Source organism: Carassius auratus, chromosome 34 (assembly GCF_003368295.1).
Source record: "Carassius auratus strain Wakin chromosome 34, ASM336829v1, whole genome shotgun sequence".
In the NCBI taxonomy this organism is placed as follows: Eukaryota; Metazoa; Chordata; class Actinopteri; order Cypriniformes; family Cyprinidae; genus Carassius; species Carassius auratus.
Window position 1 is genome coordinate 1,421,365 of NC_039276.1, and position 72,089 is coordinate 1,493,453.

Here is a 72,089-nt window from a genome sequence, read left to right on the forward strand (position 1 = left end):
ATTTTTACTTCAGTTTTAGTAGTTATTTTTGTACATCATGTTAAACAAAATGATAATTAGAAATTTTACCTGGACAACTAGCTAAAAATAAAACAACAAAGGCTTTTTTATGGTTATATTTGTATTTTAACATATTTTTTAAGGTTTTTATATTTTATAAATTTTATTAATTTTATAAAAGTAAAATATATATATATATATTTTAATTAATTTTATAACATTTACATGTTACATGTTACATATATATATATTTTTTATTTTTTATTTTTTTTTGTGGTTATATAATTATTTTTTATATATTTTTTTTTAATATTATTTCAAGGACACACACACACACACACACACACACACACACATATATATATATATATATATATATATATATATATATATATATGCACACAGTGGGTTATATAAATTTACTTTTTCATTTTGTCTTACATTTTTTCTGATCCTCGGATCAAATGCAAGGTAATGTCTTCATGCACACTGTAAACCACAGAAGGACTACAAATAAGGGTGATATACCTAATCACTTACTGCTTAAAATGACTCATTGCATAAACATTTGAGACAAAAACACACACTCGAGAATATGTGTAATATGTGACAGGCTGTATCTTTCCTCAGAGGCATGCATGGAGCCGACACAGAGTGAGGAATCATGGGAAGGAGCGCGGCTCGCTGGAGCAGATCTCAGAGGAACAGACTCCGTCTCTGCTTCCAGTTCTCGCTCCTCCTGTCCAAACTGAAGTGTGGGCCAACTCTGAGCTCCACTAACTGGAAGAAAAGTCCTTGGCCCTGCACAAGAAGAAGAAAAATAAATAAATGATGGGTTATTTCTATTTTATATAACAACAGGAAATGGGAGGTTCGTTTCCCAGGCCTCTGCAAGCATCATGATCTGATGATGATGAATCCCCAGCTGCTGACAAATGACCAGATCATGAATATAAAACGTCATTCTGACAGACCGAAGAAATATGTGACGCTTGGTAAAGCAAGAACCAAGAGAAATAAACATGGTTAGTTAGAACTGAAGAACTCCAGCAGAAGTGAATGTCTGTGCTTTTATATAAGGTTAGTGAAAAACATCAATTCTTATATTAAAATACATGCCTCTGAACAATAATAGCAGAAATCCTCGTACAGTCAGTCTCTGAATGTTCATAGCTTAACTCCATTGACTAGAGGAGGATATTGCATGGGATAATCCTGGATAATATACTGGAGTCCCACATGTTTATTCAGATTTTCTTCTTCTACTAAAGAGTCTGGAAGTTACAGCCACAAAGAGCAGAGATACCAAACCAGACACTTGCTATAATATTAGAATATATTTAAATAATTTTTGATCATTGCTTCTGAATCTAATGTTTTCCTATTTTTCCATTATTATGATTTATATATATAAAAAAAATCTAACACACCAAACTTGTGCTTCAGAATTTTAAACTGCTTAATTATCACTTATTCAAGAACCCCCCCCCCCCCCCCCCCCCCCCCTTTTTTTTGTTCATATTTATGTTATGTTTATGTTCATTTATTATTCTTAATTAGGTAATCCATCTTATTTTGTTACTTGAAAATAAGAATGGAAGACTAAATAAAAGGTTTTTTTTTCAATTGCAAAAATATATTTACAACATTTATGTGACCATGAATTCTTAGCAATACATATTATTAATCAAAAATTAAGTTTTAATATGTTTATGGTAGGAAATTGACAAAATATCTTCGTGGAACTTGATCTTTACTTAATATCCAATTTTTTTTTTTTTTTTTTTTTTTTTTTTTTTTGTTGCATAAATTAAAAATAAATAATTTTGACCCATAGAATGTATTTTTGGCCATTGCTACAAATATACCCCAGAGACTTAAGACTGCTTTTGTGTTTCAGGGTCCTACATATATATATAAATAGTACAAAAAAAAAAAAAAAAACGTTTGAACCACAAACAAGTTCATGGTTACTATTATAAATGAAAATAAAATCATGCCCCATGCTTACAGTAAAAATACAGTGGGTGTTATTTGTGTATTTAAAGTATTGTTCACTGTTTTTTTAACTTTGCACAGTGTTTGTCTTTTGTAAACGTAATAAATACAATGCAAAAAACTCAAAATCTAACTCTGGTTCTAGCAGAAGCATTGAAAGTGCGCCCCCTGCAGGATTGAAGGTGTAACTCACTCACGCGCCTCATTTTCAGACAGCGGTGAAGGATTAAGTCACGTGTGAACAGATTTAAGTTACTTTCAGTCCCTCAAACCTTTAAATGTTGTTAAAAAAAGCAGTTCAAGTCACAAGTGACAAAATGTGTAAAGCTCAGTGAAAGCAGCATCAAGCCCAGCGACTTTTCTCCTCCTCTCTCTCTCTCTCTTGTTCATTGCGCAACTCTCTTTCTGAGGCGTTGGAGAGGAAGCTTCCCAAGCGCGCAGAGGATATTGCAAAATGCGCTTTCTCAAACATTCCTGTGAGTATGGAGAAGTAGCACGACTTTGCGGCCATATATGTGCTCTTTAGGGTCGGATGAAGACACGTTAACCGTGTGCTCGACTCGAGTATTAAGCGAGTTTTATCTGAAGGGGATCATGATGCTTTGGGAGCGACTGTAGGTAAGACCCCTAGATCACTAGATCCCTGTTTGTGGTGAGCGGCTCCATCTGTGTTTGATTCATTTAATATCCATGACTTGACTTCCCTGGGTTTGGTTTTTGAAAAGATTTCCCGGATTTCCTCAGTAAACATGCGGTGTGGTAAATCCTTACCTGGCATTTCACTTGTTGAATGAATATGTTCATGTTTGTTCAGCAGACTCCTGTCTATATATATTTTACATCAGTCTGGCAGTCACACTTAGTCATTCTCCACTATTACTTTTTCCCACGTTTTAGAATGACGGGAAAGCTTTGGAAAATCACACTAAAGTATTTTATATTTAAGTTTCCTTGTCTAGATTTCAGCACATTTATCTGCCAACTTCATTAGGAGCATCATGGATTGTTTTACAACACTAGTGAAGGAGGAACATGCATGTGCTGGATAAGTAATGATGCTTTTTTTTTTTTTTTTAGCTGTTTTAATGTAAATTTTAATTGCATAAAAATTGCATTAATTTACCAAGTGGGTTTCAAGCATTTAAGCAAAAGCCTTTGGATATATATATATATATATATATATATATATATATATATATATATATATATATATATATAAGGGCTTTAATATCATGATAAACATAAATTGACTGTGTGTCCAGATGGTGTGAATGGACAATGGGGCCAAAATAGGAAGTGGATGATTTGTGGCTTTGATATTGTTTTATTAACTTGCACTTTAGTTATTATGTTGACTCACAATGCGTCATTCATGCTTCATGCTTTCATTTATTTTGCATGCATCTTTTTTTTTTTTTTTTTTCAAATGACTTTTATATAACATTTTTAAAATCCACTTTCTTATGGACACCTTCTTTATCAGTGACAGTTTTAATCTGTTTACATTAATTGCATTTGCAAGTGTGTTTATAAAGCCATGATTTTGTATATTAAATGAATCACAGCAAAGTGGATATTTATAGAAATAAAAATTCTAGTTCAAAGAAGCAGATTGTAGTTTGTGAAAGCATAAGTGTCTCCCAAACATTTATTCAAACGTATTGATTTAGATTCAACACATCGTCTGTGTTTAGAAGGTTTACAATCATAAACATTCACCATCACAAGCTGGAAAAAGCACGTGTTTTGTATAATGGCGTTTATGTAATTTAAGGTTGGAGTTATTTGAGATGCGTTGGAATAGTACAACATGTCCTCACACACATACAGTACATGTTTGGACTGAATCAGACGCATTGGGCAAACTACAGACTCGTTGCTATTATGAAACCTCATGTGGCTGTAGTGAAATCTGTGGTTGTGGGAACTCAACCCTTGAATGGTTTTCTCTCTGTCTGTTCGGTTTGATGGACATGTTGTAAATGGCTTGTTAACTTGTACTTCACCCCGTCAGGAAATTGTTGAACTATTATAAAGATGTGGCATGTTAGAATGAATTTTCCTTGGGTCAGTAATGAGAGTCATTGGGGATTGTCATTTTTTTTAAAACCAGTGCCACCCAGATTTATCTTGAACTTGACAAACAGGTTCATTCTGGTCGCCAATTTTCTTCTTGTTTGTTTTTCCATTTCTTAGCAGAAAGGGTGAAACCGGATTTGCAAATGTTTGTGAATCAGCCCCAAAATAATGCAGCACGCCTTTAATACTCAACAGGGTGTTTTTAGACCTATCAGAAATAAAAAAATGAAAGTTTTTTGAGAATTGACCAACATTTAGGCCATCCAAGATGAAGATGAGTTTGTTTCTTAATGGGAACAGATATGGAGAAATTTGGCTGGCATATGAATGGGTGCCGTCAGAATAAGAATCCAAACAGCTGATAATAACATCACAATAATCCACAGCTGAAACAAATCCAGCATTAAGATGTGTTTTAACTTCAAAGACGAGTCCATAATCCATAATAAGGTCCTTCTCGTGTTCTCTCTCACATCAACATCCACCCACATATTTGTTTAGAGCTGTTTGGACTCATATAAAGGACTCGTATTTTAGCTGGGATCATCGATTTGGGGTTTCTTAAAAAACATGTAGCTTTTGTCTTCTCCAGATGTTAACTGATGGACTGGAGTGCTGTGGATTATTGTGATGTTTTTATCAGACTCTGATTCTGACGGCACCCATTCACTGCAGCGCATCCATTGGAAGGTGATTCTAAGCTACATTTCTCCAAACTACAATGGAAAATCAAGCTTACAGGGATAGTTCACCCGAAAATGAAAATGACTCCTAGATTTACTCACCCTCAAAACATCCTTCGCTTTCAGAAGAATACAGTCAGAGTTATATAAAAAAGATTCCTGGCTCTTCCAAGCTTCACAATGGCAGTGAATGGGTGTTGAGATTTTGAAGTCCAGTAAACTGCATCCATCCATCATGAAAAGTGCTCTGTGGGGTTAATTAATAAAGGCCTTCTGAGTGGAATCAATGCATTTGTGTAAAATCTTTATAAACCATAATTTCCGCTAACTGTTGTACTTGTGTTGACAAGAGGGTGGTGTTCCAGCGGATGATATAAAACGTAGACAAATGCATCGAGAGAAAAACAAAAGACCGGTCATGAATTAAAAAGTACAAAATGAGAATTTGTAAAGAAAAATGTCGGAGGATTTCGATATTAAGCCAAGAGGAAGGAGACTGGTTTTCTTTTACTGTAAACAAAACTTGGATATTGCGTGACTAGCGTATTCTTACTGGATCTTACGTAAAACGTCCTTCGTCATCCACTATTAAAATGATAATATCTCTTTAAAATGTATTTAAATGTGGCTGCTGTAAGCATGTGAGTACAAGTGAAATCAACTGACATCATCACCTGTTCACTAACCGTGAAGTAAATGTTTTGCAATCCTCTGAACATCTGGATGAGGGTTTGGAGGTTAATTGAAATGTTTAAATTCAGGGTTAATGTGGGCCATGTACTAGATCCTGTTTAACAACCGAATGTTCCCTTTTTCTTCAATGTGCATGTTTACATTTATTCCTCAAATTCCCATTTTAATGCTGAGCAGGCGTGTTAGGTTCCTCTGAAGTGCAGCCGGGTAGTCTACTATTTGAAGAACGAAAACTGTTGTGCAAGAATGACTGTGTGTTAGTCGATCGAGAGCTACTGAGCTTCAGCTCTAGTCAGCATTTCCCATCTATCTGCATTTCTTGGAGAGGAGGGAAGTGAGAGTAGAAAGCATATTCTTAAGCTTAGTTATTTAAGGTTTATGCATCTCAAAATGTTTTTGCCCTCTTGTTTTATTGTGTAGTTTATTATTTTTTTGCAGTTTGTAATTAGTTCACAGTTGTCATTTTCACAAAAACAAAAATACTATGTGCAAGCATTTTTTGTTGTTGTTGTTGAAGTTTTACATTAAACAAAGCTTATTGAAGTATGTTCGGTAAAAAAAAAAAAAAATCAGTTGTTCTACAGTACTTCAGTGTTGCTTGCCATTTCTTTGTAATTATTTGTGACATTTACTAGCAACTTGAGAGTGAGTCAGACCTACACTGATTTTCTTTTTTGCCATAATTTTTCCATTGTGTGTGTGTGTGTGTGTGTGTGTGTGTGTGTGTGTGTGTGTGTGTGTGTGTGTGTGTGTGTGTAGAAAATGTTCTTTTTCACCCTGATCCTGGGATGACCTTTGAGCTTGTGCCTCAAACACGTTCAGTAAACACAAGGTTCAAAGGTCATCAGACCTGACTAACAACATCATAAAAGCTGAAGGGAACATTCAAGAGTGCCTGAATATTATTTATAGGGTTTGCTAATATCAGAAACATGGACAATCTGCAAATATCAGGGACATTTAAAGTTGAAATTGCAGATGTTTGCAGAAAAAACAACACACACACACAAAAATATATATATATATAATTTTAGTTATCCTCAACTTTTGTGTGTGTGTGTGTGTTGTCTGTTAGACATTCTATTCTGATTCTAATTTCTTAAATTCAAAAATGAAATCTTCTGCATTCTGCATCTCTATTCAAATTCCGTCATCGTGTCATTTCTTTCTCTGCAGACATGGGTCGGTCGTCCCTCGTTTTCCTGGTCGCTGTACTTCAGGCAACTGAATGTGCCGTGCTCTCAACGGACACTTTAGGTCCGGGTAAGGAAGTTGCATCTGTTTCCTTAATTAACTTTACTACCTGGATGAAGTGAGTCATATACTGATGGGTGGCAATGAAATAAAAATCAATTATAGCTTGATGAGGATGTTTGATTTAATGTACCTCATAAAACTCTGTGTACAGAACAGCATTTAAACTCAAGGCGTGTCTGCAAAGCTCGGAAAATACTTAAGATACAAGGTGCACAGTACATGTGTGTGTGTGTGTGTATACATACATATATATAATGAAGCCTTTTCTTGAAATTTACACTCATGCATATAACAGATGCTTTTACCCAATGTGACTTACATTTACATATTTATATATATTAAAAAATAAATAAATAAAAAATTTAATATAATTAATATTAAATATATATATATATATATATATATATATATATATATATATATATATATTTAATATTAACAATATATTAAATATAATTAATTAATTATATTTTTAATTAAATATATATATATATATATATATATATATATATATTTATTTATTTATTTATTTATTTATTTTTTTTATCAGTATGTGTGATCCCTGGGAACTGAACCCATGACCTTTTGTGCTGCTAACGCAATGCTCTACCACTGAGCCACAGGAACATAACAAAATATTTAGAAATCTATGAAAAAAATTGATGAACCGTGTTGTGGAAAAAATAAAATGTTATTTATTTATCTATTTTTAGGTATTTATTTATTTATTTATTAGTACTTATAGTTTTTGTTAATATTTTAAATAAATTCAATTTTTCTATTTTCTTTTTTCTTTCTTTTTTCCCCTTTTTTTAAAAAGGGATAGTTCACCCAAAAATTAAAATGACTCGATAATTTACTCGCCCTCAAGCCATACTCAGTGTATATTACTTTTTTTCACAGATGAATACAATCAGAGTTATATCAATGCTCTGGCTCCTCCAAGCTTTATAATGGCAGTGAATGGGTGTTGAGATTTTGAAGTCCAATAAAGTACATCCATCCATCATGAAAAGTGCTCCACTTGAGTTTCATTAGTTATATTGTTTGTCTTTGTCATTTTATTACATGTTCATATAGTTTTAATAAATCTCTGATTTGCTTTGGTTATTATGATACAAACAAGGTTCACAGTGCATATTAAAATACTTATATATATATATATATATATATGTCCATATAGTTTTAATAAAGTTTTAGTTTATGCATTTTTAGTTATTTGAAAACTTATGAAATAATGCAACTAAATGAAAATGAGAAATCGTTGATATTAATTTGTTTTTTTATATTGTATTTTATATCAGTTAATCTTTTTATTTAATTATAGTCATTTCTATGGTTTTAGTTAAGAATAATAACACCGCTTGAGGCAGGTAATGCATGGGGAAAAAAATGTAGCATTAGTGTTTATTTATTTATTAATTTTTCCATGCTCTCATATTACGCCTTTACATTCTCTAGCATTGTTTGGTGTTGGTCAGTAACTGTCTTCTTCATGCATGTCTCTGAACAGAATCCTGCAAGGATTACGGACAGGCGTTTGACCGGATGTTCCCGATCCCCGGTGAAGCGGCGATACTGGAGTGTCCACTGGAGATGCATTATCTCTTTAACACTTCAGAAACGCCATACAACGTCACATGGTACGATGAGAGAACGGGCTCTGAGATCACGGAGCTGGAGCAGAGCATCATGCTCAAGGAAACACAACTGTGGTTCTTCAACGTCAGCATGCAGCAGCAAGGAAAGTACACCTGTGTGGTCAGGTATGAACAGACTCCATCCTCTGCATCTTTAAAGTCATTCTGTATGTTTATCAATAAGAAGCAATGCCATGAAAAGTGCTCGGGACAGATGACCGAATGTATCATTTGCATGTGATTTGAAACAAATCTGTCACAATTACAGTCCGTGCATGAGGTCTTAAAGAGACAGCAACCCAATTAAACCTGCTGCTGACTGTCATTAAGGGTTATTTTCATTGAAGACTAACCTGTGATATTAAAGCTAAACAGATTATTCAGTTTCTGAATATTATTGTTATACCTATCAGAAAGAGTTAAGCACATTTAATTTGATTTGTTTGTGCCGGTGCTTGTCATTTTTCTATTCTTATTTTATTACTGACGGTTTATTCGTCCTTTTTAGTTCAAATACATTCAATTCATTTCATTGCTTCCATTGTCCTCATTGGTAAGTCGCTTTGGATAAAATGTAAAAACTTAAAAGTCAAATGAAGTGATACTTTCAAACTCAAGTCACTGTTTTAAGGAGTGAGTCATTGAGTCATTCATTCAACCGTTTTCAAAAGGTTATTAATGTTTCTTTTTATAAATAGCTTTCGCTGATTCATATTTTTGTGCAAACTGTGATACATTTTATTTTTCAAGATTCTTTAGAGAATAGGAAGTAAAAATCGTACTCAACCCAAACCTTTGAATGGTAGTTTATCATGTTTCAACATTGATAATAATCAGAATTTTTTAATGTGCATCAAATCATCATATTATTCTGATTTCTGAAGATCATGTGACACTGAAGACTGGAGGAATGATGCTGTAAATTCAGCTGTGCATCACAGGAATAAATTATATTTTACAATATATTCAAAAAGAGACAATTTACTTTAAATTGTAAAACTATTTCACAGTTTTTACTGTATTTTAATCAAGTAATTTCAGCCTTGGTGAGAGGAAGAGACTTATTCAAACATAGGTGTATATTATAAATGTATCATATGGAAAAAACATTTTTTAAATCAATTTTACTGCATTATGCAATATGCAATCACAATATGAATAAGAGTCAGTATGATCAAAGGGATTAAGGGGTTTTGGGGATGTTTCTGTGGGGTGGGGGATTTCAGGAGGTGTTGCTTCACATGCAATCATTTTGGAAGTGAGATGTTTTTTAGAAATGTGTCTTGGGCACAGGATGTGGTTACTCTGTCAGACTCCGGGTTACAGAGCTCGCATGCAACAGAAATGCCTTTTTTTACGATGCTGAGATTTTTTCCACTGTGACTTTGATATGTTTTGGTGAGACTCACTGAAGCTGCAGTGCTCTGTTGACTGAAGAAATAAATGAATGGAAAGATCAGGAAGGATTAATATGTGACGTTTCCAGGATGGTGAGATGAGCAAACCAGTGTAGTGTTGAACAGCTGTTAAAGATCCTGACCTTTAAACAACCTGCTGCCGACAAACACACACTTACTGTCACTGACAGAAGCTGTAAGCAAAGAAAGGTTAAGAAAACAGGCTGAATATACAGATTAAAAAATAAAAAAAGTTAAAAGGCAAAGATGTGGTGCTTAGCTGTTCTTCTGTGTAAAGTGCAATGTGCTGCTGGAAGCTTCTTATGTTACATGAAATAATATAATTAGGAAACTTGCACTGTATTTATTTTTCTTAAACAGAACAAGATACATGAAATGTATTACACAGAAAAAATACTTAACAATGCAATTTAATTTAGGTAATAATTAAGAATAATTAATTTGTAAGCGGTGGTGGGGGGGGGTTAACTTACAGGTGTTTACTAGAGAAAAAAAACATGATTTAAACTTAAAAAATATAAGGATTGCTAAAATTGTTTGTTTATTTATTGTTTATTCATTTATTTGTTATATTATTGTAGATTTATCTACATCTACCTACCTATTTGTTGATGTTGTTGTCTGCATTTTTAAATAATTAATGTAATTGAGTTATATATTTATTTTTCTAAGTATTTTTTATTTGTGTTTTGCTTAACCAGAAACTTAATTTTTTTTTAATTATTATTCTTTTATTTTATATATGAATTAACCCATAAAGCAAACTAGCAGTTTGTTTGTATGTTGTTGTTTTTATTTCTTTATTAATATAGTTATCGTTTGTGCTTTGCTAAACTTACGAATCAGAAAATTAAATATTAGGACTGTTAAATATATATATATATATATATATATATATATAAAATTTAAGTTTTTATTTTATACTATTATTATTAATATTATTATTATTATTAAAGAAATCCAGTATAAGAAGGGGTGTAAAGAACATATGGCAATAAAATAAAAATAAAAAACAAGGTTGAGAAATACTGATATAGATAAATGCATGGAGCTTAATCTGTCAGCAGAGGGCAGCATTAGTCTTTTGCATCCCATATTTCCTGTGTGTGTGTGAGATCCATTTCCTCTATTTTATATCTTGTTCTTTCCATCCCACTGCTGTGTGTAAAATATGACATGCAGAATACTAGAACAAAACCGTTTTTTAATCCATTGCATACAGTGATTTATTTTCTTTTCAAAATAGCATGCACAAAAATGTCTCTACTTCCTGACAGGTAATGTTAAGATACACACGTTGTGAGAAATCAGCCGGAATGGTCCAAACTTTGTTAGCCAGTCAGTAACATGCGCTGCCTGTCATGTCTTTGGTTTAGGAGAGCGAGCTGCTTGTCTTGATCACCACACTTACCATGTCTGTGTCTATTTTGTCATCAGAACTCAAAGTGAGTGCTACAAACAGGCGACAGGACTGGTGGTGACCGAAATGACGTCAGAAAACTGTGAGAGACCAGAGAGGGGAGGCCAGCGGATCAAACTTCATGTGAACGATCTCCTCGCCTGCCCTCTGAGGAAATATCTGAAGAGCGTGGACAGTCCGTCCATCCAGTGGTACAAGGTAGAAAATGCATTGTTTATATCTTTATCTGATAAAGGCCTTAAAGCGACAGTGCATCCAAAAAAGAAAGCCTAATATTGTTCCAAATCTGTTCTGATGAGCAACATTCATATTCATTAGAGAAGCTTTTTTTATGACTTCTCCAATAGGAATCACATTAGGCCTAAATGTAGATGAATGTATTTTAATTGCATATAGCATTTCCATGCATTTGGATTAAAACTCACATATTTATGCTAGTTCTAAGACATTTGAATAAATGCATTCTAAAAAAATCATCATTTACATAAAATCAAATAATTAATTTGGTCAGTGATAACTATTGCATTAATTTGTATTTATTTAGTAATATATATATATATGTATATATATATATATATATATATATATATATATATATAATATTACATAATATATATATTAGATCAGATATCTAGCCTGTTTCATTTATGTATGGCTGGCAAATATGCAATGATTAAATAATGATTAGTTTGTTAAAACAGTGTAATCCAAATGCATGGAAATTTTATATGCAGTTCAAAAACATAAATCTTTTTGAGGCTGGGAAACTTGATTCTTAAATTAAATTGTAATGTTTAAGTAACAAACTAGCCCTTGTTAATGTTCAATTCTGTGTCTGAACGTGATGTTTCAGGTCAAATTTATCCTATGAGTATTTAATACCATTTGCTAAAAATCATAAAAAACCTGTAAATGTAATGTCAGTACTAACATTAATGCATGTTATTTCATTTTATATCATTTGTTTAGACGCATAGATTTGATGGTTAAAGGTACAGGTTGTAGGACCTGCCACTAGAGGGCGCACGATTAAAACAATAACAATCGCGTGGTTTGATGACACTAAAGAGCGTGGAATGATGGGATTTGTTGTCTTCTACCCATCCGCTGATGGCCATCAAATCAGACGGAAACATAAATCATGGATTTAACGCGAGTTCAACGATTTGCGCGAGTAGATTACATACAAAGTCAATGCAAAGACGCGATCAGACTATGGATCACACGCATCCTTGCACGGGTCTAGAGACGCGATGCCCCGCGTTTGGCGTGTATGACCCATAATACTAATCTTGTAGATCATTATAATAGCATACATTTTCTGTAAAGATACAAATCAAAACAACTCACCTGTCGAGTAAAACACAAGCGAGATCGGCATCTCTTTCTAGTTGAAGTTTGTCGCGAAGCTACTTCCGCATTTGTCCAGGACACAGTTGTCATGTGGTTTCTACGTCAGTAAAGGCACAAAGGGTAACTAACGTCATTAGATTCATATACATGCTACATACTCCGATACAGTAGGTGGTGGTATGCATCTGATAAGCCATGGTTGCAATCTGCCATAAAACTAAGAAGAAGGAGAACTAACGTCATTGTGTCACTGTTTAGAATGGGAATTTTCTCATGATTTACAAGTAGTTGAAAACATTAGAGATATTGTTAGTAATCAGCTGGACAAAATATATAACACTAGCCTAGTGCAGTGGTTCCCAACCTTTTTCAACTCGCGGCCCACACAACCAACTGCCCACTGCAAAAAAATTAACTGACCCCGCTTTTGTTGGGTTAATAACTTTGTACTCAGAAGCTAGACTGTTAACTGTCTTTATTGAATGAACTGGCAATGAACAGAAAATAACTCGGGCTGGCACCGCTTGGCACAACTGCTGTTGTTCTGTAGCATATGCAGCAAAAATATCAAAGATAAATTGGCGGTTTTTTCATAAACCAATCAGCAAGCTCGAATAGGGGAAGCATAGTTACAGTTTAATATTTATTTTTTGTTAATTATATATATGAAATGATGTTATGTTATGACTTAGAAATTTGTACATATATGAACAATATTATTATTTCTTTTAATAGTAATTGGCGGCCCACCTGCAGTACCATCACGACCGCGGCCCACAAGTTGAAAACCACTGGCCTAGTGGTTTTTGGATATTTTACTACAAATATCTTTCAAATTGTATCTTTAATGTAAACTCTCTTTCTTTGTCTCTACTGTGTCTGCTTTCCTCTCAGAACTGTGAGCTCCTTCAAGAAGATGAGAAGTTTACTCCAATTCTAGATATGCTCAACATACGGAACGTGGATCACGAGGACGCCGGATTTTACACCTGCAAGATGACCTTTCGTCTAGCTGGAGTCGTCCGTGAAATGGCCGAAACTATAAACTGTGAAGTGAATGGTGAGCATTTACTGCACTACAGGAAGATGATGTGTGAAGATAATGACGATTTGCTGAAAACTCACTCACTCTCCGGTCATCCGAGATTAGGATGAGTTTGTGTCTTCATCAGATTTGGAGAAATGTAGCATTGCATCACTTGCTCACCATTGGAGTGAATGGGTGCCATCAGACTAAGAATCCAAACAGCTGATAAAAACATCACAGTAATCCACAGCACTCCAGTCCATCAATTAACATCTGGAGAAGACAAAAGCTGAAACAAATCCAGCATTAAATGCTTTTAACTCAAATACATAGTCTATAATTCATAATAACATTTCCTCCAGTGAAAAAGTGCATTTCCTGTTGTCTATCACATCAACATCCAGCCACATTTTTGTTTAGAGCTGTTTAAACAGTGCTTGATCTGTGCAGATTTCTCTCCTGATTCAGACCAGAACACTTTTCCACTGGAGGAAGTGTTATTATGGATTATAAACCCGTATTTGACTTAAAATCATCTTAATGCTGGATTTGTTTCATCTTTTGTCTTCTCCAGATGTTAACTGATGGAGTGATGTGGATTATTGTTGTTTTTATCAGCAAAACAGTGCTTTAAATGAATGGTATGTGATTATTTATAATTACTTTGCCTTTTTAACTGCTTTTTTAATTATTGCAGATGAATATTTAATGAAGCCAGATATGATTGAGCCGGTTAATGAGATCATCAAAGTGGACAGGGGTGAGCTGGATAATTCATGCATTTATTACTGTATTATCATTTACTTATCGCGTTTTTAAAAATATTTTTTTGGTGTTTGTTCGTTCATTAGGTTCATCTTTCAGGAAGGACTGTGTGGTCGTTGTTCGGGGAAAAGGCATTCCCATGGTTGATGTGTTCTGGGTGTCTGAAGAGGAGTTAATATCCTTTGACACATCACATCGCATTCATCAGAAACCCATGAAGTACGTACTGAGTTTAGCTGTGTTTCAGATGAGATAAAGATAGTTTTCAACTTTGATTTGCTCAGGTTTGGTGTCCCTAGTACGACAATGTTTTAGTGCCACGTTGAAAAAAAAAAAGAAATCGAAGATTACAAGATAAAATCATAATATTGCGAGAATAAAGTCGAAATGTTTGGAGAATAAAGTCAAAATGTTTGGAGAATAAAGTCGAAATGTTTGGAGAATAAAGTCGAAATGTTTGGAGAATAAAGTCGAAATGTTTGGAGAATAAAGTCGAATTGTTTGGAGAATAAAGTCGAAATGTATGGAGAATAAAGTCGAAATGTATGGAGAATAAAGTCGAAATGTTTGGAGAATAAAGTCGAAATGTTTGGAGAATAAAGTCGAAATGTTTTGAGAATAAAGTCGAAATGTTTGAGAATAAAGTCGAATTGTTTGGAGAATAAAGTCGAAATGTTTGGAGAATAAAGTCGAAATGTTTGGAGAATAAAGTCGAAATGTTTGGAGAATAAAGTCGAAATGTTTGGAGAATAAAGTCGAAATGTTTGAGAATAAAGTCGAATTGTTTGGAGAATAAAGTCGAAATGTTTGGAGAATAAAGTCGAAATGTTTTGAGAATAAAGTCGAAATGTTTTGAGAATAAAGTCGAATTGTTTGGAGAATAAAGTCGAAATGTTTGGAGAATTAAGTCGAAATGTTTGGAGAATTAAGTCGAAATGTTTGGAGAATAAAGTCGAAATGTTTGGAGAATAAAGTCGAAATGTTTGGAGAATAAAGTCGAAATGTTTGGAGAATAAAGTCTAAATGTTTGGAGAATTAAGTCGAAATGTTTGGAGAATAAAGTCGAAATGTTTGGAGAATAAAGTCGAAATGTTTGGAGAATAAAGTCGAAATGTTTGGAGAATAAAGTCGAAATGTTTGGAGAATAAAGTCGAAATGTTTGAGAATAAAGTCGAATTGTTTGGAGAATAAAGTCGAAATGTTTGAGAATAAAGTCGAAATGTTTGGAGAATAAAGTCGAAATGTTTGGAGAATAAAGTCGAAATGTTTGGAGAATAAAGTCGAAATGTTTGAGAATAAAGTCGAATTGTTTGGAGAATAAAGTCGAAATGTTTTGAGAATAAAGTCGAATTGTTTGGAGAATAAAGTCGAAATGTTTTGAGAATAAAGTCGAATTGTTTGGAGAATAAAGTCGAAATGTTTTGAGAATAAAGTCGAAATGTTTTGAGAATAAAGTCGAATTGTTTGGAGAATAAAGTCGAAATGTTTGGAGAATTAAGTCGAAATGTTTGGAGAATAAAGTCGAAATGTTTGGAGAATAAAGTCTAAATGTTTGGAGAATAAAGTCTAAATGTTTGGAGAATTAAGTCGAAATGTTTGGAGAATAAAGTCGAAATGTTTGGAGAATAAAGTCGAAATGTTTGGAGAATAAAGTCTAAATGTTTGGAGAATAAAGTCGAAATGTTTGAGAATAAAGTCGAATTGTTTGGAGAATAAAGTTGAAATGTTTGAGAATAAAGTCGAAATGTTTGGAGAATAAAGTCGAAATGTTTGGAGAATAAAGTCGAATTGTTTGGAGAATAAAGTCGAAATGTTTGGAGAATAAAGTCGAAATGTTTGAGAATAAAGTCGAAATGTTTGGAGAATAAAGTCGAAATGTTTGGAGAATAAAGTCGAAATGTTTTGAGAATAAAGTCGAAATGTTTTGAGAATAAAGTCGAAATGTTTGAGAATAAAGTCGAATTGTTTGGAGAATAAAGTCGAAATGTTTGGAGAATAAAGTCGAAATGTTTTGAGAATAAAGTCGAAATGTTTTGAGAATAAAGTCGAAATGTTTGAGAATAAAGTCGAAATGTTTGGAGAATAAAGTCGAAATGTTTGGAGAATAAAGTCGAAATGTTTGGAGAATAAAGTCGAAATGTTTGGAGAATAAAGTCGAATTGTTTGGAGAATAAAGTCGAAATGTATGGAGAATAAAGTCGAAATGTTTGGAGAATAAAGTCGAAATGTTTGGAGAATAAAGTCGAAATGTTTGGAGAATAAAGTCGAAATGTTTGAGAATAAAGTCGAATTGTTTGGAGAATAAAGTCGAATTGTTTGGAGAATAAAGTCGAAATGTTTGGAGAATAAAGTCGAAATGTTTGGAGAATAAAGTCGAAATGTTTGGAGAATAAAGTCGAAATGTTTGGAGAATAAAGTCGAAATGTTTGAGAATAAAGTCGAATTGTTTGGAGAATAAAGTCGAAATGTTTGGAGAATAAAGTCGAAATGTTTTGAGAATAAAGTCGAAATGTTTTGAGAATAAAGTCGAATTGTTTGGAGAATAAAGTCGAAATGTTTGGAGAATTAAGTCGAAATGTTTGGAGAATTAAGTCGAAATGTTTGGAGAATAAAGTCTAAATGTTTGGAGAATTAAGTCGAAATGTTTGGAGAATAAAGTCGAAATGTTTGGAGAATAAAGTCTAAATGTTTGAAGAATTAAGTCGAAATGTTTGGAGAATAAAGTCGAAATGTTTGGAGAATAAAGTCGAAATGTTTGGAGAATAAAGTCGAAATGTTTGGAGAATAAAGTCGAAATGTTTGAGAATAAAGTCGAATTGTTTGGAGAATAAAGTCGAAATGTTTGAGAATAAAGTCGAAATGTTTGGAGAATAAAGTCGAAATGTTTGGAGAATAAAGTCGAAATGTTTGGAGAATAAAGTCGAAATGTTTGAGAATAAAGTCGAATTGTTTGGAGAATAAAGTCGAAATGTTTTGAGAATAAAGTCGAATTGTTTGGAGAATAAAGTCGAAATGTTTTGAGAATAAAGTCGAATTGTTTGGAGAATAAAGTCGAAATGTTTTGAGAATAAAGTCGAAATGTTTTGAGAATAAAGTCGAATTGTTTGGAGAATAAAGTCGAAATGTTTGGAGAATTAAGTCGAAATGTTTGGAGAATAAAGTCGAAATGTTTGGAGAATAAAGTCTAAATGTTTGGAGAATAAAGTCTAAATGTTTGGAGAATTAAGTCGAAATGTTTGGAGAATAAAGTCGAAATGTTTGGAGAATAAAGTCGAAATGTTTGGAGAATAAAGTCGAAATGTTTGGAGAATAAAGTCTAAATGTTTGGAGAATAAAGTCGAAATGTTTGAGAATAAAGTCGAATTGTTTGGAGAATAAAGTTGAAATGTTTGAGAATAAAGTCGAAATGTTTGGAGAATAAAGTCGAAATGTTTGGAGAATAAAGTCGAATTGTTTGGAGAATAAAGTCGAAATGTTTGGAGAATAAAGTCGAAATGTTTGGAGAATAAAGTCGAAATGTTTGGAGAATAAAGTCTAAATGTTTGGAGAATTAAGTCGAAATAAAGTCGAAATGTTTGGAGAATAAAGTCGAAATGTTTGGAGAATAAAGTCGAAATGTTTGGAGAATAAAGTCGAAATGTTTGGAGAATAAAGTCGAAATGTTTGGAGAATAAAGTCGAAATGTTTGGAGAATAAAGTCGAAATGTTTGGAGAATAAAGTCGAAATGTTAGGAGAATAAAGTCGAAATGTTTGGAGAATAAAGTCGAAATGTTTGGAGAATTAAGTCGAAATGTTTGGAGAATAGTTTGGAGAGAAGTTGCAGGCCACAGGGATTGATTTGAATATTGTATTGCGTTTGAGTGGCTGAATTATTTTACTGGGATGACCAAGAGTAAATTTCTACTTTATTCTCGTAATATTTTGACTTTATTCTCAAATTATTTTGACTTTATTTTTCATAATATTTTGACTTTAATCTCGTAATATTTCGACTTTATTCTCTAAACATTTTGACTTTTTTGTAATATTTTAACTTTATTCTCAAAACATTTAGACTTTATTTTTCTTAATATTTTGACTTTAATCTCGTATTATTTAGACTGTATTCTCTAAACATTTAGACTTTTTTGTAATATTTTGACTTTATTCTCAAAACATTTAGACTTTATTTTTCTTAATATTTTTACTTTAATCTCGTAATATTTCGACTTTATTCTTGAAACATTTAGATTAGATTTTTCTTTATTTATTTCTTAATAAAATTGACATTTTAATAATCTTGATCTGCATCTGTAAATTAACTACTGAAATGGGAAAATAATCATAACATTTGTAAAGTATTTGATTAATTGGATAATACAAAAAGAAATTTAACAATTATTAAATAGCTACAATATTTCATTTTACCCCCCCCCCAAAAAAAAAATTGTGTTGTGATTGTATTTCATTACTGTGATATAAAAGTTGAATTAATTATCCTGTGTTTTAAACCATTTAGACAAGACTTGTCATGCATTTATTATGAATATTCTTTACATTTGCGATTTATAAAATACCTTAAAAAAGAGAAAATACTCAAATAATATGAAGCACTGTTGATTTGTGAATTATTTATTTCATTGGTTACAACAAATGTGTTGTGATTGTATTTCATTACTGTAATATAAAAGTAGAATTAATTATCCATGTGTTTTAAACCATTTAGATAAGACTTGTCAATGTATTTATTATATATAATCTCTTGATTTTGCATTTGTAAAATTCGTACTAAATCGAGAAAATACTGAAACGCAATGTTCAATTCGATTGAACTTTTAGTTTTGGGGGAAAACATGAACAATTTAAAGCAGTATTACACTTATTGTTTATGCTTAAAACCGTCTTTGACCCATAAATATATGATTTCTGTGATACGATTTATTTCATGCATGCATCTTTCATGAGTCACAACAGATATAAGGAATATAGATTAAAATAAATAAATAAAAGATGACTACCTGTAAATATATTATGGCTTAATTGCAATCACAGGCAGACAGAAACCACATCTTTATGGTTTCTCTGTGGGAGTCTTGTGGGTGAATATTCCCGTCTATTGTTATGTTGGTGAGTAATATATTTTTCCTTCAGTTGAAGTGTAACCCTTGTCCTTTCCTCTCCAAGTGAAAGCAGAATGAAGGATGGTTTTCTTGTGGTGCAAACACTCTTTCTGTCTGCTGTATGGGAGGAAGATTTCTACGTAAACTTCACCTGTATGGCGTCCAGCGGCCGAGGACAAATGTTCAGCCAGATCTCACTCGTCCCTGCGGGTGCGTCACAACAACACCTAAATAAATATTACTTCCTGACACTTATAACTGTACATCAGATATCATTTTGTGGTACAGCACTTTCACTTTTACTGACAGATAACTAGTTGTTGAAAACTTGACCACTGGTGAGTGTTTATGATGTAGACAGAGCTGCTGAGATTTTACTTCAAGCAAAGATAGAAAAAGCACAGACCATCAACAAATCTGCACCTTCTTTGTTTTATTTTATTTTATTTTATTTATTTTTTATTTTTTTTGTTTGTTTCGTTTTGTTTTATTAATTTAAAAAAAGAGAAGTATATATATATATATAAACTACTTCATAAAATGATTTTTTTCCCAAAAATTAAATATTTGAAAAACAAGATATTAAAAATATTTAAATGAAAATAATACAATATTTACATTTTTTTATATTAAAATATTTAAATTAAAATATTATAATATAAAAAAGAAGATATGCAAATATTTACAATGAATCAAATATTTAAAGTCATATAAACAAATTAATATTTTTATTATTAATATGAATTAAAGTACTATCAGTACAACTTCATTTAAATTAGGGATGTAAATAAAAAAATCTGAATTTTCTGAAATTGTAATAACAGTAATTGTAGTTAACCAGTCAAACTTTATGCAAACTCTCATAAACTCTTCGTAATAAAATAAAATAACATAAAACGTGCAGATTTGTTGTTGGTTTATACTTTCTCTTTTTGTTTCTTTTTGAAAAATAAAAAATATTTAAATCAACGTACATGACGGATAATAATTTAAAGATTAGCCAGTGGGAAGTAATTTTTCAAGAAGCAAACATGATCTACTTTATACTGGCCGAAGATAAACAGCTGTAATTGTTTGTCCTGTCCCTTCATCAGCAGATGGGAACCTTTTCTTGCTTCTTGGTCTTCTTCTGGGCTCGATGGCATTGTTTTTCGTGATGGGTGTGCTTCTGTGCACCATATTCAAGGTGGAGCTGTCCTTGTGGGTCAGGACTGTGTTTCCATTTCTCTACAAAACCACAGGTAGTCACCATAAACAGGAAATAAACTTTTGCACTTTAGCATCGTCGCACAGTTACTGGGAAGTTACGCATGTTACATAAACTCGAATCAACACCTTTCAAGTGCATTCACAGCGCTGCAGTGCATGCTGAAAAATACATATTAATCACCTTTTATGTATTGCAAGTTTGGCATGTTCTGTGCTCTTTGTTTGCTTCTTGTAGATGGTGATGGGAAGCAGTATGATGCATACATCGCCTATCCCAGAGTCCTCGAAGGCTCAAGTGAAAAGGCTGAGATTTTTGCGATGAGTACTTTGCCGCAGGTCTTGGAGGGCCAGTACGGATATAAGCTGTTCATCCTGGGCCGGGACGGCCTGCCTGGGGAAGGTAAAGCACATGCAACAAAACAAAGCGCTGTCATATAAACAGCTGATTTCATTTAAGACATCAAATGATGATCGAGCACCAATTGTGAGCTGTATTTGATGTAGATGCACTATTTGGGTAGAAAAATATATAATATATTGGGTAGACGCAAGCGTCTCAGCTGCGTGGCATCTTGCCGACTGCCTGCGTGAGACGCGTGGAAAACGCGTGCATGCTAGAAATAGAACCAACGCCTATTTTTCACGCGACACGCGTGCGTGTTGGAATCGTTTCCAGGCAAAATATAATAGGAAAATATGTTTATATGTCATTTTGTACACAAATACAATTTAATTCATGACACTTTGATGTTTGAAAGTCTATAGGTTGACATATATTCAGATATAAATGTAATTTAAAAAATAAATTGATAATTATCGATTTTCAAATAGAGGACAATATGTGCAATATGCCAGTGTGTCACCGGCCTAATGTTTTCAAAAGGCGTCACGCGAGTGTGAACATCACTACAACTAGGAAAAAAATTATTGTAATTCAAACGCAGCTCCCATCGGCATTTAAACAGACCTTTGCTCTTAATTCCGATCGGTCCAACGTTATAACGAAATCTGAGCAGGTCTAAAAACTGAAACTGTTGATGCTGCACTTTACACTTTGGAAAAGTTATATATATTTTTTTTATATGAGCAGGCCTACAAGCTGGGATTGGTAAGGCTGCACTTGAAAATAGTTATGTATTTATATTTTATGATATTGTATATTATATGATATTGGTTTGAGACTGAGAGTATTTTATTTAGTGGAGAACTTTGCAGCAGTATTTTATTTCTTATTCTTTTTTAATTTTATATATATTTTATTAAAAAGTATTTAAAAAAGTGTAAACAAATTGTTAAAAAAAGTTTATAGTAATGAACAACCTGCAGTTTAATGTTTGCATTTCTTTCCCTTACTGTACCGAAAATGAACCGAACCATGACTTTAAAACCGAGGTACATACCGAACCGTGATTTTTGCTTATCGTTAAACCCCTACTATATAATAATAATAATAATATACAAAATGTATAGTTTTTAACAAAATATTACTATTTTATTATTTCAGTGTGAATAGTAAATAATTAATAAATTAATACTTTTATTTTACCGTAGAACTCTAAAATTGCAATACTAATATTCCGCTCTTTGTCATTTTCAAACGTTAAACCATCAAAACCAAAAGTATTTCTTTTTAACTCAGTATTTATTTTATGTATTTATTCAACTGGGGTTAGGAAGATGAGGTTAGCAATGAGTTAATTTAATTATTTAAATATTTAATTAAATCGCAGCCTGTACGAATATTATGGAAAAATATTATGGTTTTGGAATGATATCAGATAATAATCGTGCAGACCATATTATACTGAGATCTCTATTGATTTCTGTCGTTTATTTTGAGTTTCCATCACTGCATCCTTCAGAGCTTTACTCGGCTCTTTCCCGGTGTGTTTTCCAGCTGTGGTGGACGTGGTGCAGGACGCTCTGAGCCGCTGTCGCAGACTCCTGCTGCTCTACACGGCGTCGTCTCTGTGCAGCCCGGAGGCGCAGGACTGGGCCGAGCAGCAGACCGGTCTGTACCAAGCGCTGGTGGAGGACTCTATTAACATCGTGCTGCTGGAGCTGGAGGAGATCCACCAGCCGCTGCGGCTGCCCCTCGCCGTGCGCCTCCTCAAGGACAAACAGGGAGCTCTGCAAGCCTGGAAGAGAAGGAAGAGGTGGGCGTTCTGCGACGGGAAGTCAGAGGACCGTGTGACCTCTCTCCAGCCCTCGGCGCGCTTCTGGAGGGAGGTGCGCTACCATATGCCCATCAGAGGCAAAGCTAAAGAGAGAAACTGGTTTAGTTTCTAGACTAACACTACATGTGAACACTCAGGGTCAAGTTGTACTGTGTATAGTGATGCTGTCAGCAATCTGGAATGGTTTTCTGCTGCTTTTTTTGAAGCAAAAAGTTTATTTTTGGTTCAACCAAATGATGAGTCATAGCTTTCCTTATGACTTTCCTCTTTTTATGGTTTCTAAGGATTGAAACTAGACGGGGCGAGGCCAAAACTTGGTACTTTGTTTTTGTTTCAGGAAGGATGCACTGAATGAAAACGTTTATGATGTTTAAAATTAAGAGTTTTTGAACTTTCTGTTCATCAAAGAATCCTGAAAGATTAAATGTATTATGGTTTCCACAAGAATATGTGTCAGCACGACTGTTTTCAACAGTGATCATAATCAGAAATGTTTCTCGAGCAGCAAATCAGCATATTTTCATGATTTCTGAAGATCATGTGACACTGAAGACTGGAGGAATGATGCTGAAAATACAGCTGTGCATCACAGAAATACATTACAGTTCAACAGAGATTCACACAGGAAACAGTTATTTTAAATATTCAACAGTTTTTACGTTTTTTTTTTTTACTGTATTTTTGATCAAATACAGCCTTGGTGAGCTATTTTATGGAGAGTATTGGATTTGTACTTCTGGAGTTCAGCTGTTAATCTGATTGCAAGCTCTAAATCTCAACCTCAGAAAGATGAGAATCCTGAGGTCTGTCGTTTCCTGAACATGAAACCAGACCTGATGCGGTTTCTGATATTTTCTGGTTTGTATGAGAGGTGCTGAGATCAGAAAACACTTGCACGTCAAGCATTTTGTGGGCAGAAATTATGTATATAAGAGAAACTTTCTCATGATTTGTTGTGAGATACAGGCTTTTGTCAGTATATAATTCTAAATTGGATTGTCACACGTTGTGTTGAGCATTCCTGTTATTTTTTAAGACATTTTCCAAACATTTTATTATGGTGTATGTACAGTATAGATTGCATTTTTACTGTAAATAGGAATATTCAGAAAAAGATTTATTAAAATGTTAAAATACTGTCTCACTTCAACAAGCCTGCTGTTTGTTAGCTGGGGACTATCCGTTTTCAACGATCAATGCAGATTTGAGGACAGCCATTGGTTTTGCTGTTCTGTTTGGTTGCTAAAAGTACAGAAATGGCAAGCTTTTCCTTTTAATCAAAGAAGCGCCAACCGCAAACACCTGACCCAGATTCCGTTATGCAAATTTCCGTTCAATGCTGCCAGTTTTTGCGAACCACAACTTCAGTCAGGTCATACAGATGTATGAGTTAGGGGATGATTATAGATAGACAGACAGACAGATATGCAGCATTTATAGATATGTGACCATGGACCACAAAACCAGTCATAAGGGTACATTGTTCGACATTTTTGAAGATTTATACATCATTATGAATCAATAATATTTCCATTGATGTATGGTTTATTAGGATCTGACAATATTTGGCTGAGATACAACTATTTGAAAATTTGGAATCTGAGGGTGCAAAAAAAAAATATCTAAAAATTGAGAAAAAAATGTTTCAATTTGTCCAAATGAAGTTCTTAGCAATGCATATTACTTACCAAAAATTAAGTTTTAATATATTTACAGTAGGAAATTTACAAAATATTTTCATGGAACATGATCTTCGTCTAATATCCTAATGATTTTTGGCATAACAGAAAAATCTATAAGTTTGACCCATGCAATGTATTTTTGGCTAATGCTACAAATATATCCCAGTGACTCAGAGGGTTAGTTCAGCCAAAAGTGAAAATAAAGCCATAAATGACTCACCCTGAAGTCATCCTAGATGTATATGACTTTCTTCTTTCAGACGAATTCAGTTGGAGTTATTTTTAAATTGTCTTTGATCTTTCAAGCCGTTTGATGACACCCATCGGTCCTCGAGAAGTTTAATAAAAAGCTCATCCATTAATAAAAGTGTCTTACACAGCTCCAGGGGGTGAATCGATGCATTTTTATAATATCATGTTTTATAATTGTGAATATGAATGGGGATATACTTCAGAGATATTTTACTCATAACAATTCCTAGGGGTGCCAATACTTGTGTCCAACTAGTACTTGAGAAATTTTTTTTTTTCATAATGATATTTCCTCCCATTTTAAATTATTTTTATCCAATGAAAGGATACATTTTTGTGAATCGTTTAAATAAAAGATCAAAAGGATTAACGATGCAGATTAATTTTCACAGCCTTTTTTGATCATATTTACCAAGGGTGCCAATATTTTTGGCCATGACTATATATATATCTATTACATATATTTCTTAAATATATACATGTACATATAGTATAAATATATATATATACAAATGGGTGGCTCAACTTCCCCACAGGCTCAAATCATCCCGCTCTCTCCTGCATTTACTCTTTTTGTTTAAACAATTGAGAAATTATTTAATATTGAAAAATTACACACAAACCAAAAATTACACTTGTTGCCCAACAGATATTAAAAAAATATGAATCATTTCAGTTGGATGTCTGAATTCACAAAAAAAAAAATATAATTTCATATGTTTTAAAACCAACATACAAAACCTTTGTCCTAAATGTCATAAAGATGACTCTTTTATAAAGACAAAGTAAACTAAGTAGAATGGAAAGAGATATCGAGGACTCTATAAATTGATTGCCAATTAAAGTTATTCAAAAGAAATGTTTAGTTTGAATCATTTTGTTCAGGGAAATTAGTTTTAATGATCTCTTTCTCAGTGTCGAAGAGACAAAACAATCAGAAAAAAAGATCACTTCATTGTGATTAACAAAACCTAAAATGACTATTTTTAATGTTTTTATTTATATTCTTTTTATATAAGGGGTGTTTTTAACACGTCATCCACACGCTCTCTGAAAATAATGTATGGATAAGGTTAAAATTACCAACCTTTTCAAACGGACTTGACACTTTAATTACAATGTGCATCTTTTCGGTACTAAAATGCACCCTTCACGGGGAAATATGATACAGGAGGTGTGTACCTTTTCTCTTTTCTTTTTCTGAGAGTGCATGGTGCAGTGTATTCCTGCAGATCCACTGGGCACAGAAGTGAAGTTGGTAGACTATAAGTGTTGGTGAGTGGGATGCTGTTCCCTCCTCGAGTGGCATCGTGACAGAAACCGCAGTTTCCTCAAGAAGTGCGCGTGTAGCTTTAGTGTCTCACTTAAGGAAATTCCGAGAAGGCGCTGTACACATAAGTTCTGAAAGCGAGTTTATTCTTCATGATCATCTACACGAGGTAAGACACGTCTGCTCTTCACTTACTGTAGTCACCGCCTTTGACTTACTTTCTCATAGTCGTTACTTTCAGTTATAGTAAGCGAACATATTAGCGTTTATTTATTAGCAAGTTGTGCTTGCAACAGAAATGTTGCGTAGTTGATACGCAACTTTGCTTTTGTCATGTCTCTTTGAAAACGGGAAATTTGATAGCTGGTTGTTTTTGTTTCGTATCCCGATCTGTCACGAGGGATGAAATCTGTGGGTGCGTTTGTGTTTGTTGCTCTCTTTAGCTCATAATGAAAACAGGAGTAAGGTTTTTAATGTCGTTTCACAGGAACGTGTCTTAAACCTGCCAGACCTGCTGTCAAGAAAACCCAAGATGAGCTCGTTTTATTTCCAATGGATTGTACTCCCAGCTCTTTGGATTGCAGGTGAGAGTTCATCTTCACGTCTCTGGTTGGGTTTGTCCATTGTCTTGAATTCATCTAGTGTTTATTTTAGTCGCTGAGGGTTCAAACTTCAAACAAAGGGAAAGAATGAATAAAGGTGACGGTTTTTCATATCTGGTCATTGAGATAACATTTGTAGGCTACTATCACTCAGCGTTCAGTGCGTTCAAATATAGTGACTTAAAAATAGGCTTTGCTATTCTTAGCAAAGATTTTTAAGATATCGAAGTTTCATTTGCAGTTGTGACACAGTGTTAAAATCTCCGAAGTTACCTGCCTCTAAGGTTAACGTGACTGTTCACATACTGACCTAAAAAGTGCGTCCTCAGACGCGGTTACAGAACTTTTCCAAACCACCACTGCAGAATAAAAAATGCTTACGTGGGTTAGAAATAAGGTCAGGCGATGTACTTTTTCACTTTTTCTTTCAAAGCGATTTCAGAAGATACAAAATGTAGATTGTGCGTAAAAGACGCAAACTTCACACTTGGTCCTTTTCGGGGGTTTGAACTCGTTTCGCGTGATTTTTTTTTTTTTTTTGGGGGGGGGGGGGGGGGGGGGGGGGGCGCTTTATTGGGGGCTCAAGCACCTGGCCCTTTTGTCAGAATTGTTCAAAAGTGCCCCCTCAGGTAAATAGCAATGATATGTGGTCAATAAAACAAACCGCATTTGAATTATAATTGACTATCCGTGCAAAATTAACCGCTAAAAAAAATAAAATAATAAATGTTGTGCATTATTATTTACATTTATATTTATTTATTTTTAAAATAACAATATAATACAATACAAACAATTTTTGTGGTTCATTGATAAATAAAAAGTTAAAAAGAACACCATTTATTAAAATCAGAGATCTTTACTATCTTTGCTATCACGCTTTCTATCAATTTAACAAATCCTTCCTAAATAAAATATACCCCCCCCCCCCACAAAAAAAAAATACTGACCTCAAACTTTTAAACGACAGTGTATATTGTTACAAAAGTTACATTTTAAATAAATGTTGGTCTTTTTTTCTTTCATTTTCTTCTTTGTTTTCCCCCTTTTTATTAATCAAAGAATCCTATCCAAAATCGCATGTTTCCAACAATGGTAATAAATCAGCATGGCATAACTTATATTTTGAAAAGTATATTCAAATTTTGATCAAATAAACGCAGGCTTGATGACCATAAGTGACTTCTTGCTAAAATATAAAATACAGGGAACGTTCCTAGAACGTTCTTGTTTGGTTCCCAAAAAATGAACCAAATGGGAACCATAAGGGAACATTAGGGGAACGTTCTGTGTTTGCTGAATATTACACAATTCATCGATGTCCGTTTGACATGCTATAATACACCAACCAAGCATGACCTGGCACGAGAAGTTCAAAATTAATCGGACGATAATGTAAAGCGGAGTGGTCAGTTTCTGTTCTTATTCATACATCGGTTGAAAACGGCATGGGACAGACGAGTTTACATTTGTGAAGCAATCTGGATCTGCGGTTGGTCTCATTTTCTAAATTAAATTAGGCTACATCGCTGAGAAAATGCATGCTAAATGACTACAAAAGCGTTGCACAAAACCGTGCAGCACCGAAGGTCGCAATGTAATCAGTATTGAATTCACTTATGTTTATGTTAGATCCACAAGTTTACTACATCATGAAACTGTCATAGTTAATGAAGCACAAGTGCCACCTAAAGGCCTGTTGTGTGAAGTGTCGTGAAACTACTTTATTATATGAACATTTTTGATAATTATGCAGCATTATGAAAGTGCCTTATGCTCATCAAACCTGCATTTATTTGATCAAAAATACAGAAAAAACTGTAATATTCTGAAATATTACATTTCAAAATCATGTTTTATTTACTTAAATTTGTATTTATGTTATTTTAATTTATTTTAAAATACCATTTATTTCTGTGATGCAACGCAGAAATTTCAGCATCATTACTCCAGTCTTCAGAGCACGATCCTTCCTAAATCGTTCTAATATGATGATTTATTATGTTGAAAACAGTTATGCTGCTTATTTTTTAAATTATTACAATTATTATTATTTACATTTATATTTATTTATTTTTAAAATAACAATACATTTTTTTGTGGTTCATTGATAAATAAAAAGTTAAAAAGAACACCATTTATTCAAATAAGAGATCTTTACTATCTTTACTATCAGGCTTTCTATCAATTTATCAAATACTTTCTAAATAAAATCTAATTTCAACCGCCCCCCCCCCAAAAAAAAATAAAATAAAATAAAATAAATAAATACTGACCTCAAACTTTTAAACGAAAGTGTATATTGTTACAAAAGTTACATTTTAAATAAATGTTGGTCTTTTTTTCTTTCTTTTTCTTCTTTATTTTCCGCCTTTTTATTAATCAAAGAATCCTATCAAAAATTGCAGGTTTCCAACAATTATAATAAATCAGCATGCCATAACATATATTTTGAAAAGTATATTCAAATTTTGATCAAATAAACGCAGGCTTGATGACCATAAGTGACTTCTTGCAAAATATAAAATAGTAATCTATCCACATTTTTGAAATATCATTTTATTATTATTATTTTTTTACTTTGCCTCTATTTTACATTTGTAACATTGCAAATGTCCAATGTGTTTTACACCGATCATATCTTTTTCACTATAAAAGCTTATTACATTAAGGTAACAAAATATGAAAAAAGTATTGTGGATATTTAGGCCAAAGTGGGAGACAATAAAAATCTTTGTCATTATTTTATCTTTGTTATTTAAAAAAAAATAGAACAAAGATACACATTACAAATACACATAATACACAGTGTTTTATTTTAGGGTATATAACAGTATTCAGCAGGAGCATTCAAAAAATGTAATGAACAAATAAAAGTAAAACACAATATACATTGATCCTATTAAAGCAACTGTTTATGAATGAATAAAGGTGATGCTTTTTCAAATGTGAAAACAAAGAGCCATGTTTTATTATTAGTATCATCACTGATTATTGAGTTAATAACTGTATCACTCAACTTTCAGTGCATTCATGAAATGCAGGTTAGGTTTTAAAAATAGGCTATGTTAGCTATTCTTAGCAAAGATTTTGAAGATATCGAAGTTTAATTTGCAGTTCTCCGAAGTTACCTGCCTCAACAAAGATTAACGTGACTGTTCACATACTGACCTAAAAAGTGTGTCCTCAGCCGCGGTTACAGAACTTTTCAAAACCACCGCTGCAGAATAAATGCTTACGTGGGTTAGAAATAAGGTCAGGCGATGTACTTTTTTTACTTTTTCTTTCAAAGCAATTTCAGAGGCTGCAGTATTTAGAGTGCAGGTTTCCAACATTGATAATAAATCAGCATGGCATAACATATATTTTGAAAAGTATATTCAAATTTTTATCAAATAAATGCATGCTTGATGACCATAAGTGGCTTCTTGCAAAAATATTAAATAGTAATGTATCCAAACTTTATTTTTACATTTGTAACATTGCAAATGTGCTTTCTACACCAATCATATTTGTAGAAGAAAAAAAACATTTCCGTTTGGTTTCCTTGACCCGAGTCAATTTTTACTATTATTTAAAAAGGCGTTTAAATACGCTGTGCGCCTTTTCTGTATCAAACAGATTTAATAAAATAATAGCTGTCTGAAATCAAGAGTATTGTGGCCTATTCAGAGTATAACTTGCTGCTTAAATGTTATGGAATGCATTGTTAGGTACAGTTGGTCTTGCAATTTACCAAAATTAAAGTCGCATACTAATAAAAATTATGCATTTTTTTTCTCTTCAAGGGAGTCAGATGCACATCATAAATCGGAGCTCACATACCATCAGTGCTGGTCTTGCATTTAGGATTGAGTGCAACATCATAGACAGTAAAATACAGAATGTGAGTGTGAACTGGAGCCTTGTTTCCAATCAGAGTCTGGATAATATCAAGGGAATACACATTAATGTCAACGAGCTCTGGTTTCTACCTGCTGAACTCTCCCACAGCGGACTCTACTCTTGTCTCAGCAGGTACTGATGCAATTCTCAGAGTTTCTCATTTAGCTGTATTATACTTATCTATTCATTGTTACACTTCGAGAAAATGTTATGCATTAAAATGCAACAAAGACCTGACTGTAACAAGAACATCTCGATTACGTACGTAACCCTCATTCCCTGATGGTGGGAACGGAGACGTTATGTCGAACGACATATGGGGTCTCACTTGGGAGGCCGATCATCTCTGAGTTTAAGAGAAAACGTCAATGAAAATTGGCTCGTGGATTTAACATACCTGAGCCAGTCCCCGTGCCAACGGGTATAAATAGGGCGACAGGTGCATCCACTCATTAGGTTTTACACCGAGGAGCCGAGAACGTGTTCCGGCAACAGCGACCGGTTCAAGGTTGTGGCATGGGGACATAACGGCTCCATTCCCTCCATCAGGAAATGAGGGTTACGTACGTAACCGAGATGTTCCTTATCTGTCGATCACTACGAGTTATGTCGAACGACATATGGGGTCCTATGGAAAAACCTGAACACCATCACAACCCTGTGGAGCTGCAATTGTCGGCAAGCCACAAAAGCTACGCTTAAGGTCGTATCCCAAAGCCCCAGCGCAAATTCACTGACCTTAGCACCGAAGGGGCATAGGCCTGCCTCATAGAGGGGGTTCTAGCCCGAGTTTTAGTGTCTACCACCACTGGGGGCAGATCACTTAGGTCTGCCGCGTCCCATCCAGAAGCCACACATGGAGGTTCCAAAGATTTGGACGTGGTGCCAAATGATGCCAAGCCCCTGAGAGAGGAGGTCCCTCCTCAGGGGGATCCACCAGGGAGGGGCTGACACGAGGAGCATGAGTTCCGAAAACCAGGTCCAGGTGGGCAAGTAAGGCGCAACCAACAGGACCTGTTCCTCGTCCTGCCTGACCTTGCACAGCATCTGTGCAAGCAGGCTCATTGGGGGAAACGCATACTTGCGTAATGCCTGAGGCCAGCTGTGTGACGGTGCATCCGTGCCCAGGGAGGCCTGGGACAGGGAATAGTACAGTTGGCAGTGAGAGGACTCGTGGGAAGCGAACAGGTCTACCTGGGCTTTCCCGAATCGACTCCAGATCAGCTCCATTACCAGGGAAAGGTGAGCTGTCGTGAGAGCGTGTCGGCTGCACAATTGAGCTCCCCCGGGATGTGGGTAGTGCGCAGCGACTTGAGCCACGTCTGACTCCAGAGGAGGAGATGGCGGGCGAGTTCAGACATGCGACGTGATCGTAGACCGCCCTGTCGGTTGATGTTTGAAACAGCCGCAGTGTTGTCCGTGCGGACCAACATGTGCCTGTCTAGCAACAGCGGCCGAAACTGCCATAAGTCTAGATGCACTGACAGCAACTCCAGACAGTTGATGCCACCGGAGTCTCGAGCATGCCATTGAACTTGGGAGGTCGCTGGGCGAACTGAATCCCGTAACCGAGTCAGACTGTCCGAATGAGCCAGCGTGACGGGTTGGGCAGCGCAAGCCAGGCTCCCAAACTCCGTACAAGTGGCACCAAAGGGACAGTCGACATACCCGCAGTGGTGCAGCGATGGGGAGTTGTGTCGGATGGCCCAGAAGACATCGTGTTCCGAGTCATCACAGCCACACTCCTCGTGTTCCCAGAGGAACTGGCCAGAGACGCGTGGAGAGGCTTTGCGTCTCTGAACCGCGACCTCTTGACCGCTGGCGAAAGGGGGCGTCGTGGGTGAGAATGAGGAGGCAGTGCATCACTCATCGTCAACCCGCGAGCCTTGCAACTCGGAGGAAAGGGAAATTGCTCTTTTATGAAAAAGTGGGTGCCGCCGGCCATTGGACCAGCGGCGGAACAGAAAGAAACAAAAACTGAGGATTCTCCACCCGACCCTCCTCCGGGGGAAGTAGTGGCTCTGTCTTCGCCAGCTCCTGAAGAGCAGTCTCCCATATCTCCGAGTTGCCCATGTCAGGGCCACTTAATCGTCTTCCTAGAGTACTTCGCAGCAAGATGTGACACGGGCGGCGCCCACGGCAACGAGCAGGCTGAGGCACTGCCCGCGATGGAATGGTGGCAACCGGAGGATCACGTCGTGGCGAGATGTGCTGTATGGCCTCAGTCTGCTGTTGTTCTTTCAGGAACTGCTGGGCACAGTCCCTGACAGCATCGCCACACAGGACAGCCTGGGAGATGGGAGTGTCAAGAAAGTGCACTTGTAAGTGCTCTCATACAGACCAGGCTGATCCAGAAATGGCACTACTGGACCACCAGAGTGGACATCGCCTTCCTGAGGGACTGCGTCGTGACTTCCGTCACCCGGAAGGGTGAGGTCAGTCGCCGTGCGCAGCTCCTGCATCAACCTCGGGTTGGTTCTACCCTTGTGCATTTGTTAAAGCCTTGGCTTGGTGAGTTGGCAGGATAGCCATGGCATGCAGAGCAGAGGCAGCTTGGCCCGCAGCACTGTAAGCCTTGGTAGCAAGAGCGGCCGACAGCTTCCAGGCCTTGGGTGAGAGGCGCGGACTATTCCTCTCAGTGGCAGCGTTTTGCGGACACAAGTGCACTGCAATCGCACTCTCCTGCTGGGGAATGTCGACGCACCCCTAGCTGCCCCGCCATCGAGGGCAGTGAGGACGGAGGAACAAAATGAGCTGCTTCCGGCCGTAAAAAGGGGCTATACACGACTACATCACTTCCCCATGCACATCTGGGAAGAAAGGAACCAGAGCAAAACGCGGTTGTGAGCCGCGCTCTACACCGAGAACCAATCGAACAGCCATGAGCACTCAGGGCTGGGCGGTGCATTCACCTCCATCCTGATGCTCACAGCTGTGGACCCATTGGGACTGCCATAAGACAGCCCAGCAAAATCACCCAGCAGCCGCACAGGACAAAGACTGCGGAAAGGGTAAGAGGTCCGTGGGGCGTGGCCCAGCGGAGAAGCTCTCACTGACACCTTCAAATCTACCAGAGCACTAGCCGGCGGTCCTCTGCTCATGGCAGAGAAACCGGAATGGGTAGTGACAGAGGGGTCTGTTCCTTTTCCTTTAAGGAAGGGGAGACGCGATCACAGCGTTGCCAGGGTCACACACACAGTGCGTGTATGAAACATCCACGAACGCGCCTACAGCGTGCTGAATGCCCAGACACAGAAGACAACGATCGTGGCGGTTGTCAGAGAACAGGAAATGACCACATCCAGAAGGACACGGACGAAACGGCGTCTTTAAAAAGACGCGAATCGTCTGTGATTTGCTCTTTTAGGAAATCTGCTAATGAGTGCAAACATCTAATGAGTGGATGCACCTGTCGCTCTATTTATACCCGTTGGCATGGGGAGTGGCTCAGGTATGTTAAATCACCTAGCCAATTTTTATTGGCGTTTTCTCTTAAACTCAGAGATGATTGGCCTCCCAAGTGTGACCCCATATGTCGTTCGACATAACTCGTAGAGACCGACAGATAGGGAACTCCTCCAATGCATTTCATCGTCATTATTTTTATTTTTGAAAATATATACTGTATTACAACTTGAATACCTTTAATGCATATGGAATTATATTCCGGACATTATTCAAAATGAATTGCAAATTATATTTGCAATTGCATTTTGAATTTGTGGACGCATAAAATGTGACATAATCCAAACGCAACGCGCATTACCGTTTGCATTTTTGTTTAAGCGAACGCACAGTGTCTGCCAAATTTAAAATGGAAATGCAAAGTCTGTTTGCAATTGTGTTTCCCATATCTTACGAGCTGTGAGCCTGTCATATTTAAATAGCAATATTAATTACCACATTTGCCTTTTCACTCTCTCTGCACTGTGCATGTAAACTGCCAAAACTCAAATGGAATCGCAATTCCTTTTGCATTAGAATTTTCAATGTCTACACGGAAACCTGTCAATCAAGTGACAGGGGTGGGGCTATTTTATTGGGCTATGACAGGCTCATAGCTCGTAAGCTGTGGGAAACACAATTGCAAACGGACCTTGCATTTCCATTTTAAATTTGGCAGACACTGTGCGTTCGCTTAAACGAAAATGCAAACGGTAATGCACGATTTGCATTTGCGTTTGGATTATATCACATTTTATGCATCCACAAATTGAAAACGCAATTGCAAACACAATTTGCAATTCCTTTTGAATAATGTCCGGAATATCATTCCATAAATGCATTATACATAAAGGTTTCAAGCTAAATGTTTCTGAAAACCACCTTTGCATTATATGTTTTGTGTTCAATATTTCCTCTTTGCCCGTCATTTTTCATTCCAAATGTTGTTCTTTATGGCAGAGATGGAAAAGAAACCTGGGAAAAAATATTTGATATCTCCGTTGAGAATAAAATATGCCCCCATTTAAACAGAAAGGACGATGTAACAAGCACAGCGGAACTGATTTGTTTCCTACCTCACATCTTTGAGATAGAGCCTCAAGCTCAAGTGACCTGGAGAAAAGTAAGACATGAACGTAAACAGAAATGAACCAAACAACAAAGATGCTGACAAAGCATGCAGTTCAATTGACTTTAAAGCAGTAATTTTCCCCAAAAATAAGAATTGCTGTAACTTTACTCATCCTCAGACCATGCAAGATACTTTTCATGTGCAACTTTTTATTTTTGGGTTAACTATTCCTTTAATGCTTCTCCTGTGGTTAACATACTTTCATTAAAAAAAAAGGCAAGTTTTCGTTCTGGAAAACACCAAAACATTGCTGAAGTCATCAATATGTCAAGCATTGTGGGTCTATGACTTCCTTAAATCCATGCAAATTATAGCTTAAAGCATTTACTTTCATATTTAAACACAGTCACACCTAAATCTGTGCATGTCTGGATGTGTTCACTGACATTATTTTGTCTGCTAAAAGGTTTGTTTTTCTCTCTCTTTAGAACTGCCACCCACTCAATGTGACAAACAGTAAGGTTTTCCCGATAAACAGATCTAAAGACATGGTTGGACTGTATACGTGCTTTGTGAACTTTACTTTTGGAGGGAAAAATTACACTGCTGCCCAGACTACAGAACTCTACAGCCAAGATATAGGTAATTGTTAGAGACTATTCAAAATCTGAAAGGACCCTAGTGGCCTGTTCCAAAATGTATTTAATTTCAGATAGTAGCTTTTATTTTCATTTAGTTTAACTTAGTGTTCTAAAATATTTAAAGCGGGAATAAAAATGAACACTTTGGGCCTACAGACATGAAAAACTGATGCAGATGACAAAACCACATCACAATTTTATTAAACTCTAACTGTACTTAGAGTATATCAGTTATAGTAAAAGAACACTGCTTGGATTCGATTGAGGAAAGCATCTAATGAAATACATACAGTATTAGCACTAAACATTAAATAAATATTGCATTTTGCAAGTCTGATTAATTTTGCAATAAAGACATGGTTTTAAAAGATTAATGCTTTGTTAATATCGACATTAGACCAATAGATGGCAGTATATAGCTAAAGCGAAAATGTTCAGCTTGAGAGTTTTACTGTGGTTTGATTGTTAATGTGTTTCATTTACAGTGGTGACAGAGCCTAAAATCATCTACCCAAAAGATGAAACACTGAAAGTAACACTTGGTGAGTGATGATGAGGGTGATATTTTAACGTCTGTCACCCAAGCTCTTCTGCTGCTGTATATGTGCATTGGTGTTAGTTTTTATGCGTTCACCCAAAATGACAATTTGCTAACAGTTTACTTATCCTCAGGCCATCTAAGATGTAGATGAGTTTGTTTCTTCATCAGGTTTGGAGAAATGAAACATTCCATCACTTGCTCACCATTGGAGTGAATGGGTGCCGTCAGAATGAGAGTCTAAACATCTGATAAAAACATCACAATAATCCACAACACTCCAGCATTAAGGTGTGGATTACTTGTGAATTATTGTAATGTTTTTATCAGATGTTTGGACTCTGATTCTGATGGCACCCATTCACTGTAGAGCATGAGCAAATGATGCAATGCTACATTTCTGTGTATGGGACACCATATATGGTCACACGTCACATCCTTTTCCCTTTCCTTTTTAAAGTTCAAGAAATTAACTGGAATTTAAATTTTAATTGAGCCTGATGTACGCGAACATGCGCAGTATGTGTTTGAAAAGTTAAAAAACATTCATGTCATCACAGGTGAAAGTTACACACTTAAGTGCAAAGCTCTGATTGGGGAGAACGATGATGGAGAAACTGATATTTTCTGGCTTAATGATAAAGAGTCTCTTGAATCTGTTGATCTGAACTTCACGTCAAGCATGTAAGAATAAATAAACATTTGCTCTTTATGCATGAATATTTAATATATAAAGAGAGAGTGATTTATAAATAATGTAACTAACCACTTTGCTTCGGCAATGTCTTGTTTTATCAGCGTGAAAGACGACGATCAGATGTACATGCTGTCCTTTTTATACATCACAGAAGTCACAGAAGAATATTTATACACTAATTTCACCTGTTTTGTTCAACACCCGGCAGGTTCAGATTCTGGAAAAGTCTTTCTTATTCCAGGTGGGCTCTAGTTGATCTTTTACTCTTGTATATTATTGTTTATGTCTGCTCTTGTCTAATCTGCTTTCTATGTCTTGTTGTTTCTCCAGCGAGTCAGATTGAGCGTTATTACTGGATCGCTCTTGGTCTGGTGGCTCTGCTCATATTACTGTGTGCCGTGGTGTTTCTCTTCAGAATCGATCTGGTTCTGGCTTACAGGGCTGTTTGCCCGTCTGCAGCTGTAAACAACGGTATGTCTTTATCTCAGTTTCACTTCTTTTATCCACTGTGCTCTGAAGAGATGCTTTTAGAAAAGCTGTGGATTGACCTGGATGACCATGCTTTAGTTTTAAAGGGGTCATATGATGCTTTTTTTAAAAGATCATTATTTTGTGCTTTTGGTGTAACAGAATATGTTGACACACTTTAATGTTCAAAAAACACATTATTTTTCAAATACTGTACATTATTGTTGGTCCTCTATGCCCCGCCTCGTTTTCTGCAAAGCCCCTCCTTCTGACAAGCTCAGTCTGCTCTGATTGGTCAGCTGACCTTGTGCATTGTGATTGGCTGAACACTGCAAGCACTCTGCTGAAATGCCCCTTTCCATAATCGCCAGCTTCATCTTTCAAAACAAATGCAAAGATAGTTTATAATGTCCTTAGTTTAACCCTCAGTTCAAGCTGAAAGAGGAACAGAGTCTCGTGTAGAGTTGTGACGTTCGCGAACGAACCGATTCTTTTGAACGGCTCATAAACATGAACGATGGGAGCCGAGTCGCGCTGGAGGGGAGCCGTTCTTTCTGTCATTCATTTTCCCTATGCGTGTTTCACACAGATGCACTCAAATAAGCTCCTCCGCGAGACAGAACAGTTATAGGGGGAGGGGCGCACCCAGCGTGATGATATTAAATTTGCCCAAGGACAAAAAAAGAGAGGCAGAAAAAGCCATAAACTAAGGAACTGCTATGTATTTATTTACATTGCATTTTGTGTTCATTTAAAACTTGTTCTTTTAAAAACATTAAAATGTTCTTTTGTGATACTGTTCTTGTATAGAAATGTTTCACTAAAAGCTGTTTTGCACAGACATTCATTGCAGCCCACTTATTGTTCATTGACTTGAAGGGGCTGATGTCCTATTTGCAAAGTTTACAGTAGTAATAGTATGTAGTATGTAGACATTTCCATTTTATTTATTCTAATTTTATCTACTTTAAATATTTTTTTGTTTTCTATCAAAATGTTCTTGTGTGATGTGATAACAATGTTCTTGTGTGGAAGTGTTTGTAGTAAAAGCTGTTTTGCACAGAAATTAATTGCAGCCAGCTTTGTTTTTGATGTTTATTTGTGAGTAGGTATTGTATGAATAACATAAGTATTGGTGTGTCATATCTGAGTTTTAATTATTTGACTACAAATCTCACCTCATCATTCCTCCCAGTGATTATTTCCAGGATAAACTGAGATGCCCCCAAGCTGGCTTCTTAAAACTGACTAAATATTTAAAAAGAGCCAAAAGAGCCGTTCTTTTGAACGGCTCTTTGAAAGGAACGGATCGTGAAGATCCGGATCCCCTCAAAGAGCCATAAATCCCATCACTAGTCTCGTGACAGACTCAGTGATGAAGCTCGTATGTGTTTGCAGAACACAAGCCACGGACGGTTAATACAGATGACTCCACTGTGTGACCATCTCTTTCTCTCTCTCTCACACACACAAACACACACACAAGCAAAACTCCGGATTTGAACAGTCAATAGCAAATACTTTAATAACAAAACATACTTACAGTAGCTGATTCAGAAGTGCAGATTGTCATAGTAAAATCAGAATAACCTCCTCTCCTAGTTTCATGAAACGGTCGTCCATAAAATGCGTTGCTGTTCTGTTGTAAAGTAATCTAAAAGATTCCTAAATGCATCTACTTTCAGAAGGCTAAATAAAGTGCTTCTGTTTTCTCCTAGATACACACAGCATCTCCCTGAAATGACTGCTTCAACACTAACTGGTTACTGAAACCACTCCGCCTTTCTTTAAGTGAACATTTGACCAGCATTGCACAAATCTTCCCACACAGTGATGTAGTCATGTGGGGGCGTGTTTAAACGAGGTGTTTAAGGGGGCGTGGCAGAGTCTTGACTTTGATAAAGAATATCTCTTTGGATTTGAGACTTCATGCACCAAGAGCTTGTAACACTGCATAGAGATTGTATGACCCCTTTAAGTTAACTCAAAATGAAAATTCATATTTAATAATTTTTAATATTAAATATTATTAGGATATTTACATTAGTATGTATGGATATATTTACTTATGTATTATTCTTATAGTTATTGTTTACTTATTTTTATAGTTTTTATTTTGCATTGTGATGTTGTGTCAATTGAATATTGCATTGTGCACATTTGAAATATATATATATATATATATATATATATATATATATATATATAATTAAAAAGAAAGAAAGAGAGAGAAAGAAAGCAAGAAAAATAACATTTCTTGTTGTGGTAAAAACATTTGATTTGGACATGTTTGGCCAATATTTCCCAGCTTTACTAAATATTTGTAATTCTTTACAAAATCATTAAATTACAGAAGATTATAGAGTAGAATATTGACTGCAAACCTGCATGAATTGCATGATTTTATGACAATTATGTGGTGATTTTGTCAACAAACCAAATACAAATATAGTAATGTCTGGTAAACATTGCCTAAATATGTCCGAGTCATATTAGACCTTAAAATAATAAAAATCAGTGCACAATCAACAGGTGACAAGAGTATCAGTATTTGATTTCATGATTACACATAATAATTGTATATTTAAATTCTGAAATAAAAAAATACATTGTGGTTTTACTGTTATATTTTTATTGTAAAAAATATATGTTTTTGTGTGTGTGTGTGTTGATAATTCCCATGCTTTATTTAAGACGGCAAGTTGTACGATGCGTATGTGAGTTACCTTCATGGGGATCAGCACAGCTCATCCTCTGCGATGACGTTTGCCTTGGATTTCCTTCCTGCGGTGCTGGAGGATTTATATGGTTACAAACTCTTCATCAGTGGTCGTGATGAACTTCCTGGAGAAGGTAAACATCCTGTCACATGATCACACCAACGCAGCTCTAATGACACAAACACCTGCTCGATGTTTGAATTAAATCAGTGAAAAATTGCGATTTTAAAAATTGCATTAAACAAATATTATTATATTATATAAAAAGAAAATTAACAAAAAAAAAAGCAAAAAAACAATAATTTAAGATTAATGTATTTGAATTGCATATAAAATATCCATGCATTTGGATTACACATTTTTAATGTAATCAAATAGTCTTAATTTGATGCTTGTTTGTCAGTCATACATTAATAAAAGAGCGAAGATTTCTGTAATAGTACAAATAAAATCTATGTGTTTAAAATACACAATAGCTAGTTTAATATATTAATCATCAATCTCAGAAATGTTAACAAAATACTGCTTCTTCTACAGCACAGCTATCCATATTTTAACCACGTTCATACTTTGAACTGAATATATGCATTTTTTCACGATGAACAGATCTATAGTGATTTTAAGCAATTTTAGTAAATGCATTTTGAAAATATGAGATGGATAAAATCATAGATGCAAACTCTCACTAAAACTTACCATTGTTTTGAGTGCATATGTTGCATTTATGTATGACAGGAAAAATATGCATACATTTTCCATTTTCATTTTAATTCTAAAGTTTTATTTGTAATTTTTAGTAGTCTTACTCTGCATATATATATGTATGTGTGTGTGTGTGTGTGTGTGTGTAGTTTTTATTCGGGCCTAAATATGCTCTTGAGTTTTTATTGTAACACATTGAAACTTTTTTTAATCGAACTCTTTTTCAGCGGTGCATGAAGTCATTGCAGACAGAATGAGCCGAAGTAGAAGGCTGATCATTGTTCTTACATCACAGAGCTGTGTGTCGCCTCAAACCGATGCCACCAAGAGCCTTTTACCAGATCATCTCCCAGTAACCAATGATGTGCAACTGAAAGAAACCACTTCCTCTGACAAAATATGGGCCACTTACGAGCAGCGGGTGGGTCTCTATGACGCTTTGGTGAAGCAGGGTCTAAAAGTCATCCTGGTGCAGGTGGAGGGCGGGGTTGAAGAGGCTCTGCTGCCCGAATCTTTGCAATACATCAGCCGCACTAAAGGCATCCTGAAATGGACGCAGAACACCAGTGAAGGGGGGAACAAAAGTTTCTGGAAATACATGCGCTATCGAATGCCTCCAGTGAAGCGGCAGAAGAACCAAGAGCTGACGGTGCTTTAAGATCAACTTGATACTCTACATAAGTACATGAATACATACATTATGAATGTATATTGATTACACAAGGCAAGTGCAAACTTAGGGGCCGTTCACACAGAACGCATTTTCTGTTCCAGTGTGCTAGACGGAAGTGCATGACCGTTGTATTTGCATCTCGCACAAAACTTTTTACTTTGGCGTTTTTTTACTTTGGCGTTGATTTTGCTATAGTCATGTTATGTGTATTAGACATTATGCTATACATTTTTTACTTATTTCATTTGTCCTATTGACAGTGTAGAGCATGTGCTTTATAAATAAAATTGAACTTGAATTTGAACTTGAACTTGAATTGTAACAGCTCATTAATGTCAGTTCCAAAACTGGACCAATCAGAAGACCCCAGAGGCGGGGCAAGCATTGCAAGATTTAGTTTACAGTAGCAAGTTGGCAAGGCAACTGTTTATTTGACAGGAACATGACGGAGGAGGCATTCTGTGTTGCGCTTTGTTAAAATCTATTTTTGAGCACTGTCTCTCGCAGTATTTAATGGAAAGATGCGTTCTGTGTGAACAGCCCCATAGTACGCGAGCTTGCAATGCATGAATGTGCGTACTTGTGTAGAGACGTTTTGTTGCATTTGATTGAAGAAACCAAGTATTTTGTAGCTATGAGGGGGGAAAAAGTCTGGTGATTCAAGTTTACAATGGAGGTAAAATTAACTGATATGCAAATGGAAGTACACAATATTTTTTTTTCCGGTTTCTCTGCATTCTTTTTATTTACTTTTATTTATTAAAATTTTTTTTAATGCAGTATGTTAAACTAATGCATACGCAGTTAGGTATTTTGTATTTATGGTTACAGGGCCAGGAGTTTCTACTCTTTTTATTTGTTTGTTTATGTGCTATATATCATTATTAATATTTTTCCAAACAAATATAAAAATTTATATAAGAATAAATATAGCGAGCTTTTACAAGTGGCCATTATTGTGTCTACAGTTCATGTCAGAGTAAATATTGTTAAATCTTTTTAGAGAAACACAATAAATATAATTTCTAAAAAATCTTGTGACCAATGCTTTTCTCCTTGTGGCAAATGCTTTTAAAGGCTATGACATAAATCAGTGAAAAATATGATAAATCCCTCTCATAAATTATTAAATATCATACACTGAACAAAAAAAAACTAGTAGGATATAGAAAATAATTCATTCAGAAATTGCTAGTAAATTTTACACTTAATTGTAAAGAAACACATACTGATCTACTATTTAAGCTGTAAGCAATGTAAAAACATGTTAGCAATGTGTTAATTCATGCTAGCAATATGTTAATAAATGCTAACAATGTGCTAAATCAATTAAGCTACAAATATGCTAACTCGTGTTGTCAATGTGTTAAATCATGTTAGCAATGTTCTAATTAAAATAGCAACACTTTAAAACATGCTTATAATAACATCATGTCGAAACATGAAGTTAGTGTATTAATTCATGTTAGCAACATAATTCACATCGGAATTTATGTGGTAACGGGGCGGAGCCAGGCGATGTAAACATTCGGGGCTTAGCCCAAACCTAGGGGGGGTCCAGAGGCATACTCCCCCGGGGAGATTGTTTTTCCCATTTACTTCTGCTAAATGCACTATTTTTCAGTCTGTTTGACATAATAGAATACCTAAAAATCTATACACTATCTAAATGATGATAGTTACTCAGAGATTAGCTGTAAAACATGCCCTGAGATAATTTAGCATTTGATACAAGCGGTGTGTTTCGGTTTTACGATAAAAAGCCCACCAGACCCTGATGACAATGACGAAGAAGAAGATTTATATTCTTCTTCGTTAGTTTTTATTGGCAGTTGGCAAACAAGCTGAGTGATGTGCAAAGCATTACCCCCCGCCACCACGCAAGGTAATATAACTCGTTTAATGTTTTGCCGCTCCAGTCTGAAAGACTGAGAGGACATGAAACAAAGTTGAAGTTATTTAAAAAAAAAAAAAAAAAAAAAAAGATTTGGGGCTTTTGACAAAACATTCGAGGCTTAAGACCAAATGTTAAATAAAGTTGGCAACATGTTAATGTGATAATAAAAATGAAAATAAACATGTTTAAATACATTAATGTCATCAACATGCTAAAACATTAGCAAGGTGTTATATCATGTTAGCAATGTGTTAAAACTTTTAAACAATGTGTTAAGCCATGTTAACAACATATTAAAATATGCATACATGTTAAATCATGCTAGCAACATGTTAAAACGTACTAGCAAATGGTTAAATGTTAAATGCTTATTAATGTTAACAATGTGTTAAATCATGATGTTAACAACATACTAAAACATGCTAAAATATGTTAGTGACGTTAAATTATGATATCAACATGTTAAAACATATTAGCAAAGTGTTTAAACATGTTATCAACATGCTAATTCATCTTAGCAACGTGGTAAAACATGCATAAATGTTAAATAATGCTAGCAACATGTTAAAACATAATAGCAAAGTGTTATAACACATTAGCAGCGTGCTAATTAATGCCAACTAAACGCAAAATAAACATTTGTGACACGTCAAATCATGCTATCAACACGATAAGACAATTAGCAAGGTGTTAAATCATGTTAGCAACATTAAAATATGCAAACATGTTAAATCATGTAGCAACATGTTAAAACATATTAACAATGTGTTAAACCATGTTAACAACATATTAAAACATGCTTACATTTTAAATCATCCTAGCAACATGTTTAAACGTACTAGCAAAGGGTTAAAACATTTGCAACATGCTTATTAATGTTAACAATGTGTTAGATAGTGATGTTAACATGTTAACAAAATAATAAAACATGCTAAAATATGTTAGTGACGTTAAATTATGATATCAACATGTTCAAACATATAAGCAAAGTGTTCAAACATGTTAGCAACATGCTAATTCATGTTATCAACGTAGTAAAACATACATAAATGTTAAATCATGCTAGCAACATGTTAAAACATACTAGCAAAGTGTTATAACACATTAGTAGCATGCGAACTAGGCTTATTCATGTTAACGTGTTAATCATCTTAGCAACATGCTAAATCGTGCTAACAATGTGCTAAAACTTGTTAGCAGCATATCAGATCATTCTAGAACCTTGATTTAGTAATGTGCAATAACATATGAATAACATTTAATTTAATAAAATCTTCAAGCTTTTCAAAGTTATTTAAAACTTTCAAACAAGGCTTTTGTCACGCCAGCATCAAAGGTTTCTATTTTATTTATTTATTTATTGTTGGCAGAACTTGCTATCTAGATCAGTTGCTACATTTCTCACACCTGATAATGGTAAAAGATTTAGGTAAGAACAGGTTGTTGCAACTATTATGAAAGATAAATGTAATTATTGCATGTTTTGAGAGCAATAAGGCTGACGTGAGCGATTTCCATCATTTCAGGGGGTTTTCAACTCCACGTCATGTCGAAAATCGCTGGATCACCTTCTGCACTAAAGAGAAAACAGGAAGTTCTTGCGCTTGTGGCTTTTATGTTGGTTGATTCTTCACCTTGATTCATTTCCAGTTAAATTCATACGAATGAGTTCTGAATGTGTCACCATGGCTGCGTTCAGCCACCTAAACTCCAACAATGGATGCAAATAATAACTAACATCTATTAGAAACTGTCCTCTAGCACGTCTAAGTATCTAAACGATCTGTTCTTAGTGAAAATAATTTGGAGTGCTAGAAAATGTTCAGTTTGAGCTGTGTTAAATTTTGCATTAGATACATCACTGCATGCCACCACACAATCCTTGTGTGTTTGCACCACTTGGTGAACAAAGTTAATTCTGATTCTGATTCTGATCTCCTGTGATTATTCCTGTGAATCTGTTAAAAAAATAAGTTGAACAGACTGGATTTGATTAAAACAATTAAAATTGCTGGATTTGATTAAAACAATTAAATTTGCATTTATTTTTAATACATTAATTTATTAATATTTCATTTTAAAAAATGTAATTTAATTTAATTTAATTTTTATTATTATTATTATTATTATTTTTTTTTTTTTTTTTAAGGGATTGTCCAACTTAAAGCCTTTATTGAAGCCTTGAATGCAATGTTGCTTTGGATAAAAGCATTTTCCACACGCAAAAATATTAATGTAATGAAAAGTAATTATTGATACTTTGTAGGCCCAAAATGTAAACTTAAAATGTTAAGATGTTAAGACTAGTCTGATCCCTTTAATCTCTTTTGATGATATCCTGTTTTCTAAAAAGGTCAAGAATTTGAGATAAAGTAAAGATGATGTGATAAAAGAGTTGAGTTAATTGCGATACATCCTCTTTCATCTTCTCGTATCAGTTGAAAATAACTGAAATAACATCAGCTTCACTCAAACTCATCCTGAGCCCGATACGCAAGCAGACATAAAGATACCTCACTTTCTTTTCTTTTTGAGTCAGTAATATAGTGCCGAGTTATAGTAAAATAGATATAAACTGAGGTTTTAGTCTTTAAACTTTTTGCTTTGCAGGGATGATGTTAGAGATAATTTTGCTCCTGACTGAATCTGTTCTGGTATCTTCATATGCATTAAACTCCACAGGTAAGATGAACTTCATATTAGCACATTATAAAAATGTTATGACTGATTGATTTAGAAAATAAATATTTGTGTTGTTGAATAATATTGTGTTAATGTTTTGTTAATGTTAATTTACACATTTACTAATGCATTTCTTCACATTAACAGAATAACTAGTTAACGATGTGGTTAATGCATTAGTTAACTAAAAATTAACATCACATCTGTTCTCTTCACATCACAACAACTTAATTATTTAACGTTGCATAAGTTGCGTAACTAACGATGCCTGCAGACAGCTTTATTTAATAATCCTTATTTAATTATCCTACATGCAGTATATACACATACATTTATTTAGCAGCTAACACAAAATGGATAAACAATGCTAACTCCCCATTTGGGATATTGATAAACTTGGAAACCATCTAAACATCAACTGGTAATATTTCTCATGTTGTTAGACTGTTTATTAACATGCCTCATCATTAATAAAGCATTTATTTAGATAATTTGTGGACCTTTTAAAAAGTGTGCACTAGTTAGCTTACTATTAACTAACAAAGCAGTCATTATTGATTTTACTGGACCTTAAATGAGTGAAAGCCATTCATGCATCTTATATTTTAGTCATTTAGCAGACGCTTTAATCCAAAACGACTTAGAAATGAGGACAATAAGCAATCAAAATCAACAAAAGAGCAATGAAATATAAGTGCTATAACAGGTCTCAGTTAGCTTAAAACTTTTTATTGTTTTTTTGCTTTTGTTAATTGAATAATAAAGGAAAAGAAAACAGAAAGAATACAAAAAGATTGGAAAGCTAGTTAGAATTTTTTATTTTTTTAAGAATATAATTAGCATAGTGAGTGCTAAAGTTAGAGGGTCAAATAAAGATGGGTTTTAAGATATGTTTTAAGCTGATTCTTGAAGATGGCTCGGATTGAGTTGAGTTTTGATGAATGTCATTGAAAAGTCTTCCAAGAGGACCATTTCTATCCTGCTTTAATCCACTCTTTCAGATGTTGTTTTTGTTTTGTACTGTTCCCGCGTGTTAACTCTAAAGTCACATTTGTCTGTGTGGGATTTCCCGCATTTACAGTCATGATTTGTGATTTTGAATTTGTGATTTTGAATTTGTGATTTTGCAAACGGAGTCTGTTAGTGTGGCGTGCTGTCACCATAGACTGTAAAAAAATCTATTTATTATTATTATTATTATTATTATTTGTTAGTGGTATTCCTAAATCATGTTAATAAATAGTCTAAAAAAATCTGATTTTAAGTTTAAAAGTAGCTTTCGTTTGTCCAAAAATAAACAAATTAATAAACATGTTTTCATTAATTTGTTTTTATAATAAAATTTATATTTGTACTGTTGACAAAAGGACACGTTTAGATTTAAAAAAAAAGATGCTGAGATACTTTTTAGTCTAGAAAGAAAGAAAAAATATTTTGTCAAAAAAATGTTTTTATTTGTATTTATTTGAGGGTATTATTGAACCGAATATTCAAAAGCATTAAAATATTGTTGCTCCTGACTGAATCTGTTCTGGTATCTTCATATGCATGAAAATCTCATATTAGCATATATATATATTTGGGTTGTTGAGCGATGGATTTTAGTTTAAAATGAGATGCTGGGATGCTTTTTGGTTGGAAATGAAAAATGACATGTCTTGTCAACAGGACGTTTTTCAGACATCAACACAACAGCTGGATTAAAACTCATGTGTCTCTCTTTTCAGTTCAGTGTGAAAGACTCAATGAGAAGAAACTGAAAGTGAGAGCTGGAGAATCCCTATATCTGCCCTGTCCGAACAGATATTGCTTTATACAGACTGAAAACAGCTCGTATTTTTGGTTTAGAAACCTCAGCAGAACAAAGCAGATGGAGCAGATCGGGACGGAGGAGAGCGAGCGCGTCCATTTCCACCAGTCTGTTTTATACATCCTCTGGTTAAACCTGAACGACACGGGACGATACATCACACACCGGTGATCACACACATCCATTCAGCTCTCAATGCTCATCAGTTTTGTTCCAAACCTGCTCCAAACAACGCTGAAAATGCAAATGCTCATGATAAAATAATGCATTTGACTTAAGCACAATACTCCAAGTTTTCAGAAGTCATTTAATATAGGCTGTAGGAACAATCCCAAATTTGAAGTGCTATTTTGTGTTTTACAAAAGACAGAAATCCATACACCTGGAGCATCATGAGGGTGAGTTAATGATGACAGGATACATTTTTTTTGTTGTACTGTCCCTTTAAATATTTAAAGGGACAGTACACCTAAAAAAATAAATGTTGGGTCAAATATGGACTACCCAAACCATTAGGTCAAATTTTTAAATTAAATTTTTAAACCAAATGTTGGGTTAGTCCAAATTTGACCCAAAGTTGGGTTGAAATAACAGAGTATTTATAGTAAAAGTCCTCACACTAGAAACTACAACTTCAAAAGTCATCACACCTAAAAAAAAAAAAAAAAAAAAAATGAATGCATTTTTCAACATTAGAATTAGTTTTTACTTAATTTGTGTGCAATAGCATTAAAAAAAATTGGGGTTGATAAATTTTTGTGTGTTTTTGAAAAAAGTATCTTCAGCTCACTAAAGGTGCATGTATTTGATGAAAAATACAGTAAAAATTGTGAAATATTATTTAAAATCAAAACCGCTCTATTCTATATGAACATTTGTTAAACTGTAATTTATTTCTGTGATGAGCAGATGTATTTTCAGCATCATTCCTCCAGTCTTCAGTGTCACATGATCATCTATAATCATACTAATATGCTGATTTGCTGCTCTAGAAACATTTATGATTTATATTATTGCTGAAAACTGCTTCATATTTCGCAGGAAACCTTAAAACATTTTGGTTTTCAGGAAAATGTGTTTTCACTAGTGGCTGATATGAATGTGTGTGTTGTCCTTTAGGTATGAAGGGGATTTTTGTGGGGAATATGAAACTGTTGTTGTGGTTTATGAGGAGTTCAGCATGGATCTCGTGTATAAAACACCATCAGAACAGGTGGTGTCTGGAATCTACTGTCCCGTCTGTGACGAAGAAGAACAGCAAGGCTCTTTCGTCTGGTATAAGGTCTGTTTGGGTGATGTTCGATACATTTTACTGCATGTTTTAAGTGTATGAGTCACTTTGAAGCAAGAGATGCTGATTACTCAACATTTGATCGAATCACTGATGTTACACAAGAAGAATTTCCTGTTTGCTTGGAAATATTTCACATTACAGAAACAGAACTTCATGTTGACTCCAGCAAACCCTTCAAATATTATGTGTAATTCGGTTATATAAAATTAAAATGTTCACTCATATTGCTAAACACTTAATGAATGAAGTCACTTACTGAAAAAAGTCACTTGCTGAAAGGGGTCATGAATTGCATTTTTTACTTTATATTATCCCTTAAAGTCTATGAAAGCTTGTTTCTGCCTTGGGATATATATATATATATATATATATATATATATATATATATATATATATATATATATATATATATATATATATATATATATATATATGAATAAAGACAATTGTGACTTTTTATCCTTTAATCTTGACTATTTTCCTGTAGCGCAATTCTAAAAAAAATATATATATATATATATAATATAATATATAATAATAATATAATAATATAATATAATATAATAAGAATATAATATATAATAAATAATAATAGTAATAAAAATCTGAATTGCAAGAAATTAACTCTAACTCAAATGTCAGATTTGTAAGACACGCGATTGTAAGAATTTTTTAATTTGTGACATATAAACTTGCAAAAAAAAAAAAAAAGTCAGATTTAAAAAGTCTGAAAAACAACCTATTTTATTTTTTTATTCTGTGACAGAAACAAAACAAAAAAGAGATGTAAACAACTTTAAAATAAAAAATGTGATGTATAAACTCAGAAAAAGTTGCAATTCTGTGTACACCTCGTAATTATGTTGCAATTATGTCAGTGTCCAGCACTTTGTCTAACCTCGGTTGTTTTAAATGTGCTTAACAAATACAATTGTATTGTATTGTATTCTGAAAAAGAAAATAATTTTGAACAAATTGTGACATAAAAAGTCATGATTATCTCTGCTGTGATTGGCCAACATCTTTGCATATGAAATTATTTGATCCTGAAGAACTGAAATGCGATTAACCAATCATGGAAAGTGCTATGTTTACATCTACTTCATCACAGTTGCTTTCTTTTTTGCCAGAATTTCTCTCTCATTCCAAACCAAGAGTCAGCTCCTGTTTTACGGATTCGCAACTCTTCAAAACAAAGCGAGGGCATTTACACTTGTGTTTGCACTTGGGAGCATCACGGGATAAAACACAACTCCTCCGGATCTCGCAGAATTGTCATCAAAGGTAGATTAATCACTGGCCTGTGGTTCACCAGTGATAGATGACCATTTCTAACACAATCTTCTTCTTGTTCATAGAACAGACAATCAACGTTTCTCCAAAGTTTTCGCTGCCCATCAATAACTCGGTTGTGTTCACTGATGTGGGTGAGGAAACACATTCAAATCAGTTACCATCATAGTCCTGTTTTATTTATTTATATATGAATTGGATTCAGTACAATTCTGTACAAGCAAAAATAACACTATAAAAAACATGTCAAAACAAAACAGCATGCTACTTCTCAGATATAAAAAAAAAGAATAATAATAAAAAATCAACATGAGAACTAATGGTTTTTAATCATTTTATTAGTTCACAAAATTTGAACATTATAAAAACAGCTTTTTGAATAAATATTTAAAACTTAGATTTTTTTTTTATTCGATTTTTATTATATGTGCACTTTCTAAAAGGTCTAGAAGTAGAGTACTGAGCTCGCAACACAAAGGTCAAGGGTTCGATTCCCAAATGTCAAAATATTAGATTATATAAATGTACATCTTCAACACAGCATGTATTTCTCCAAATAATGTTTTTCGTTTTTTATTTCTTAACTTAATTTCTTATCATTTTAAAATTCTGTTTACAAATCGATTGTTACATACAGGATCAAATTCACCCTATAAATCTGTATTCAATAAACAGTAATTCACCTAAAATTCACTCACAAAAAATGTCTCACACATTTCTAAAAAATAAACATGAGAAGGTATGTTTTTAAAAAATATTTTAAAGTATTATGAAATGTTTCCCAAAAACATTTATATTAATTTTATTATTTTTTTGTCTACTTTCCTGAACAGTAGAGTGTGGTGCTATAGCGATATTTGATTCCTAGCTAAATATGCATGCATAATTTCTTCAAATAAAAGTGTCTGTAAACTCATAAATGAATGTAAATTCCCCTGAATCCAGAACACGTCTGAGAGTTGAAACTTTGCATGAAAAATAGACATTAACATTGATTAATGAACCATTATTCTTGTTGCAGGTCAATGTTGGTGCTTTTCTTTTATGCACCGAAACTTCTGCATGTTTTCATTGTGAAGATGTATCATCTGAAAGCCTTGATTGCTCTTGTTTCTCAGGTTCAGAAGTGATCCTTAATTGCTCAGTCTACTTTGGACAGTCTGTGTGTTCACGGTGCTCTATTCACTGGGAGAAGAATAGGAGCAGGCTGCATGGGGAGGATGGATATGAGCAGAAATACAGGTGGAAATCTCCTTCTATAAACTACCTATAACAATACACTAGGTTTTCAGAAAATAGGGCACAAAATAATTAGACATATTTAAACTAAAGCCATCTTCTGCTGTAGTGTTTGTAGTATTCAGATACTCAGTGCTGTTTTTCTCTAGAACGATTGATGGAACCCTTCAGTTACTTTTAAACATTAATAAAGTTTCTGAGTCGGACCTCCGTTCTGAGTTTCGATGCAAAGCTCAGGACTCTTATGAAGTGATTTTCGTGTCAGTCACTCTGAAGAGTCGAGGTGAGAATCGAATTATTTTACCCCAAAATATGTGCTATGTATTTTTATGCATATTGGATGCTTTATTTTGTGAGTAATTTGTCTTGCTTAATACTTGGATTAAAAAAAAAAAACACTTCATAAAGATTTCTGGTTTTATATTAATATTCTAAAATGTGTTTCTGATGTTTTATTTCAGCATCGGTGCTCTCTGTGATTGTGGCGTGCATTTGCACGTCTCTTGTTCTCCTGCTGCTCGCTGGAGGGTTGAAGTGGTTTGCATTGGATCTGGTGCTGTTCTCCAGGCAGATCTTTGTCAAGCTCTACAGGAAAGAGGGTAACAGATCATATTTTATAAATATCTGAATACATTTGAATTAAGAATAGATAATATTTGAATTATTATATGCATTAAAATATAAAATCTATTGTTTATATACATCTAAAATATCCAAATACTGTGCGTGTGTGTGTGTGTGTGTGTGTGTGTGTGTGTGTGTGTGTGTGTGTTTGTTTGTGTGTGTGTATGTGTGAAAATTTTCGCTTTGGATAAAAGTTGCTTTGGATAAAAGTTTATGATTAAATTAAATTAAATTAAATTAAATTAAATTAAATTAAATTAAATTAAATTAAATTAAATTAAATTAAATTAAATTAAATTAAATTGTTATTAATTAAATGTATTTGACTTTAAAATATATAAACATTCAGATAAATAAATCAAGATAAATTTATTTCAGAAACAAATTTACAATAGATATAAAGTAGAATATGGAAATTATAGTATATAAAAAAAAAATTTTTTTTCCTGACCCCATTGACCGATCATTTTTGTTCATGTTTTCAGTTTTTCAGAACAAAAAAGTAATTTTGCTTTTAAAATGTACCATGATTTACTAATTAATAGATTTTTGTACTTGAAAACCAAGTAAGAATATCTTCTTTTCTCTGTGTGTGTGTGTGTGTATTTTGACAGATGGGAAACTGTATGACGCTTATGTGATTTACCAGAGAAACAACTTGGATGAGGCCACAAGCAAAACTGTGTGTGACTTTATCAATGGATCTCTGCTGACAGTGCTGGAAAGCTACTACGGCTTTAAACTTTTTATTCACGGCAGAGATGATCTGCCCGGGGAAGGTACGCTTCTTTACTTACTGTATCCACACATTCATGTGTGATGCATCCTATAATGTCTGTTTCTCGCCGTCATCTCTTCACCAGACTGCATGAGTCTGATTGAAACGGAGATCCAGCTCAGCCGGAGACTCATCATCGTTTTAACACCAGGAGCGAGAACAGATAAAAGCAGCGACTCTCCTGAAGCGTACGATCTCCAGGTAGGTCTCCATCAGGCTCTGGTCCAAGGAGAAACCGGCGTGATTCTCATCCAGCTGGGACAGATGCAGGACTACACACATCTGCCTCTCGGACTGCAACATCTGCTCTGTAAGAATTCACCTTTACTGTGGAGAGACGGCGAATCCTCGCCCAACTCCAGGTTCTGGAAACGAGTGCGATATCAGATGCCTGTTGTGTCGTCCTTTCAGAGGAGTTCGAGGAGGGGATCGCTGAAGGCGTCGCTTCAATGTCAGGGTTTATTGGTTTGATGCAAGAGATGCATCTCGGGTTCATGAGAACAACTTAAGAAATTAATTTTCATTTGCATTTAGTCATTTAGCAGACGCTTTTATCAATGGAAGCAATCAAAAGATGATATGCAAGTGCTATCATAAGTCTCATTTAGCTGAACGCAGTACACATAGCAAGGGTTTTAAAATGATATAAGCCATATAATAATAAAAAAACAACAAAAACGGTTTAAATAAAATAAAAAGACTGAATAGGAAAATAATATACTAGAGCAAGCTAGTGTTAAAAGCCTTTTTTCTTTTGTTAATTGTATAATAAATAAAAAAGAAAACAAATACATAGAATATAAAAAAGATTAGAGAAGTTAGTTTCTTTTTCTTTTTTCTTTTTTTATAAAACAAGCTGTTAGTAAATAAATGCAAGTCTTAAAGTCTTAAAAGGGCATGTTGCTTTTTTTAAAGAATAGATTTAGAGTAGAGATTCATTTCATTAAAGAATCGAAGAAATTTAAGATAAATTTGTAATAATTTTCCAAAGTGCGATTCTCAATTATATTTAAGAACATCTTTTTTTTCTGTAAGAAAATGACAGGCTTAACGTTAAATTTATAAATATTTTAATGCATTTATTTATTTATTTATTTTTAATGTCAGTCAAAATATATATATAAAATATTAGATCTTTTTTATACAAAATCTTTTAATAAATAATAGACAATATGAAAAAAACATTTATTTAATGTTTAATACATTACTTTTTTATATAAAATAATAAAATAAATACATGAATACATTTATTTTAAGGCAAATCAGTAATAGTATCTATCTATATCTATCTATTTTGTTTTGTTTCAAGATCAATATGTATATTCTGCATATATTCTATATTGTTTTTGTAGTGAATGTCAAATTCAGCAAAGTCACATCACACATCATTATAACCAGATATTGTTTACATTATTAATGATTTTTGTCACTTCAGAGAATTTGTGCATATAGTATTGTTAAGATGTAATGCTTAATAACAACAATTAATCTTGTAACTTGAAGTTATTTACAATTATTTTTAAGAAGATTATTTTGAATTATTTCTCTTGTTTTGTTTCAAGGACATGCTTAAGGAATTGTTTATTTAATTTTCATTTATTTTAGGCATACAAAATATTATTATCCCTTTTTCTTAAGCAACAATATAAAGAAAAATTGGGCAGTTAAAATATTTTTTTATTATTATTATTATTCTAAAGAACTCTATTTGCACAATGTTTTGTCAGCTTGAAAATATTGAATAATTATTTACAAATTCTGAGTTAATTCAATCTTTTGGAATCTGTTGGAATGCCTTAGTTTTGTGTTATATGTATGTATAAATGTATATGAACTTTTATTAATGCTGCCATAATTTAATTAATGCTTTTTTCTTCTTCTTTTTTTGTATTGCTTTCAAAGCATTGCAAGCTGGTATTTCAATGTAAAAAATAAAAAATAATAATAATAAAAAAACACCTTAAAAAACTGCTGATCTAGAGTCAGTTTTCTCCTCCCACTTATGTTTAAGAGCATAGTTCACACAGGAACTCATGTTGTTCCAAACCTGTAAAAGTCACTATATTACTATACACAGAATACACAGAATACACAAAAATATCCCATTTTAAGATATTGTATTTATTTTACCTTTATTTTCTTATTATTGTTTATGAAAATTTTCTTAATTTCTCATGTTTATTTATTTTATATTTAACTTTATTAAAATATGTTTTTGTAATTTTAGTTTGGAGGACAGAATTCACAAAAACACATATTTAACTGTATTTTTTTATCTAAATGTTTTCTTTTCTTTTTTCTACTGTGGTTATCTTAGTGTGTTATTTTAGTATGGATATATATATATATATATATATATATTACTGATATTGATAACCCCTGGATTATAGTTGATGTAATGTTGAAAAAATGTTTCATTTAAAAAAGTTTTAGTAATTTTGTTTTGTTTTTGTCAAGGACTGCCATATGATATATGTCTGATGTGAGTAGGTTATTGATTAAAATTGCAGACAGACGAAATAAAAGAGAAAGTTGAGCAAATGGTAGTGCAATCAAGATAAATGTCCTGATGTTCCTGATAAGGATTTAGACAGGAATGCAACAGTTTAGATCAAGATCAAGTTCTTGAAAAAGTAATGGTAGATAAGGGCTGTGCATAAACAGGATGCACAGAAGCAGGAGAAAGCTTTTTAAAGACTACCGAAAGCAGCCAGTGAACTTGATTCTGTCTAAATTGAAAGCTTTATAGATGTGATAGTTTAAGAGATTAAAAAAGATGGAGTCACCATGCATGCTCCCTTACATCGCAGTCAACTCCAGAGACTGCAGAAATTTGTGATTTGGTGAGAAAACAAATAGAAACTGTTGATCCATAAGCAGACGTGTATGTCATTAATCAATTTACTTTACTAGCAACGTTTTCTATATTTTTTTAATAAGTATCTGTATTCTTTACTCAATTTGGTGTTGCAATTACACATTACATTTTTGAGGTGTTGAATTTTTTTGTGGTTTTTGAAAATAAATCAACCATGTCTCTTTGACTAGTGCATCTTTGAGCTTATATTTAGTATAAGTAAAATACTTAAGTACAGTACTGTTATAATCAGATACTCTAATAAGAGTTAATCTGTAACTTGTAGTGGAGTAATGTTCAATGTACAGTATTTTGTACTTTCACTCAAGTATGGGTTTCAGGTACTTTACAACTCTGTCCATAAGAAAGAAGATTTGAAAGAGAGATTAAGGCGGATATTAAGGCTATGCAAAAATTCACAATCAGCAAGCCAGATTATATACACTATGAAAAAAAAAAACTGTAAAATTTATGGTAAAAACATTATGGTTTTAACTTAAATTTACAGGTAAATACCGTAACAACAACAAAAAAACATCAAATTTGAAATATAACGCATTAAATTCTGTGAATGTCATTTTACGGTTATTCACTGTAAATTGTCTTTTTCACTTCCAAAAATGGTATAATACCGTAAAATTACATGCAATCTCCAAGAAAGTTTTTCACCATAAATATGTGGGAGAATTTACCATTAACCATTTAACAGGCTTTTACTGTAGCATTTTTACAGTCTTTTACCGTTAAATTCATTTTCCATCAAATTCATTAGATGGAGAATGACTGGAAGCTGAATGAAGCAAGAATGCTAGCAGAGACAATATAGAAAGAGATATAGATGTGCCCAATACTAGAGGAATAAAGGATAAGAAAGGACATTGTGAAAGCAATCTTAAAGATGAAGAGGTGGAGAGGCGATGTAACTCGGTATGGATGGAGCGAAGCTGATAACAAACTCCCTAGCTGTTCCAGATTCAACAACTTTCGCTGGTGATCCTCTGAAGTTCATTGATTGGAAAGTGTCTTTCACAGCACTTATTGATTGTAAATCAGTTCTAGCGAGTGAGAAGATGTATAACTTGAAAACTGGAGAAGCTCGCAAAGCTATGGAAGGGGTTCTTTTATAGGAATACTGAAGGACAGCTATGAAAATGTGTTTATTGTTTAGCGAGCCTTTCAAGAAAAACTTATGAGATGACCCGAAGGTGGGAGAAAATTAAATTTTTTTACAAGGCTGTGTTGAGGCAACTCCACATGTGCGAGGTTTGGCTATTTTGAAAGACTGAAAAAATATTATAAACTACTTAGGAAATTTGTGGATTGTACGCAAATGGAACAAAAGAGTTGGGACATCACTGGTGACTATCCAAGCTTTGAGTGATTTGCAGAAGGAATCTAGTAACACAACATGCCTCTGGTATAATTCCTGTCTTTATTTCAGTTCCATCAGCTAATGATGTTTTAAAACTATTAGAGTCAGATTTTAATGAGAAGGGTTACGAGGACAAATATGTGTCCCAGGATGATGTCTGCTTTATATGCCTTATTAGTGATAGCATCAAACATAAAAAAGATGGACATTTTCAATTGCACCTTTCTTTTAAGAACAGCATTTCTCCTAAGTAGCTGAAGTCAAACCAACAGTGTTATAAGCAGGGGATCGCGAATCATTTGAATCAGTTCGGGAGTTCTTAGCGGGTTTGCGAATCATTTGAGTCAGTTCGGGAGTTCAAAGCGGGTTCGCGAATCATTTGGGTCTGTTTGGGGATCGCGATTCATTTGAGTCAGTTAGGGAGTTCGGAGCGGGATCGTGAATCATTTGAATCAGTTCAGGAGTTCGTAGCGGGTTCGCGAATCATTTGAGTCAGTTCGGGAGTTCAAAGCGGGTTCGCGAATCATTTGGGTCTGTTTGGGGATCGCGAATCATTTGAGTCAGTTATGGGGATCGCGAATCATTTGAGTCAGCTTGATAGTTCGGAGCGGGATCGCGAATCATTTGAGTCAGTTAGGGAGTTCAGAGCGGGATCGCGAATCATTTGAGTCAGTTTGGGGATCGCAAATCATTTGAGTCAGTTTGGGAATTCGGAGCGGGTTCGCGGATCATTTGGGTCTGTTTGGGGATCGCGAATCATTTGAGTCAGTTAGGGAGTTCGGAGCGGGATCGCGAATCATTTGAGTTAGTTTGGGGATCGCGAATCATTTGAGTCAGCTTGATAGTTCGGAGCGGGATCGCGAATCATTTGAGTCAGTTAGGGAGTTCAGAGCGGGATCGCGAATCATTTGAGTCAGTTTGGGGATCGCAAATCATTTGAGTCAGTTTGGGAATTCAGAGCGGGTTCGCGAATCATTTGGGTCTGTTTGGGGATCGCGAATCATTTGAGTCAGTTAGGGAGTTCGGAGCGGGATCGCGAATCATTTGAGTTAGTTTGGGGATCGCGAATCATTTGAGTCAGTTAGGGAGTTCGGAGCGGGATCGCGAATCATTTGAATCAGTTCAGGAGTTCGTAGCGGGTTCGCGAATCATTTGAGTCAGTTCGGGAGTTTAAAGCGGGTTCGCGAGTCATTTGGGTCTGTTTGGGGATCGCGAATCATTTGAGTCAGTTAGGGAGTTCGGAGCGGGATCGCAAATCATTTGAGTCAGTTTGGGAGTTCGGAGCTGGTTCGCGAATCATTTGAGTCAGTTTGGGGTTCGCGAATCATTTGAGTAAGTTCGAGAGTTCTAAAATTAGCCTGCAGAGAATAAGGATGTCACATTTTTTAACTGATTTTTCAGTTTTTGATTTGCGTAGAATGCAAATTTTGTAGAACTTGAGAAATAGATAAAGATAAAATAAAATACAGGAAATTGAAAAAATAAAATACAGAAAATACAAAGTGTGCTTCAACAAATAAAATAATTTCATTAAACACCGTTTTTTCTTAGGGTTTCAAATTTCCAATCCGTGTGCTCAGATTTTGTAAACTGTACCCTCGGTTTTTGAATCTTTACCCACGAATTCATAATCTGCGCGCACACTTTCGCAATCCGTTCCCATGGATTTGTAAACTGTAGCCTACTCACGGATTCATGCCGCAAGCTCCTACGTGTTAACATACAGTTTTAATGAATATTATTATGTGGAATGGGTCTACAGCAAAGTGTCTTAAGTGATTCTCTGTATGTTTTTCTCAAACAGGTGAAACATTCTTGAAAACATGCAGCCTGCTTTCAGTCAACTCCTTAGCATGATAACATAAATTTCATTTTTAAACAGCATTTATATATATATATATATATATATATATATATATATATATATATATATATATATATATATATATATATATATACTGTATATGTCTGTGTGTGTGTGTGTATGTATGTATGTATATATATATATGTTTCTCGAATTGATTCTGAATAATTCAGATTGCTTTCATTTATTTATTTCAAAATGTTTTGTGTTATTTTGTCCATTGTTGATAGTTTTCATACTTAAGAAATTTTTTAAGGGCTCAAAACAACAGCTTTTATGATGCAAAGCCACTTTAGTTTTCGATTCTGAATATATTATTCAGGTGTTTTGTTATTTATTTCAGAAGATATACAATATTCAGTTTGTGCTGGTCTGACTTAAATTAAATTAAATTAAATGTATGCATTTAGCAGACGCTTTTATCAAAAGCGACTTACACTGCATTCAGGCTATACATTTTTTCCTATCATGTGTTCCCGGGGAATCGAACCCCGAACCTTGCGCATGATAGCTTAATGCTCTACCAATTGAGCTACAAAATAGTGTTTAAAATTACTTTCTGTTTTACTTTGTGTTTGTAAAGACCATAACGCATAAAAGTGCATTAATAGGAACATTAAAGAAAGTTCTTTAAAAATGTAACTAAAAAGTTCCTTTTAACAGTTGATTACTTAAACTTTTTGGTGTAAGTAATCAAAAAAGTAATTGAGTTACTTTTTGAATTAAGTAACTAGTAATTGTCACCAGTTACTATTTCTTAGTAACTAGCACAACACTGGTTATAAGGATAAGGCCTTTATGGAAGAAATGTTCAGCAAGGGAGATGCAGACATAGCTCCTATAATATCTGATTGAGATGGTGTTTATCACCCTCACAAGCCAGACAAGTTAAGGGTTTGATCGCTCTGCAAAATTTTGTCAGTGTGTTGTTCGTTGTCTGGCTCGGCTCGGTGTTCATCTTCAGTTCTCTCTTCACAGCAGTTCAGTCAGTGTACTGTTTGAGTAAATGAATTACTCCGGGATATTGGTTTGTTTGAACTCAGAGGTCTGAACTTTGAACTCTGAGTGTCAGCCACATTAAAAAAGTTAACAGCTTAAGTCATTTGTGGATTAATGCGTATTGGATTCGCGAACCGTTCACTGCAACATTTTTCGTTGTAAATTTACAATAAATAATTGGATAAATTTTGCATGACTTTCACAGTAGGGATTACAGCAATATACTGTGAAATATAGTCACAGCAATTTACTGTAATTTTATATCTGTGATATTACAATGCATTGTTGTAAAAGCACAACTGTATACTGTAACTTCACAGCTTCAATGACACAGCAATTACTGTGATATTACTGTACATTACTGGGGAATTACAATCTTTTGCTGTACATCATTACAACAAGGCCCTGTACTTTTACAGTGTGTAGTGTGAAAATAATGTACAAGTTGACAATACTTCACTGTGAATTTACAATGTATACTGTGGAAGTCATGCTAAAATTGTCCAATAACTTACTGTAAAAGTAATGCAGATGAAGCTTCCATTTACTGTGAATTTACAATCATTGTACAATTAACCCCCTCCCCCCAACAAACAACTCTGAGGTAAAGTCAACATTAGCCCAATGGCATATTTATTAAGAAAAAAATATTTTTCAATTGTACAGCAGATGCCAAGTACTTCAAGAGTCACATGCAACAGCATTGTAGTGCAAAGTTATCTGGAAAAATTACAAAAAGAACAAGGCTACTCAAAACTAAGCCTGACAACTACCGCTGCAAAAAAAAAAAAAAAAACTATGATTCCCACTCAAAGTCAATAAGTTTCCTCAAAAGGGTGCTCACATGAGGGTTCATTGTTGTCCGGTTCTTGGTCTTTGAGCCTCTTTCAGGATTGATGCCCAGGAAGCACCTGTTAATAAGCAAAGATAGTTTCAGTTTTAAATAGACTTACAGTATGTATTCCAGACAGCATTTATCAAGGTGTGCTTTTTGCTGTGCTTTTTCCCCACATAGAACCCTAATAGATTTATAATTAAAAACTTGTTAGATCTTACTCTCGCCATAATTTTTTTTTTTTTGCCATTTTTAGCCAAGGTGCCTCAGGTTAGGTTTTCTTTGTGCAAAGTGGTTGATTTTTTACTATGAGAGGTAGTAAAACTAAATAAATAGCTGTGATTGGACCGGCAGGTATTTGTCAGCATAACATGTGTAGAAACCCAGATTGATCTGCAGAGCGAAATTGAATGAGTTCGCGAGATCAGGATGGTCTCACCAGGCTAGCCTCATGTTCCTCGTTTGTCAGCATTTTTGACCTCAAGACAATCATTGAGTTGGGAGCCTGTACTATAATGTGAATTACAAGATTAAATGTGATCTTTATAAAATACCTTTGAATGAACTCCAGCGTCGAAGATCCAGCGGTAGGATACTCAAGGTTGAATACGTAATAGCTGCTGAAGAAAGCGCTACTCCATGTAAAAATAAAGGGTGTGGGCCCATCACGACATGTCCCTCGATGGATATAAGCCATCCAGAGGGCTTCATCATGTCACCTGAAATGAACAGATACAACATTATGTGTTATGAGCACTTTGGATCTGCTTAAGATACAAAGGGCTATCCAAATGTAATTATTATTATTTATTGTGGTCATTTAGATTTCTAGAATGAAAACAAAATAATGAGTTAGAAATGTCGATACTAGATCAAAGTAACATTACCTTGAATGATCAAGCACGGGGTTCCAGGGAGTTCTGCAGTATTGACGTCCACAGCAGTGGCACATGGCTGTAACATAGTTAACACACAATAGCATGGATTTAGGATAAAGGATAAATATTGTTCATTGGTCAGAGGTAGTAAATCATGCAAGGTAAATGTTGATAATGTAATCACTCATTTTGCATTTTAAATATTTGAATAAAAAATCTTACATGAACTTCAAGCATCAAACTCTCTTTCGGCTTTTTGAAGTACAACATTAGGAGCAGCAGGATGCAGGACGGTTGTCCAGTGTTGCACAGTAATCCAGGATGGTCTGTCCTCTTCGACTAATTGCCTCCTGTAGCTTCTGAAGGACATCAACGTCCATCAGGACGTCAAAGTGTGAGAATAGGCATTTCTGAGAGAAGAGAAATGGCCATTCCTGTTTGATCTCAGACATCACAGCAGCAGGCACTTTGTTAAGGTATTTCCGCAGGATGATGCATGTCTTTTCCATCATTGGTTCGACTCTCTCTGCCCCACTCATTCCTTCCCCTGTGTACACAGACATACAAATGTATTGTTAGTACCCAAGTAACAATTTGGTCCTGTAGCCGCCCAACACACTCAGTGTTCAGATCTTGACAAATTACTAAATTCTAAACAAAATTACCCAAAAAGAGAGTAGATGGCATGCCTGAGTAGATGTTCAGCAGATCCCTCTTTATATTCTCCAATGCTGCCTCGGTCTCCCCCTCTGGCAAATCTACTGGGCCCCACCTGACACACCTAGGAGTGGGCATCACAGAGTAACAATACTATTGGGGATGGTTATAACTCAGAAGTTGGAGCAAGTCATCTCATGACTGAATGGTCAGCAGTTTGATTCCCTGTTGTGACTGTTTAAATAGACCCATCCCACAGAAGTTATGTTACAGTGTAATAGTGTTGTAAACACAGGTGTATTTTATCAAACCAATTAAAAGGATATTCTACCATTTGGGGAATTAAGCTCATTTTCCACCTCCCCTCAAGTAAAACAATTGATTTTTACCTTTCTCCCGTTCATCCAGCAGTTCCCTTAGTCTGGCGATACCATGTATAGCTCCAGCCTAGCATAGATCATTGGATCGGATTAGTCCATTAGCATCTCGTCCGCAAAGTGACTAAGATTTCCGGAATTTGTCCTATTTAAAAGTTGTCTCTTGCTGCGTGATATCACTGCGCCCATGGTAAGTTAGCAACGTTCCTTGATTATTACACCAGAATGAGAGTATAGTTCCATGTCACATCAGCCTAGACAATCACCACATTTCATTTTCCCTTACTTTTATTGCATGTTCTAACTTGAGAAGAAACTACTTTTAAATAGGAAAAATTCTTGAAATCTTAGTCACTTTGAGGGCGAGATGCTAATGGTCTAATCCAATCCGATGATCTATGCTAGGCTGGAGCTATCTGTGGTATCGCCAACAGACTGGATGAACGGGAGAAAGGTAAAAATCAATTGTTTTACTCAAGGGGAGGTGGAATTTCCCTTTAAGCTCAATGTATTTAGTGTATCACAACCATGCATGCCAGAGAGCTACTATGCACAATATCAGCGCCCTGGCTCAGATAAATCCTAAATGGAACAAGTCCATAATCACAGGTAATTACACCTGTGTTTACTACACTATTAACATCGCAACATGATTGCTGTGAAAAGGGCCCGTGTCAAAGTGTCAATAAACTAGTCAAGAGAAAAGTATGTTTTGTCCTGTTTCAGTGTTATTCATGGTCATATACAATGCTTTCAAACAAATATTGACAGACTTTACATGTATATTGCCACATACATATTGCCACATACCCGTATTGGTCAACAGGACCTCTTGCCAGTCTGGCCTGGTCTTCTTTCTCTGCAGCGTTGAGCAAGAGCTTTATTCCTATTTTTTTACTCCACTTTCATTTTTACATGTTGCAGAAGAGAGTGACATCCGTCTCCAGCAGTATCACCGTGCATGCCAGTGTCGCCAAATGATTTTGGATGGCTCCTGAAAATGTGGGTGGGATAATTAGAAAACATGTCACCATTGTGGCACTTATGACAAAAGCGTAGAGCTAATGTAAGGATTACTTAAAGGAAAGAACTAATAAAAGGAAAGAAAAAGGAGAAATTACACAAAGGCAACCAACAATAAGAATTTCATGCAGAATATGATCATTTATTATTGTAATTTAATTCTAGCCGGATGTTGAAAATGAAAATGAAAATGAAAAAAAAAATTCATGGACCGTTTGAATCAATAAGTTATTAAAGTTAAACAGCTAACTGTGAGCCCTGCTAATCTATGATAACCTTGACTAATTACAGAAATGTGCACACTTAAATAGTAAAGTTTGTCCCATTACTGGTTTTATAAACTTTACAAATACCAAATTTGTCTTAACGGTGATATTGACATGCAAAATTATAGCGAAACTCTCGTCATTACTAACATTACTACTATTAGCAAATGCTGTGAGAGAATTAAAAAAAAAGCCGGGTACTTGCTAACAAAATGTGAACGGTTGTAACTATGCCCGCTAAAGTCATTAAAGTTAAACAGCTAACGGTTAGCCCTGCTAATCTATGATAACCTTGACTAATTACAGAAATGTGCACATATAGCAATGTTTGTCCCATCAATGGTTTTATAAACTAGTATAAAATAGTGACATTAAAAATTATAGCGAAACTCTAACTAACATTAAGTTACTACTATTAGCAAATGCTGTGAGAGAACTTTCAACAATTCCGGGCACTTGCTAACAAAATGTGAACTGTGTCATGCGATAAACGTTTATTTGAAAGTATATATTATAATTATATTAAAATAACATGGGTGTAAGTGCTGCAAACATGCATGCTGCTCACCTTCTCCATTCAGCCCGGAATAGAAGAGGGACACGACGACAGCGCTTTCAATTCAAAACAGATCGGTTATGTCATGTGACTTCCCAGGGCACATTTCAATACAATATTTCACTGTAATAATACTGTTTACTGCTGTGAAATACTTATTTTTTTACACTGTGTTGCTGTGATATTACAGACCTTGTTGTGATATAACAGTAGGTTTTAGATAGCAAGATTTTACTGTAAAATAAGAGTTAAATGCTGTAAAATCCAAGGATACTGTAGTTTTTTACAGGTATTCATTGGGATATTACAGGGAAACTTAATTACAACAAGTTACTGTAAAATAATACTGTTAATTATTGTGAAATGCTGGTAATTTTTAACAGTGTTTAAAACGATTCAGTTCGATTTGGTGAACTGATTCAAAAAGATCCGGTTACATCGAATGATTCATTTGCGAACCAGATATCACTAAACTGCAGTGAACTCGCTCACAACAGAGACGGAAGAGAAGACAATGCTGAATAAAGTCATAGTTTTTGCTATTTTTGGACCAAAATGTATTTTCGATGCTTCAAAATATCCTAACTGACCCTCTGATGTCACATGGACTACTTTGATGATGTTTTTCTTACCTTTCTGGACATGGACAGTATACCGCACACAGCTTCAATGGAGGGACTGAGAGCTCTCAGACTAAATCTAAAATATCTTAAACTGTGTTCTGAAGATAAACGGAGGTCTCACGGGTTTGGAACGACATGAGGGTGAGTTATTAATGACACAATTTTGCTATTTGAGTGAACTAACCCTTTAATCTTCCTTTATTTTAGCAAGTCACCAATGCAATGTATTTTTAATTAGTTTCTGGAACAAAATATTACACTATTACACACACTGGACATTCCTATTGAACCAGATCCTATATTAATTAAGTGTGGAGTTTCCGAAAAAAAAAAAAAATGAGACTGGTATAACAACAGTTTGTTTCATAAAAAAACGTATCCTTTTGTTTTGAAGAAAAAAGAGGTTCCACCTAAATTGTGGCTTACAGAGTTGACGAGTAAACCACATTTGGAAAGAATCAGGTGTACCCTAATAAACAAGATTGTGTTATTTGAAAAAAATGTGGTCTTATGGGTCAAGTTTTTAGGTGGGATTGGTGGATGTTTATTTGTTAAAATGTAAGTTATATATGTTTGCGTTCCAATTTTTTTTTTTAACTAAAACTAAATTGGATCTAAAATGAAAATGAAAACAGAAAGTATAAAAATATTAATAAAAACTATAGTTGTATCGGCGATACTAAAATAACACACCAGTTCTCAGTGAAGTTGCCGTATATGTTTTCATTAGTTTAGTTTTACCCCCTGTAATGCTTCATCTCTGTCTGACATCATCACTGCAGCAGGGCAGTTTTTCAGCGCAGCAGTAAATGCACTGAAGCTAGTCCTGCCCAAGTCCATCACCCGTCTCATTCACGCTGACTGTCTCTGACACAAACATGGACGTGGCAGCGATTGAGTTGAACATGTCGCAAGCTTTCAGCAGCATTAAAGACCAAAAGCTGCCTCTGTCTCTGCCTCTGCCTCTGTCTCAGTCTCCCTTCTTTCAGCACAGCTTGCTCAACAAATGGATTAAAGAAAACATCAAGAAGAAAGAGTGCTTCTTCTATGTGGAAAAGGACAGGTATGATGAGCATGTTTATATGATGAATTAACCCTATAAAGCCTACTGTATCATATTTGATATGATCAAACTTTGCTGAAAAACTTCATGCCTCCTGTCGTCTGATTGATAGTTTTTGATAGTTAGCAAGTAAAAGCCTTTTTGTTTAACTGTACAAATGTCCAGCTTCAGCTCGTGCTTCACGGGTCTTTTTACTGTCAAAACTGATTTTTATCAACTAAACATAAGAATAACGAGTTATATTTCCAGACAAACACTTACTGGCCTGAAGTATTTTTTTACTTGATTACTCATTGTGTTTTAGAAAAATCCTGTTGATTTAAATATGATCATCAGGATTTTGAGGAACGTTTATTTATTCATCATCATCATCATCATCGTATTGCATTGCATTTTATGTTTTGGTCAGAAAACTAAGCATTGAAATATGATCTTAAGACATTTTATTATAGATCTCGAGTGGCGACTGATATCTATATCACTTTATGTAAGTGTCTGATGTACTGTTATAAATATCTCATTGGTTTACATTACAATCATCAGAATTGTATCCCTTTTTGTCCATATAAATATCAGCATCTGCATTACATATTTTGCTCGGTTTGGAATAAAAATAAATTTTCATCCTCGAGTTTGAGCTCCATATTTTCACTATATCATGTTATATGAGCCATGAACCCTGGTGTATCAAATATGATACAACATTCAAATGAATAAATAATATATAGATATATATATGGATTTACATGGATATGATTTTTAAACATTTTGTCTAAACTGTTCCTAAAAAAAATATTATTTGACTATTATTTCAAACATCATTATTATTTTTTATAATTACAGTGTTTTTTTAAAGTTGTTATGTGTGCTTAAAATAGGAAGTATAATAAGTATAAGTATAATGAAGTACAAGAAAATAATATTTCAGTCTTTCTAGTTAAAAATGTAATGTGTAATTCAGTGTGTTATTTTCATAAGTATTTGTGAAATTCACTAGTAATTTCTCAGTTAAAATCATTTCAAACTTAATCAACACCTGATGCTTTTAGTGTATGCAACTTCACTTTACATCAATATCACACACATAAATGGTCCCGTTGACAAGCAGGCACCTAAAGATCACATGTATACACTCCTGTAGGATTCTGTGTGTAGTTTAGCAACATTTGGACAATATGTGCAGTGCGTGTGTTTTTGGGCTGTAACTCGTGTGTGGATAACATGGATTACTGTTGACAGGGAGGGGATTTGTATGTGTGGTTACATAAAAGATGAGCACAGCGATGAAGCCAAAAAACTGGAGAACTATATGGGAGAGCAGTGGAACGGACAAAGACACATCAGAGAGGTGCCCACCGACGCTTTTGGAGATATCAGCTTTGAGGGGCATGGACAGAAAACCGCAAAGGTAAAATTTAATTCGAGCACGCCTCCTGAGTTTTATAGATGTTTAAAATATATTATTTTACCGCAAAATGAAAATGTGATGATGATTTACTCACCCTCAGGCCATCCAAGATGGAGATGAGTTTGTTTTGTTCATCAGATTTGGAGAAATGCAGCATTGCATCAGTGTCTCATCAATGGATGCTCTACAGTGAATGGGTGCCGTCAGAATGAGAGCTAATAAAAATATCACAATAATCCACAGCACTCCAGTCCATCAGTTAACATCTGGAGAAGACAAAAGATGAAACAAATCCATCATTAAGATTTGAGTGTTATTATGGATTATAGACTCATATTGAAACTACGGTTTGAAGTTACAAACATCTTAATGATGGATTTGTTTCTTAGAAACATGCATCTTTTGTCTTCTCCAGATATTAACTGGTGGACTGGAGTGTGGATTATTGTGATGTTTTTATTAGCTCTCATTCTGACGACACCCATTCACTACAGAGGATCTAGAAGTATATTTTTGAACTCATAGAAGGGTTTCTGTGGTGTGTGATTAGTATGTCCGGGTGTCCTCGGACACACCCTGTGAGCGTCTCTACCAGCTGATGACCAAACACTGGAAACTGCGTTCGCCCAATCTGCTGATATCAGTGACCGGTGGAGCCAAAAACTTAAACATAAAGACTCACCTGAAGGACAAGTTTCGTCGGGGTCTCATCAAAGTGGCCCAGACCTCAGGTACAGCAGCCTGCATAAGTGCCCAATGTAAACTAAATTACCACATAGCTCTAGATTTAAAGAAGATTTAGTACATCCCATTTTTTTAAGTAATATATACTATATAGCAAATCTCAACTGCTTGGTTGTTTATGTCAGATGCATATCATTTTGCATTTATTTTCACATAAGTACATACAATAAAAACACAGACGTATTGCCATTAAACAGTATCACAAAAAAAAAAAAGTTCAGACTGCACGATTTTCAAAGAAGTTGGGTCACTGGTCTTTTCATACTGCATGACTATCTTGGTCAGCATTCAGTTCACACTGCACAATGGATCGGTAACAGAAGGTTTCACACTGCATGACTTTACAATAGGAAGAATCGTCAATAAATCTGTCTGGCACGCAAACTACATTTCACAACCAAACACACTCGAGATGTGACAAGAAAACAATGCGATATCACACGTGCAAGACCTGAGTTCTCACTTGAGACTGGGATAGCTCAGATGAAACGTAGAACAGACACGGGTGCTCCTACCAAATTTCTACAAACTTTTCTTCCAATTCTTGGGTCCAAATAAGCCGAGAAGAAAGCCTTTATCTGAAAAGAAGCTATACTTGCTGATATTGTGGTCTATAACTCCTCCCCGAACTCCCCACTGCTCTGTATCTTGCTCTCTCATTAGCTGTCGGTCATCGCCGATGTAGTTTTCAGTCAGAACACTTTTTACACAGCATGATTTTGAATCGCCAACAAGTCCAGATATTTAGCTTGCTAAATATCTCACGGACATCAGCAACTCATCGGCGATTCTCTCAGATCGCGTCTTTGCTCATTAACACTTTGTAATTGTCACTTGCGTGAACGAGCACCGATTTGTCTGTGATTTCTCAAAACCTGTCGGTGAGCCAAAAATTGGGCTAAAATCGTGCAGTCTGAACTCGGCTTTAAATGCTAGCCAGGTTTGTCAAGCTCTCAATGACACTGACTCAAAATTAGAGAATTAGAACATGTGTGTGCAACCATCACAAACCGCAAAATCATGTTTGTAACCCTTGTTCCCTGAAGGAGGGAATGGAGACAGTACATCAGTGACTGATGAATTGGGATCTCGCTAGAGAGACGAATTGCTTTCGAGTGTTAACAAAACTAGCCAATGCATCGGGCACCCCCTGGGGACATATAAGGAGAGCGCGTAGATTCATACATTCAGTTTTTCGCTGAGGGTCTGAGAAGGTGTGCCTCAGCCATACAGCTGTAGTACAGCAACCATGGCAATAGAACGTAATGTCTCTGCTCCCTCCTTCAGGGAACGAGGGTTACATATGTAACCGAGATATCCACGTTCAATCAGTCACATACGGCATTACGTAAGTGACTGACGAATTGGGATCCATATGGAAAACGTCACTATTGCTGACCCCCTCCAGTGCCCTGCAAAAGCCGTCAAGTCCCCCCACACCAGTTGGGGCGGAAGATAGGACAGGGCTTAGGCAGAGGAATCCACCACTGCTTTTCCATACAGTGAGATATTGGATAACTCTGGGAAAGTGTACTCAAGTAGGGGAACAATATGGAAGCCACATCCTGCACATAGGACGTAACATGTGGAGATTACACATATGGACTGGCCATGGGGGAGTGCTACATATGGAAGTCCCTGCGGTAGACTCAGCCCTCCTGGGGTGAGATCACTATGCAGCAGAGACAGCAGAGGAATCTCTGCCAGGGAAAGACACGGGCTTACCATGGAAGAATGAAAATGTGGGATCACCGGTAGGGGAATCACTACACACGGGCACCTAGTCCAGCACAAGGGCTGACCTTGGACATACCCACGAGTGCTGGACCTTGCATCTGCCACTCTGCCACGCCTGACTTCCGAGGGTGCGGGAGGAACTTCAACAGGGTTTGCCAAAGGGAAACTGAACTGAGAAGCACTTAATGGCACGTATCCGGCCCGTAGAAGAGAATGGCGCAGCAAGCGTGACCAAGGGGCGATCCCAAGAAGGTACAAGGTGAGGACGCAAAAGATTAAGCCTCCTTGCCCCCCTAAGAAACCTGATGACCATGTCATGCTTCCCAACGAACTTGCTGTCTACTGCATCATGAAGTAGTGACAATAGTGACAACATACACTTTGAGGGTGGAGGGAGACAGCCTTCACTCCAGCCCATATTGCAGAAAGTAGAGCACAACTGTGATCGGGCATCTACGGGGATCTTCCCGGCGGGAAGAACACCAAACGACAAACTGGTTCCACTTCAGTGCATAGGCATGCCTCGTAGGGGGGCAGCAAGGTGGAGTACAGGGACTCGACCTGGAAGGCACAGTGTCCTGGAGTTGTGCTGAGTGAATGGTGCGACTCCTACCTGGCTCCCCGGCTGGGAAGGGGGTGCATGAGAAGGTAGATCATCCTTGTACCGGGCCCTGCTGCCTGCTGGTGAAAGGAGAGAGCGCCGGGTGTATTGAGGCTGCACCTCATGCACTGCCATCCTGGCCCTCTTGAGACTTAGAGAAACTGGAAACTGCTCTTTTACTGAATGTTTGGGCTGGAGCAGAGGTGGGGTGTTGACACCAGCAGGCCACCGGGGCAGGATATGTTTAATTGTCTCCGACTGCTTCTGTGTGGTTGAGAACTGTTGGGCAAAGCTCTCCACCGCATTGCTGAAGAGTCCAGCCTGGGAGATCACAGAGTCCAAGAAGCGGTGCTTGTCGGACTCCCTCATATCAGCCAGGGTAATCCAAAAGTGGCATTCCTGGACCACCGAAGTGGACATTGTCTGACCCAGGGAATGTGCTGTGACTTTCATCACCCATAAGTCAAGGTCAGTCACAGTTTGCAGCTCCTGAATTACACCTGGATCAGAACTACCCTCGTGCAGCTGCTTTAGTGCCTTGGCCAGGTAGACCATCAGGAGGGATCTGGCATGCAGGGCAGAGGTGGACTGTCCAGCAGCTCTGTAAGCCTTGGCTGATTACAAAGCTGCATCGCAATAGCACTCTCGACTAGGGAGATTTCCACATACCGCTTTGCTGCCCCGCTGTCAAGGGTAGTGAGGACGGAGGAGGCACTAGATCTGTTTCGGGGAGAAAAGGGCCTAGTAACCTCCTCATGCACTTCCAGGAAGAATGGAACCAGAGGTGGCTGCCGGCGATCGGCGTGCGGCACCCCCAGGAACCAATCATCCAGCCTTGAGCATTCAGGAAAGGTAGGCCCTTCCATGGAAACCTGACGCTCTAGGAGGCCCGGGAAAGCGTAGTAGTCAGCTCTGGATCTGACCCGGACAACACCGCTCTCCCAGAAGGAGGCAATGCAGAAGAATCCTCATCTCCAGAGGCTAGCTCATCCCCCAATGCAATGATCGACATCTGGTCATCTTCTGGTGACAAGCCCTGTCCGATGCTTCAGCATTCGCATCCCGGTACACCAAAGGGTACGATGCACAGGAGGAGTAAGGTGCCTGTGGAGACTCGCTTGGCGAGGAAGCCCTCACTGTAACCCAC

The 72,089-nt window shown here is 35.3% G+C and overlaps 4 protein-coding genes across 6 annotated transcripts in view; all 4 read left to right on the forward strand.

The window, feature by feature from the left end:
• The first annotated feature begins 2,263 nt into the window (after positions 1-2,263).
• On the forward strand, positions 2,264-23,021 carry LOC113052915 (interleukin-1 receptor type 1-like). 3 transcript variants are annotated; one of them, XM_026217392.1, is made up of 11 exons: positions 2,264-2,474; positions 6,630-6,716; positions 8,224-8,476; positions 11,206-11,386; positions 13,436-13,601; positions 14,266-14,328; positions 14,420-14,552; positions 19,498-19,643; positions 20,531-20,674; positions 20,878-21,042; positions 22,540-22,931. In XM_026217392.1, the coding sequence occupies exons 1-11, from the start codon at positions 2,453-2,455 to the stop codon at positions 22,929-22,931; spliced, it is 1,752 nt and encodes a 583-aa protein (XP_026073177.1). In that variant the 5' UTR covers positions 2,264-2,452. The 3 variants fall into 3 exon arrangements, with proteins under 3 accessions (XP_026073177.1, XP_026073176.1, XP_026073178.1); XM_026217391.1 differs by having other exon boundaries at positions 2,272-2,474; positions 20,528-20,674; positions 22,540-23,021; XM_026217393.1 differs by having other exon boundaries at positions 2,277-2,616; positions 20,528-20,674; positions 22,540-23,021.
• Positions 23,022-25,915: 2,894 nt separating this feature from the next.
• Positions 25,916-41,542, forward strand: LOC113053710 (interleukin-1 receptor type 1-like). Its single transcript, XM_026218992.1, has 12 exons — positions 25,916-25,927; positions 26,016-26,192; positions 26,511-26,607; positions 30,414-30,642; positions 34,915-35,077; positions 35,515-35,668; positions 36,153-36,209; positions 36,766-36,889; positions 37,004-37,143; positions 37,233-37,373; positions 40,065-40,223; positions 41,020-41,542. The coding sequence occupies exons 1-12, from the start codon at positions 25,916-25,918 to the stop codon at positions 41,448-41,450; spliced, it is 1,884 nt and encodes a 627-aa protein (XP_026074777.1). The 3' UTR covers positions 41,451-41,542.
• A 3,233-nt stretch (positions 41,543-44,775) lies between these two features.
• On the forward strand, positions 44,776-53,767 carry il1rl1 (interleukin 1 receptor-like 1). The gene is made up of 11 exons (XM_026218993.1): positions 44,776-44,791; positions 45,973-46,044; positions 47,772-48,021; positions 48,974-49,136; positions 50,279-50,432; positions 50,507-50,575; positions 51,560-51,683; positions 51,806-51,963; positions 52,142-52,279; positions 52,919-53,083; positions 53,168-53,767. Exons 1-11 carry the CDS (start codon positions 44,776-44,778, stop codon positions 53,551-53,553), a joined length of 1,695 nt encoding a protein of 564 aa, XP_026074778.1. The 3' UTR covers positions 53,554-53,767.
• Positions 53,768-66,267: 12,500 nt separating this feature from the next.
• Positions 66,268-72,089, forward strand: part of LOC113053712 (transient receptor potential cation channel subfamily M member 2-like) — a 34,985-nt gene continuing 29,163 nt past the window's right edge. Inside the window, exons 1-3 of the mRNA XM_026218994.1 lie at positions 66,268-66,452; positions 67,692-67,860; positions 68,411-68,591. Coding sequence (XP_026074779.1) covers positions 66,268-66,452; positions 67,692-67,860; positions 68,411-68,591 — 535 coding nt within the window. The remainder of the gene's footprint in view (positions 66,453-67,691; positions 67,861-68,410; positions 68,592-72,089) is intronic.

Coding starts and splice junctions, on each gene's coding strand:
- il1rl1 (XM_026218993.1), top strand. Junction 52,280..52,918: donor CAAGCTCTACAGGAAAGAGG/GTAACAGATCAT, acceptor GTATTTTGACAG/ATGGGAAACTGTATGACGCT. Junction 53,084..53,167: donor AGATGATCTGCCCGGGGAAG/GTACGCTTCTTT, acceptor TCTCTTCACCAG/ACTGCATGAGTCTGATTGAA.
- LOC113053710 (XM_026218992.1), top strand. Junction 30,643..34,914: donor CTCTACTCTTGTCTCAGCAG/GTACTGATGCAA, acceptor TCTTTATGGCAG/AGATGGAAAAGAAACCTGGG. Junction 37,144..37,232: donor AAAAGTCTTTCTTATTCCAG/GTGGGCTCTAGT, acceptor TTGTTTCTCCAG/CGAGTCAGATTGAGCGTTAT.
- LOC113052915 (XM_026217391.1), top strand. CDS start 2,453: ATGCGCTTTCTCAAACATTCCT. Junction 6,717..8,223: donor AACGGACACTTTAGGTCCGG/GTAAGGAAGTTG, acceptor GTCTCTGAACAG/AATCCTGCAAGGATTACGGA. Junction 11,387..13,435: donor CGTCCATCCAGTGGTACAAG/GTAGAAAATGCA, acceptor CTTTCCTCTCAG/AACTGTGAGCTCCTTCAAGA.